This window comes from Nelumbo lutea, chromosome 4, assembly GCF_056320005.1.
Source record: "Nelumbo lutea isolate HS-2025 chromosome 4, American lotus-T2T, whole genome shotgun sequence".
Taxonomy (NCBI): Eukaryota; Viridiplantae; Streptophyta; class Magnoliopsida; order Proteales; family Nelumbonaceae; genus Nelumbo; species Nelumbo lutea.
In genome coordinates, this window is record NC_142687.1 from 82,736,408 (window position 1) to 82,800,084 (window position 63,677).

General features: G+C 41.0%; 1 protein-coding gene, 3 long non-coding RNA genes and 2 pseudogenes across 5 annotated transcripts; 3 read left to right on the plus strand and 3 right to left on the minus strand.

Annotated features, from left to right (window-relative positions):
• Positions 1-1,423: 1,423 nt before the first annotated feature.
• On the minus strand, positions 1,424-1,774 carry LOC148861365 (uncharacterized). The gene has a single exon (XM_088985035.1). It carries the CDS (start codon positions 1,772-1,774, stop codon positions 1,424-1,426), a length of 351 nt encoding a protein of 116 aa, XP_088841161.1.
• A 14,462-nt stretch (positions 1,775-16,236) lies between these two features.
• Positions 16,237-17,715, minus strand: LOC148861366 (uncharacterized). The gene is made up of 3 exons (XR_016113341.1): positions 16,945-17,715; positions 16,580-16,694; positions 16,237-16,451 (listed from the first exon to the last, which is right to left on the minus strand). It is a non-coding gene; the product is annotated as an uncharacterized LOC148861366 (long non-coding RNA).
• Positions 17,716-28,081: 10,366 nt separating this feature from the next.
• Positions 28,082-32,535, plus strand: LOC148861367 (uncharacterized). The gene is made up of 2 exons (XR_016094950.1): positions 28,082-28,317; positions 31,962-32,535. It is a non-coding gene; the product is annotated as an uncharacterized LOC148861367 (long non-coding RNA).
• Positions 32,536-33,938: 1,403 nt separating this feature from the next.
• Positions 33,939-36,812, plus strand: LOC148861368 (uncharacterized). The gene is made up of 2 exons (XR_016094951.1): positions 33,939-34,033; positions 36,403-36,812. It is a non-coding gene; the product is annotated as an uncharacterized LOC148861368 (long non-coding RNA).
• Positions 36,813-38,096: 1,284 nt separating this feature from the next.
• LOC148861369 (protein FAR1-RELATED SEQUENCE 11-like) lies at positions 38,097-59,754 on the plus strand (annotated as a pseudogene). Its single transcript, XR_016094907.1, has 5 exons — positions 38,097-38,235; positions 51,920-52,012; positions 53,668-54,674; positions 58,052-58,495; positions 58,575-59,754. The product of XR_016094907.1 is annotated as a protein FAR1-RELATED SEQUENCE 11-like (transcript).
• On the minus strand, positions 55,324-57,208 carry LOC148861370 (NADH dehydrogenase [ubiquinone] flavoprotein 1, mitochondrial pseudogene; annotated as a pseudogene).
• Positions 59,755-63,677: the final 3,923 nt, after the last annotated feature.

Below are 63,677 nucleotides of genomic sequence, written 5' to 3' on the forward strand. Positions count from 1 at the left end.
TAATCTATAATGAGATTAAGATTCAACATAATGCCCATCCCTATACCCATCCCAAAGTTAAGCCTGAACTGTCCAACTTGGGTTTAGCCTGCACTGAAATTTGGTTCATTTGAATTGGGCTAAGCTTATGTTGGGTTTAGGTTGGTCAATCAGCTCACTTTGAAATTTGACATATATGTGCATATACATATATGCAAATTTGTATATACATAGGCACATATGTATCTATATATGTATGCATATATGAATGTGTATAAGAGGGCCAGGCTTGGATTGGGCTTAGGTACATATAAAATTTGCATTTGCATTTGTATTAAGGTTTTGCACTCTACACATTTGCATTTGTATCCTTCCAAACTGGGCTTAGGTACATATTTACATTTGCACACTTCCCAAATGGAGCCAAGCCTTCAACCAAAAGGCTCAACTTGAGGACCAAAAGTCCAAGCATAGACTGTAAAATTGTGAATTGATGAATACACATCTGCGTCCCACATATGGCCCCCCACAGCACATCCCATCCATGTATTGAGAGTATCTCCTAATCGCAAGTACAGTACTATGGTAGACGTATACAGGTTGGGAATTGGGATGTACTATAGGGCATTAGCGGGAGAGACGACATCTGCTCTTGCAGGCACATCTCACCATGCATTGGGAACATCTCCTGTACTTATACATTATTATTCATGGGAGATATTCTCAATGCAGGGTGAGATGTGCCTGTGAGGTTGGTGCGTTGTGTGAGGAGCAGATCACAATTCCTAGTGGTAGTGGGGCGTATGTGTGAACTCCAGATTGAGCTGCCCAAGTTGCACATCTAGATACGAATTTTGCCAGGTGGCAAGATCTTCCAGACGTCCCTAGTCCCTATCTTTACGGTTAAGGCTCAGTTGGGAAAAGCACAAATTGCACGTATTTCTAAACTGAGCGAACCTGAAATGCGGAATTCCGCATTTGCCTTGTATAATCTCGAAAATGGATTATAAAAGAACAACAGAGGAGATAAAATTGGGGGAAAAAACTGTTTATCGATATAAATTAAAGAAGAGCCACACGCAAATTTCTCAAAGGTAATCGCCTTCTTCCTAGCATTGTTCATACATGGACTAATCTGAGTCCAAAAAATTTCAATTTACTAACAGATGTTCTCCTGTTAACAAATAAATAATGACGAACGCATTCTCAAGACTCAACCCAGAACGAACGACACATTCTCAGACGAAGAATTTTAGAAACAAAAAGAAGAAAACAAAAAAATAAATACAAAAGGTCAAGGAAAAAAAGGGTTTTCAATTGACAAGAAAACGAAAAAAAAAGGAACACCAAAGAGTGTCCCGTCACGCAAAAGAAAGCCTTCTACGGTTCTACCTTTTCGTTTTTTGTTATTTCTCTCGTCTTCTGCCACTTTTCCTGTATCTATCTAGCCATGGACGATATCAGAGCACATGTTCTTGATCCAACGAAGCCCCCTCCTCAAAGACTCCTTGACCTTCCCTTCGACAGCGTAGCCCTTGTACTTGGCGACCCGCTTTCGTCTCTTCAGCTCAGCATCATAAAAGCTCAACGATTTCGTTGCAGGTGTGCTTCTATTCACATTATAATTATTATTATCATTAGTGGTGGTGGCGGATGGTGGTGGTGGGGGTGGTGATGGATCGGACGACTGAGGCTGAGACACGTATACCTGGTTCTGACTGTAGACATTGCCCTTCACGATCTCGATCTTCCGGTCGCTCCCGTGTGGCCGGTAAGTCGACCGGAAGCCTTCCATCCCCACCGGCGAACGGAAGAATGTAATGACGAAGAGAAGTCGGCCAAGTTTCAGGTTAAAAGACTAGGGTTTTTATTATTACGAAGGAGAGGAGGGAGACTAGTACAGTAGTCCTGCGATCTGATATTGTTTTGGGGTTGGGGGGTTTGATTTGAAGAGGATACATCGGAAGCTAAAGAAGGCGAAGGGAGAAATTTCAGATGTAACAATAATTAGACTTTCCATTTTGCGTGCATGGAATTGGACGTCGGACGAGGGACGACCCTCGAAAGTCGAAATTCCCCTCTCTCTCCGAATTTCTAGGTTTTTCAAACTTGTACCGAAATTCAGGCAAGTTTACGGTGTATTGGCTTTGACTTTCTGTCGGGAGCGTATTGACCGTTCAGTTGTCTCCGATATTACATCTCAATCTGATTTGATGAGATCAACCGTCTGATCATATTGGAATCACCTGATGGAAAGAGTCTCCGAATAAAGTAAAGTTCACCAGATTGGTATCCACGTGGATCTGATCCTATGAAATCATACGGTCATGATGAAGCCAGCATGTGGAATGGATATTGATGTAAGGTGATTTGGCCCGACTTAATAATAGAGGGACATGTGGACACGACCTAAACAACAGAAAGATAGTTCATCCCGATATATCCAAGTCTGAAACGGATCCAGCTCGAATAACCGAACCACCTCGGGACAAGTCCACTTCTAAGGCGAATCCACCTCGGGACAAGTTCACTTCGGGGCACGATTACGTCAAGATCACTTCAGTTATCAGGCACCTAGGCGTTCGGGTACTATTGATCGACCTCCACTTGGTGACCCCGAAGATTTCATCACTAGATTCCCCGTTTCACAGGATCATGCCTCGTAATAGCTGGCCTTATCTCCTCCGATCGATTTTGACGGCAGTGATATGCCTTATCGGCTGGTGTCGTTATCTCCTATCAATTCGGTAACGGGCCTCACCACGGCAAGAATCCCGGAACCACTCCGAAATACCCGCGAGGACTCCAGTATATAAAGACCCCAACCCTTCAGGGGCAGAGGTACGCGCAACTATTGCTTATTAGCTCTCTTGCATTTTAATTGCTCTCAGCTTGCACATTACTGACTTAAGCATCGGAGCAACCTCGTCGGGTAAGCACCCTTGGGTTCTCTGATTCTCTCTGTGCAGGTCTCCACATCCATCATCTATTGGAAGCCAAGTCACATCCAGCTAGGAGCAGTCAGATTGCGCACCATCATTTGGCACCATCTGTGGGAACACACTTCGAAAAGCCGTTTTCCACCAAGCATCCTAAATTCATCTTCAATGGCATCTTCTAGCAATGCCGGAAAAAACGTCGACACGAACACCTCCAGGGGACAACTTCAGGTCCCAACTGTCTGTATCGGACAATTCACTATACCTCTCTCTATGGACGGGATCCCCACTCTCAATGTGTCTCAAGTTTTTGCACCGGTGAATGCCCCATTCCCCCGGCAGTCGGACCTTCTGTCATCCCCCCAGCAGTCGAACAGAATCAATTGGACGACCTGGTGCACTGCATGCGGGCCATGTAAGCCCAAATGCAACAGGTCCAGTAGTTTCAACTGTATCAGCAGCAAGTACTGCACCACGTCTATCAGCAGCAGTACCACCAGCAGTTTCCCCCACTACTGTAGAATCAGCAGACTCAGCAGCCGGTTCCACCTCGGCATCTGGCCACACAGCAAGTTAAGCATCGCCGCCAGAGCGAGCGCCCTCCTCGCTGGGGAGAGACCTCCCAAGTCCAGAACCCTCACGGGAGCCAGGTCTCATCCCACGGCAGGAGGGAGAGACAGGTTACTCCTCCTGCCTCCCAACAGGTGAACACGTCGGGAGATACCTAGCCTACCAAGGTCGTATCACCTTGGCCCTCCCAGTTTGAAGTTCCTTTGGCAGAAAACCGATTCGGGGTTCTGGCTGCAGATTCCAGACTAGGCCCCTCAGTTCACAGTAGCCGCCGCCAACAGTCTGAGTAGCTCCCTACAAGAACAGTGCTTGATAACACTGAAGCCAGTAGCACTAACGCTGAGCCAGTGAAGAAGCAACAGAAGCGGCGTCACAACGGTCGCCGAGCTGCAGCCCAAAGCCAGCCCAACCAGCCCAAAGGAAAGGAAGAAGCGAGCTCAAGAACAGTGAAGACTGCTCCACTCCTCTCTGTTCCATCTCCCCTATCTCCCGAGCTCCTGGCAGTTCCAATGCCCAAGGACTTCAAAGTACCTCCCCTAGACAAGTATGACAGGTCATTCAATCCAAATGATCACGTAGATTCATTTCAGTCGTAGATGCACCTAGCCGGGGCGGATGAACCCTGCATGTGTGTGGCTTTCTCCACCACCTTTAAAGGAGTAGCTCGCACGTGGTATAGAAACCTTACACCCGGGACAATTAAGAGTTGGGCGCAGTTCGTGCAGATTTTTAACTCGCACTTCATCACAAGCAAGAGGTGCCCAAGGTCCCAGGAAAGCCTGATCAGCATAGTCCAGAGGGAGGGATAATCTATCCGATGTTATTGAGTTCCTCAAGCTCGTCGACCAATTCATAGGAACAGAGGAAGAGATGAACCAGAAGAGCAAGAATCTGCCAGATAAGAGGAAAAGATAAGGTGAGACCTCAACTAACGGGGACAACAAGAGGAAGAAGGATGAGCCAGCTCGAGGAGGAGGAAAACCGGATCAGCCTTTCCGAGCTCCTCCATTTGAAAGAACAAACTACACGCCCTTGAACACGAAGCGAGTAGAAATCCTCTTGGCAATCAAGGATGCTTCTTACGTGAAGTGGCCACCTTGGATGAGAGGAGATCCGAACACTAGGAGTAGAAATGTATATTGCCAATTCCACAGAGATCACGGTCATAGCACCGAAAATTGTAAGAACCTCCGCGATGAGATAGAAGAACTCATCCGTTGCAGATATTTGAAAAACTTTGTATTAAATGATAATAAGAATAAAACAGGTCGGCAGGGAGAGAAAAGTAGAGATGCTCCCGAGTCCAGCAATAGACAGAACGAGCAGTCGTAGAGACAGCTGCCCGAAGAGAGGTCAGTTCGAAGAGTAATACAAATGATCACCGGCGGATCGATTGTTGTGGGCTGCACTTCAGCCATGATGAAGACCTCAGCTCGTGAAATAAAAGAGAAGAACAGAATCCTTCGAAGCGGCCAAGGTTAGAAGAACTCATTTTCTTCACCGAAGATGACGCGCACGGAGTTCAATACCCCTATGATGACGTGCTCGTCATAAGGATAAGAATTAAAGATTTCGAGGTGAAGTGCGTCCTGGTCAACTTAGGCAGCTTGGCGGACATACTCTTCAAAGATGCATTCGACAAGTTGCAGCTCCAGGATAGCGACATCAAGCCCGTGAACACTCCCTTGGTAGGATTCAGCGGAGAGGAAGTTAGGCCCCTGGGAAGAGTTACAGTACCTGTGGAGGTCAGTACCTGGCCTAGCATAGCGAGATTCGACCACACTTTCCTAGTGGTCGCTACTCCCTCCCCGTACAATGCCATAATAGGTCAGCCTATCACCCACGCTCTTCGTGCAGTGGTGTCCACTTACTATATGGCCATGAAATTCCCCATGGACTTCAGAGTAGGGGTAGCGTGAGGCGACCAGCTCGAGTCTCACAAATGCTATGTCGCCGCCCTCAAAGGGAAAGCCAAGGCAACAGACGATCTCGAGTTAAAGTGACCTACAGAGTACCATGAGGAGCGAGCTTCACCAATAGAGGAGACAGTCTCTATACCCATTTTAGCAGAAGACCTAGCCAAGACACTCCAAATCGGCGCATCGATTGAGGAGCCTCTACGTTCTCAACTGGTAAGCTTCTTACTTCAAAACTTAAATGTTTTTGCATGGTCCGCGGTAGAGATGCCAGGCATAGACCCTAGAATAATCACTCACAAACTGAACATTGATCCTGTAGTTAGGCCCGTTAGACAGAAGAAACGCAACCTAGCCCTGGAGCGTTGGAGAGCAGTCGACGAGGAAGTCGGGAAGCTTCTCGCAGTCAATTTCATCAGGGAGGTCCATTACCCAAGTTGGGTGGCTAGCCCCGTTCTGGTGAAAAAGGCCAACGGTAAGTGGCACATGTGCGTTGACTATAGTGACATAAATCGAGTTTGCTCGAAGGACTGTTTCTCACTTCCCAAAATCGACCGTTTGTTGGATGCAACCTCAGGGCACGAGTTGCTGAGCTTCCTGGATGCTTATTCGGGCTACAACCAGATCAGGATGGACCCTACTGATGAGGAAAAAATGGCCTTCATAACCAAGCTAGGCATGTACTGCTACAAGGTCATGCCCTTTGGACTGAAAATGTCGGGGCAACATTTCAGAGACTTGTAAACCGACTGTTTGAGCCGCTAATCGATGAAAAAGTAGTGTGTTATGTAGACGCCATGGTCCTCAAAACTCAATTTTCAAATAATTTAATAAAAGACTTACATTCTGTTTTCGAAATTCTACGCAAATTTAATATGAAATTAAACCCTAACAAGTACATCTTCGGTGTCACCTCCGGTAAATTCCTGGGTTACATCGTTAACCGACGTGGTATCAAGGCCAATCCCGACAAAATCAAGGCCATCTTAAATATGAGTCCGCCCTATAATTTGAAGGAGGTCCAGAGGTTGAACGGTCGTATAGCCGCTCTGAGCCACTTCATGTCTAAATTGGCAAATCGTTGCCTACCTTTTTTCAAGGCGATTAAAAGAAGCAAAGACTTTGAGTAGACCGAAGAGTGCCAGCTCGCCTTCGACGAGCTCAAAAGGTATCTGACTAGTATCCTGGTTCTAACCCGACCCAAAGAAGGAGATATTTTGAAGTTGTACCTCTTTGCGAGTGATGAGGTGGTCAGCTCGGTATTGATAAAAGAAGTAGATCGGGTTCAACCACCCATCTACTACGTTACTAAAGTTTTGCAGGACGTAGAGACGAGATATCTTGAAATCAAAAAGTTGGCATACACGCTAGTCACCGCAGCTCGGAAGCTTCGACCGTACTTCCAAGTTCATACCATCGTCGTCCTCACCAACAGGCCCCTGAGGAAAGTTTTACTCAAGCCTGAGGTCTCTGGAAGATTGACAAAGTGGACCATTGAACTCAGCAAGTACGACATCTGGTATGACCCCCGGACAACAATCAAGGCCCAAAACCTTATCTGACTTCGTTGCGGAATGTACCTTCAGCACTGCGGTTTCTGAACTAATTGAGCTAGAGCACAGAGGAGAAGCTTCCACCAGTGCGGCACCTCTCCCGATCAGAGCGACACCAACCTGGGAGGAGGAGCCCTAGATCCTCCATGTTGGCAGCTTGTCAAATCAGCAAGGTAGCGGAGTTGGTATCACTCTGTATGGGCCAAGCGGGGTGAAGCTAGAGTATGTGCTTCGCTTCGAGTTCATCATGTCCAACAATGAGGCGAAGTACGAGGCATTGATAGCCGGGCTTGCCCTAGAAAATGAAGTAAGAGCCAGGCATATCGTCATCTGTAGTGGCTCCCAGCTCGTGGTCAACCAGGTCACTGGCTAGTACGAAGCTCGCAAGCCAACCATGGTCGCCTATCTTGCCAAAGTCAGAGAGGCTCTGCGCGATTTCCAGTCGTACTTCATTAGACAAATCCTGAGATCCAAGAACGTTGAGGCCGATGCCTTGTCCCGGTTAGCCAGTACAAGCGACAACACCATGAGGATAGTGTAATAGAGAATCTGCCTCGGCCAAGCATTCTCGAGGGGGCAAAAGAGGTCGCTCCTATTGCACAAGCAGAGCCGAGCTGGATTGATCCGCTCGCGAGCTACCTGCTTCACAGGACCCTCCTTGCAGATCGTAATGTAGCGAGAAGAGTAGAGCAACAAGCGGCCAAATACATCATAATAGCCGGACAGTTGTACCAAAGATCCTACACGCTCACCTATCTGTGCTACCTACGACCCTCAGAAGCTGAGCTTGTTCTCCGCGACACTCATGAAGGTCTATGCGGCGAACACTTGGGGGGTAGGGCTCTCACCAAGAAAGTGCTACGATAAGGTTACTACTGGCCAACGATGAAGGCGGATGCGCTCAAGCTCGTTAAAAGATGTGACAAGAGTCAAAGGTATGTCAATGTCCACCACCAGCCTACTACTGACCTGAAGTATCTCACTAGCCCATGGCCCTTCACATAGTGGGGAATCAACATCCTTGGACCATTCCTGCCAGTGACAGGATAGAGGAGATTCTTAGTAGTAGCAGTAGACTACTTCACAAAGTGGCTGGAGGTCGAACCTCTTGCAACGATCACAGCACGAAGCATCCAAAACTTTTTCTGGAGAAGCATAGTGTGTCACTTCGGACTCCCCCGAGTACTTATCTCTGACAATGGCAAACAATTTGAAGATATTAAGTTTCAAAGTTGGTGCAGTCAAATGGGGATACATCAGAATTTCACCTCGATGGCACACCCCCAAGCCAATGGTCAAACTGAAGTCATGAACAGGGCCATCCTCCATGGACTAAAAGCATGCCTATCCCGAGCTAAAGGTCTATGGGTAGACGAGCTGTCTAGCGTATTGTGGGCTTATCGAACCACTGTGAAGACCACCATGGGTGAAACGCCCTTCAACCTCACTTACGGCACGGAGGCAGTGATCCCAGCTGAGATAGAGGTGCCTACGTTACGCCTGGAAGCATACGACGAAGAGGCAAATGATGACAAGCTACACACCAACCTCGACCTAGTTGAAGGGGTACGGGACCTCGCATACATCTAGATTGCGGCCTACCAACAGAGAGTGGCTCGGTACTATAATGCTAGAGTCAATAAGCAGAACTTCCACATTGGAGACCTGGTACTTCGTAAAGTCATGGTTTCTGAGCCCGTTGTTGGTAAGCTTGGACCGAATTGGGAAGGCCCCTACCTTGTAAAGCGGGTCCTCGGGAAGGTACGTACAAGCTCAAAACCCTAGAAGGGAAACAGGTGCTCCGGGCGTGGAACACCAGCAACCTAAAGTGATACTATCTATAATCGCCTAACTGGAGAGCAGACCATAACTCACTCCCAGAAGTATAAGGACTAAAAGTGTCAAGCTGCTAAAAGACCTCGGCATTGTATAAGCCTCGGTCGCCTCTTCGGCATGGGTAGAATCAAGAAGGGTGGACAACAAGTCACCCCCAAGGCCTAAGAGCTAAGGTACCCAATAGACGAACTCGTCATTATATAAGTCCAAGTCACCTCCTCAGCATGGGTGCCCAAAACCCAGTCGCCTCTTTGGCATGGGCATTTAAGTCCTAGTTGCCTCTTCGGCATAGGCAAAATACCTCTAAATGCCTAAGGCATAGACAGCTCGGGTGTAAGCCCTACGATGTCTAGCCCACTTCGACATATAAAAATAGATTGGACCCATTATGGACAACCGACATTCAAATGAGTAGCACGCACGCGAGTTACTCCTACTAGTAGCCTAGGCAAACAGTTCAGGGTAATCTACCCATAGAAAATTTGTATGGTTGGTTATCCTTACTTATTGTCCAGCTCGGTAGCTTGGCAATTTGGGTAAGTGATTGTAAGTTACTCACACTTAGAATATTTTTACGCAGAGATTAGTCAAAAAGATTTATTTCATTGACAAAGTGATTGTAAGTACAGAAGACATCATTTGTGACCCAAGCTCAATAGCTTCGGGGTGTACATTCATGATTAAAAAAAACACATAAAAGAAGAGAAGATTCTTAAGCAAGAGGACTGCCAGCCACGTCTGGGGGGTCCAGTACTTCGACCTCGTCATCACTTTCCTCCTCTGATGAGTCGGGATCCTCGTTTGCCGCATTTGCCACCTCTGGAGCCAAGCCCGCCATTGTGATGGTACCAAGGTTGAGATCAGGGAACTTCTGTCGGACCAAATATCTGCATAGTTTGAACCCGGAGTAGTAGAAGCTCGAATCGTACTCAACCTAAAGAGCATGGAATTCCAAGGACTCCTTGAAGCTTTCAATGGCCTTAGCTCTCTCCTCTGACCGTGCCTCCTCTATGGCGGTCTCGAGGATCTGAGTTCGCTCTTGGATCAGGGCTTCAAGGTTCTCAATTTCTTGTTGAAACCGTGCTTTCTCCTCAGTTGTCTTCGCGATCAGCTCCTCTTCCTTCGTGGCCAACACAGAAATCTACTCCTTGAGCTTGGCATTCTCCTCGGTCAGCGAGGAGATCCGCCCCTCTAGGTCCAGAATTAACTGTTTCTGGCACTCAACTCCCTTCTTTTCCCGAAGTACCTCACCTCAGGCTAAGTCCAACTTGTGATGGAGCTTTCATGTCTCCACCTTGGCATCCCGAGCCTGCTTCGACTGGATTGCGGATTGAAAAGCCAACGCATGGAGAGCAGAATTGACCTATCAAAAGAAAATTGGGGTAAGTAAAAAAAAAAAAAGAGAAAAGAGCGAAGCCAAAGGTAGAACACTTACCACCATGCAGTGACTCGAGGTTAGTCCCAGAAGCCGCCTCTAGAGCATCTCAGCCTAGCATCCAACCTCATTCGGAAAGATAGCTTCTCGGCTCTTCTGCACGGCGTACACATTGTTCATAATGCTCTCCTCCTCAATAGCAGGAGTGAGCTCTGGCTCGTTAGCGGGCCCTTCTGGCGCAGGTGTATCCTCCGGCTCCTGAGGATGGGCCTCCTCCTCACAGCCCTCCATCACAGCCACATCGAGGTCCGTGGGTTGACCCTCTTCCCTTGAGGGCTCGATGGAGATCGGCTCCACAACCCAGGCCTCGGCTGCTTCAAATGTCGAAGTCTCCTCCTGATGGATCCTCTTTGCAGCCTTTCATTTCTTCCCCTTCTGAGAACTCATCAGAAGGCTTCCTGCATCAACCTCTAGAATCATAGCTGCAAAAAACAGACAATTAGTCCGAAAAATTAAAGGGTGCTTTGAAGCAAGTATATAAAAAGAAACATACTAGGAGGGCTCAAACCAACTCGCACCAGCGCCTCCTCGGCCAAGAAGCTCTTCATCTCGAGGCCGAGGTCCCTCCAAGAGTTAATCACCGCCCTGGTCTCCGCGTCCATGATAACCCCAAGGTCTTGGGTAGCCACCCTCCTGTGGGTTGGGAAAGACCACCCCTCCGGATTACAGATGATGAGGTACCATCTTTTCCAGGCCGGAACCTTGCTCGGGCAGCCGAACAGGACTTTGAATCTAGGCTTGGGGGAGATGTAATAACTCTGTCATACGTCCCCACCCAGACAGGCCAAGTTTCGCTTGATTGCGTAGATCGAGCTAAAGATATCAAGGGATAAGGGTCGGTTATAGGCATGAAACAAGGAAATGGTACCAACTATGTTCTGGATAGAGTTCGGATGAAGTTGGTCGATGGTGATGTTATAGAACCTAACAACTTCTATCAGAAAGGGAAGAAGAGGGAAGTGTAGCCCTGTCACAAGTTGCTCCTCAAAAACAGCGACCTCGGTGCGATCGTGATCCCAAGGGTACTAACCTAGTGGGAGACTAAAGACTAAGTTATCAGGAAAGCGATACCGAGATGTCAGGTACAACAACTTGTCCGAAGATAGTTTGGAAGGCTCGAACTCATCAGGCTTCTAACCTTGAGAGGAGGTCGGGGCCTCTGACCTGGAGAACAGACCCTCTTCCTGGGCTTCGATCTCCCCGAGCTGAGGCAGCCGAACTTCGGGGTCAGAGGTTCCCTCTACAGACCGGAGAGGGGAGGCACCCTGCCGTGAGCTGACTTCCCCGGCAAGAACAACGATGCCCTCCTCACTAACACTATCTACAAGTCCGTCTACGCTAGAACTCGACATAATTGGAAAACAGGAAAAATCCAAAGAAGGGAGACTCATCGAAAATAAGGAACGAAGTGGGAAACAAAAAGAAAACCAAGCTGGAAGACTCTGACACGTCCTCGAGAGAGCTCAATCGCAGAATTTGTGGCGAGGAATGAGTTGTGGGCCCTCCTATTTATAGCCGCTATGTCCAAAAACTAACAGTCGAGATTAAAGCAATCCTACGGCTCCTAGGAAAACCGGCTACTCGACCCCCGAGGGTAAATTTGGTTTAGCGCATTTTTTGACGTCCGTGGAATGGGGGGCAATTGATGTAGGGTGATTTGGCCCGACCTAATAATAGAGGGACACGTGGACATGACCTAACTGACAGAATGACAGCTCATCCCGACATACCCAGGTTTGAGATGGATCCATCTCGGATAACCGAACCACCTCAGGACAAGCCCACCTCAGAGGCGAATCCACTTCGGGACAAGTTCACTTCGGGCGCGATTACGTCAAGATCACTTCAGTTATCAGGCACCTCGGTGTTCGTAATAGACTGAACCCAAGGGGCATTAGTTCGGGTACTATTGACCAACCTCCAATTGAAGACCCTGAAGATTTCGTCACCGGATTCCCCGTTTCATGGGATCATGCCTCATAATAGCTGGCCTTATCTCCTTCGACCGATTCTGATGGCAGTGATATGCCTTATCGGCTGGCACCGTTATCTCCTATCAATTCGATAACGGGCCTCACCACAACAAGAATCCCAGAACCACTTCAAAAAACCCGCGAGGACTCCAGTATATAAAGACCCCAACCCTTCGGGGACAGAGGTACACGCAACTATTGCTTACTAGCTCTCGTGCATTCTAATTGCTCTTAGCTCGCACATTACTGACTTAAGGATCGGAGCGACCTCACCGGGTAAGCACCCCCGGGTTCTCTAATTCTCTCTATGCAGATCTCCATGTCTGTCGTCTACTGGAAGCCAAATCACCTCCAGCTAGGAGTAGTCAGATTGCGCACCATCAGATATGCTGGTTTGATCGAATGGATGCCGAATGACCTTCCGATCAACTAGTTCATCGCCCATTGTATTTAGGATTCGTTTGGAAGGGCTGTTTTAATGAAGTTTTACTTTTACAAATATAAAGCCACATTTTTACAATCAACCCACTCTTTGACTGGACTAGCCGTGGTAATTGGTTAGCTTTGCTCAAACTACGAGTCGAGAGGGTGTATGAAGTTTGATGGCCGTTCTCCTATCATTGTAATGGGGATGTCATTCCAATAGTGCCCGTCAAGGGGCTTGTTTTGGCCTCAACTATCTGTGGTCGGTCGGGTATTTTGTGAGGTTGTTGCATTGCAACGGTTGGTCAACATGGAGTTTGGTCGGGCTATGTACGAGCGTTTGGTCGTTTATTCTTGAAAGATTCTTTATTTATTAAATTTGTACAGCCCAGTTGTCGTTAGTGTTCAGTGCCGATCGTCATCAGTACAAAATAGTCCCAGCACTCCAACTCTTTGGAGTATATCTTTTATGCCTAGTTTCCCCTTTTAAGGGTCATCCCGCCTGTGATGACAGTAATGACCCTGACTGGTGGTCAGGCTGGGGGCTCATTAGCGTGGTGCAATTCTCTAGGTTTATGCTCTTTGATATCGTTGAATCCACGAAGGTATTCACGTCAGACGAGGTCTTCTAGGTGGTGGTGAAGGTCGTGGCAACTTTTAGTGTCGTTATCCTAGTTTCAATGGAAATCGCAATATTTATCTCGATTTCTCTTGTTGCCTTGGGTTTTCATCTTCTTGGGCCACTTTCGGCATTCATATACTTCTATGTGTGCTTCATGAGCATGGTCAGGTTGGGTGGAGGGTTCTTTTGCAAAGATAAACTGAACATTGAGGAGCGCAGCCCACTCATGATGGCGGTCATGGCCACAGACTGGTCTAGAGTCCAGACTTGAAAGGCCTTAGAATTGAAACTCGCCAAGTATTCCCTTAAGGTCTCTCATTTCCTTTGTTGTACTTGCATGAGCCTGGCCGACGTCTTCCAATTCCTTTGGATGGTGGTGAGTTGCATGAGGAACCGTGTCTCTAGCTACTCCCAAGTGGATATGAACTACATAGGAAGGGAGGCGTACTAGGTCCTGGCAACTCTGTGGAGGGTGGTGACAAAAGCCTTGCACATGAGACCTTTTGAGGAGCCTTGTAGCATTATTATTGCCTTGAACCCCTCAATGTGGTTGTTGGGGTCTGAGGCTTCATCGTATTTCTCAAACTGAGAGGGTCTCCAACCAGCTGGGAGAAGCTCATCAACGATCTCCTAGATGAAGACGGTCTCCTTCGCGGGTTGGCTGTAGTGTTGTTCTGAGGGTTGGGTTGTTGGAGGAGCCATGCTCAATGCTTTTATCCACTTGGCTGCATTCCAATTCGACCACCCGCTTTCTTAGTTCTTTGATCTTAGTGTCTCTGACGGCTAAGACCACGTTCATGGACTTCTTCGCTTTTGGGATCATAGGCTGGTCTCAGACCAAGCTGGATTTTTCTATCAAGGTCAGCGATTGTTGTAGACATTGGCCGAGCCATTCTTTCTCTAGTACTCTAATGGAGCGATGGGATCTACTACAGGCATCATGAGCGATAGGCCGGGTTGGGGAGTCAGGTATTTTGGGCGGCTACGAGTACTCGCGGCTGGATTGGGGCCATGCGGACCTGCATGAGGCCTTTTGAGGTCCTCGGTGTGGGGATCGGCTATAGTAGGTGCTTGAGTGGCAGGGCAAGTAACTTGGGGGCATAAGCTGGTTGCCCCAGCATCTCCATCATGGTAGGATACAATCGACCTTTTGCTACATGGCAAGGAATTGTGCGGGGTCGACTATAGTTTGATGCTGGGGCTTCCAAGGCGGATAGCTGCAAAGTGAATGGGATCCCCGAGATGGGGAACGAGCACTAGAGAGGTTGGATGTGTTCTTGGGCATTGTTGCTTTTAGTGTGCGGAAAGGGGTTTGGGAAATTGACTGTTTGTACGTTTCCCACAGACAACACCAATCTGATGTTGTCTGATCCGAGGTGTTCCTAACCGAAGACATAATCAAATAGCCCTACCAATTGTATGAGGCCAAGGTAGAAGGACAAGCCGCGCATCGAGATCTACAACCAAGGGAAAGGTTAGAGGCCCGAGGAGTTGGATAGGTACTCTGATGCTCCAATCAGTTGGGTAATAATGCTCAAACACCTACTTGCTCATGTCTGTGAGTGCAAAGTGGAACAATCAAAGCATTCCTCACTAGTCTGCAATCATCTACTTTGGTCAGTTTACCTATTAAAAGCTCGTGATGACTGATGACACTTCTGTACCCCGTGCCCATGTTAGTTATGATACATCATAGATGTGGTGCCACTTCTCGTACTTGACCCTAACCCTGTGAAGAGAACCAGGCCACTTCAACTGATTCAATTTGCATTTCTCATTTCAGGGTATATGTACATGTCGATGAAATACAGAAACCCACAATTTTTATTGGCGAGTACCAGCACCACAACCTAATTAAACTTCATCTCTATGATGAATGCCTCTCTGGTGTCACTTTGAGTAAAGGGGAGTGGGAATTAGTTAGATTGAATTCCTGTCTCCTGATCAGCAAGTATTAATGCACAGAGACAAATTGGAACCAACCTGTCTACTAAATGCGTAGTACCAATATAAACTTAATTTGGACAGAGAGCTAGAGACCTTAATTACTGATCAATTGCATGCTTGGATATACCGGATTCATTGGATACCCCTTTGACAGCCTATCGTTCAAGTTTGCAATTAATTAAAAGCTTATGATCGGTAGGGTTCTCGACAGGAAGGCCACTTGGAGTTGAGGACTGAGGAGGTTTGCTTTTGCTTAGTACACGATGTAATTGTAAACATGCATCTGCATCAGCAAGTCGTACTGTTTAGTTACTTCAGACAATCCCTCAGTAAGTTGTTTAAGTTACTTGATCAGACTTCATCAGTACTGGCACTGCCAACCCAGCAGGAGGCTACCAGCAGATTGCATTGTTGCAATGTTATAACCATGCATTATTATATAGGATATGATTAATTTCAGATTTGTTTCATCTGTTTCTTGCAATGTTTTAACATGAAAACTTTCAGGGAGAAATTCAGGTTTTGGGTTGGCTTGTATATATATTGGGATCAATTGGTTTCAGCCTTTCAGGTCTTGAATCTTTTGATCAGCTTCAGAGTTCAAACTATATATGCATCTTCTGATCAGTCTGAGCTATATATATTTTCTCAGGCCGATCGACCACCGGAAACAAGTAAAACAGAGGGCCTGTAGTGCATCCTTTACTGATGATTTGGAAGATAATCTTCACATAACACAGTTGGGAATTGGGATTCATAGATGAATTGGATCATGGGTAGTTGATATATATATATATATATATATATATATATATATATATATATATATATATATATATATAATATATTGAAGCATTTAAGAGGGTCTGTGCTAGTGACATACAAATGGGCCACTAGACTGACGAGGTGCCAGGTTGCTTGGATTTTAATTTTTGATCGAAGTACAACGTACACGTGAGATTTCTAAAGTGACTTTATGTAGAGATCACAGGTGGATGATATTTATAGATACGTGATGATCCAGTCTCCAGACATGCCTTGTGCTTCTGATCACTTCTCACTTCTCATTTTCTCATCTGGGTTGAAAACTACAGTACTAGTTACTCAGCTAGTACCAGTAGTAGTTAGTAGTGGAGCTTCACTAATTCTATTGTAATCTATGTTGGCCAAATAAAAAAAAAAAAAACTTTCACGTACATTCTGGTCTGGTCTTCAACCGATCGATTTGTTCATGAATTCGGGCGCGTGTAATATCTTTCTGTCCGAAAGGAAAAACGATACAGATCATTTACAAGAGTTTGAAGTTGTTGCGCAGGGAGAAATATATACAACACAAGAATAATCTAAGAATTTAAGCAAATCATTCTCATCCTGTTTACGGCTCACCGGGACTGATGACTGATCAATTAACCTCAGCAATTCCGAGAAACTTAACATCTGATAACCGATTGAAATGACAACGTATCTCCAACATTCTCCGCTCCAAGTCTTCCCCCTTCATCTTTCTCAGGAAAAGAAGGCAAGAGAATAAAGAGAAATTAAAATTGAAAAATAAATCAGATATGCATAGATTAATACTAGCTGGGTAATACAGAAGCAAACGAAAATAAAGTCTCTCATGTGAACAAGGAGATACTATCATGGTTGAAAAACCAGGTTTTGACTCAGTCGAGTCATGGAGACTGGGAGAGGTTTGAATTTTGATGACGCTCGGACCAAGTCAGAACTCAGAACATGAAACAATGACTTACGGGGATTCGATGCTCATCGGTCTTATCATCGATCTTAATGTAGTACAACTAGCTCATTACGAAGTAGAGGAGGGTGCAAGGCTCAGATGTAGATCAACTCCAACTTCCACCTCCGGCATTTTCTCGGAAAACTGAGTTATCGATAGAGCAGGGCGTGGACGAACGTCGGGATCCACAGGAAATTGGGGTGGGCGAGAGACGTAAAGCCAAGCAGGAAGCCGAGGAGAAGATAACGATGACAGCATCGGTGGTGGTGATGCATAGTACTCGGTCGGAGAGTGGTGTTGAGCAGCTGCACCGATGCCCAACGGCAAACCTGAGTATAAGAAGGGCCCTGACCGCACAGCGTGGGGATTAAGAAGCGGGGAGACTGCGGCTGAAAACCGCCGACTGCTTTGGAATTGGGCTCGCTTTGCTCGTTGCCTCTCCTTCTTATGAGCGTTTTGATGGCCTCCGAGTGCCTGAGAATTCCCGAATTCCCGTCCACAGTACTGACACTCGAATTTCCTACTGTTTTCTATAGTAGCGGGGACTTCATCGCTCTCCGTCACCTCAAAACCAAATAGCTTCAGTACTGAAGTGGATCTCCGATCCGATATGCCGTCGGAATTACCATCTTCTGACGACGGCTTCATCGGAACTGGGATTTCGGGATCTGCCATAAGACAGACTTAGAGAGAATGAGAGGGGAGAGGGAAGGGTTTGTACTTGCAGTAGGCCAGAGTTGTTGAAGACAAGCAAACAGATCTTCCTTGTGATATGTGGGAAGTGGGAACCAGTAATTGTTCGTGGTGTTTATTTATAGGGAATATATATTAAATTGAATTTCTTTCCTCGGTTGAATTACCAAAATATCCTCAAAGTGCGCCAAGCCAAAGTGGACAAAATTAAAAGCCGTTCGTTTCATCTACTTGGGTATTAATTAGTTCTTGCAAAGGGTGTTTATTTGTAGGGAATATGAATTTCTTTCCTTGGTTGAATTACCAAAATATCCTCAAAGTGCGCCAAGCCAAAGTGGACAAAATTAAAAGCTGTTCGTTTCATCTACTTGGGTATTAATTAGTTCTTGCAAAGGGTGATTTTGATGGTGATAGATTTGTTTACGTGGCAGTCAGTCGCCGGTGCCAGCCAGTGGGAGGGACTGTAGTGTTAGTCAGTTGTTGTAGAGCTTTAACAGGAGAGAGAGAGAGTGAGAGAGAGAGAGTCTACGCTGGATAATTCTAAAGGAAACTCCAATAAAGCCAAGCGTGATGATATTTTATTTGGGATCCATTTGGTTTGCTATTAAAATTAAAAATCAGAATCAAAATCTCTTAGAATGGAAATCAAATGATGTATTTTCATTTTGGAGGAAATGGCAATGGAATTCTGTTTCTGCACAACCAAACAATTGGAATCAGAATGAGTCATTTTGATTCCAATTCCAAATTCTTATTTTACAAACCAAACGGGCCCTTAATATACCCATTCCCATTCCACCCAACCAAATAGTTGGAATGGGAATGATTCATTCTAATTCGGATCTCAGACCTTATTCCCACAAACCAAACAGGCCCTTAATGCAGACACTTTGGTCAATAAAAATGCATGATGTTTTGTCCTGTTTGCCTTGTTATATTTAAGAAGTGAATGAGAAGTTAATAAACTTGGAATAATTATTAGCACAAATCCAAGGTCAGGTCATTAACGTAATTAAGAGGTGATTCACTGATTCTAGACCTATATTTGGTGGTATACACGACTAGGAGCGAGAAAATGGATCCCCGATAATCCGAGAAAGGTAGAGCATTTGTGAGTACGTGTGGTGTGGATGCCGATTCCATGCATGTTACCGCACCACCTGTGAAAATCTCCCTTTTTTCTACTTTTGGAAAAAGAAATCCATCATTCCATCTTAGTTCACATACAATATTATAGCTGCAAAGCAATAAACAAAACAAATAATAAAATAATAGTTGGTTTATGGGTCGTTTTGATAATAGCTGAAGTGACTGAATTGTGCATATGGTTTATTAATTTGTCTTAGAGTACTGAGGTTGTGAATTCCTTATTAATGATTTGATTTGAATTCAATTACTTTATTGATGAAAAGATAAAGCATAAAATCATTCAATTCAGTCACTACATCATTACCAAACGGCACCTATGAACATTTATTTACATTAGATTGGAATATCTTGGGTTGAGGATTTGAATAAGATATGTGGCTTGAGCATTTACATTAACTTTTTCTTTTTTGTCAGCAACTCAATTATAGGGTCACCCAACCTAATTCAACCCTAGATCCTATTTATTTTTATTTTAAAAACCCAAAATCTCTTACACATGGCATCTAACCATACATTAAGAATATCCTAGTTTGTATATGTTGAAATTATAGGGAGATGTTCCTACTATGCGACCGAATGAGCAGGGGATGCAGATAAGGGGACCAAGGGAACCATGGTCCGTCCTATGCCTTAGAATCTCAATGAATAATTCCCATTCATATGTTTATTTGCTTCTCCTCTCCCTCTGGTTGGCCCCCTCCCATGTCCCCATCCATGTTAACCCCCCCCCCCTCTCCCTTCCCCTCTTGTATTATTAAAAAATGTGAGGTGTAATTCATATTAAGAATGTAAACGGATCAAATCAGATTTGAATCAGGGTATATTCGAATTCGACCCAACATTGTTTATGTTTAATATGAGAATTTGATTGGATCTGATAGGACTTAATTTGAATTCGAATCTTATTGGCAAGTCAAATCTTCATATCTGATCTGATTTGACTTGTTTTCTTTAAAAAATAATAAATTATTAAAAAATAAAATATACTAATTTAAATAAAGTAAAAAAATATAAATATTTTTAATTATTTTCATCATATATATACATGTTTTTTATAAAAAATAAATAATATAACAAATATAAATAAATAAATAATATATTTATAAATAAATAAATAATATATGTATTATATATTATAAATATATAATATATATCGGATCTAATCTTCTCAGATCGGATAAGGATAATCCGAATGCAACCAAATAGAATCAGATCTCCGATTGGATAAAATCATGAACGGATCCATTTGCACCCCTACATTCAAGTATTAGCATGCATCATGCATGTTAAAATCACGCTTGAAAAAGATTGAAAATTGAGAACAAGTACTACACCACCACCCAGTCACCAATATTTGGCTTGAAGGCCAAGTAAATAACCTCCAATCGGAACATGCCAAAGGCTTATATTGAGCTATCAATGGGTCAAGTCTGGTTTGGGACAATATGTACACCAGTCTTGAACTGATTGTTACTCGGTTCTATAAGAAATCAAGACCCAGAATTCAAACCAATTATTAATTGAGATAATCAGGTCTCACCCGTTTAGACATCTCTAATTATCTATGATAATAAAAATTTAAGAGTTCATTTCTATAAATTTAACCTTATTAAAAAAAACAACATAATTGTAAACTATTTATATATTGATAGAACAAGTGTTCTTAATCGAAATTTATCTTTTTAGACATAAAATATAACAAAAATCAGGAAACCTTTGTATATGATTGACTATATAAATGATTCTGATCTTAATCGAATATTCATATAATAACAAGAAGTGGCCCACCCAATAGAGTTGGTTAATTGGCTCAGCAGTCTGGGTTTGGACCGGTCTAGTGAATCTATAGAATTGCAAGTAATATATACAACCCTACAGGATATAAATAAATATAAAGTAAAAGTGAATATAAGCTTTAATTTCTTTTGTTGTGTGTGTAGATGTGATGATTCCTAAAGCAAATGAAAAGACTGGTGTGGTTATTTAATAAGTAGTATTAGTAGCCTAAATATTTATTAGATAGCATGGGATTGGGCAAATTTTGGCATTAGTGATTTGGCTCACGTTTTGGCTGTATTTGATTTCTATCAATTATAATTGTGATTTTTATTTGAATATTGTGTGTTGGATGATTTGTACTTTACTAGGAGATTTGGTTGTAGAGAGAACACATGTCATGAGCCATGTCGGCCACTGAGCTGCGCCTGGACATGCAATTTTGAATCCCTGATCACCTTCGATGATGACTGTGTCTCCCACAATCCAAGCGTGATTGACGTTCCCCTTCCCTTCACAAGTTCAGATCCTTCTAACTTCAATGACAAACCATCCAAAGTGTTGGACCAAGATATCTTGAGCGCAATCAATCCTATACCCACATCTCGATAAAGCTACTATTATTGGTAGTTTGGTACCGGTCTTTGCCCTAAGGCTCACATGGACTTTTAGTTTAAGGATACCATGACTCATGAGCGGACCCTGACCTCCTGGTCCCTACCACTCAGTCATGACTCGTCACCTCATCACTTGATTTGTTTCCTCGAGGCTCGACCCAGTCGGCCATTGGTTTCAATCTTAGTCTATCGATCGGGGTGTCTTTTGCTTTAAGCAACTGGTTTAGGCGGCCCTACCGGAGACAATTATCGGTCCATGAAGGTGTGTGTAACATGTTAATTTGTGAATGTGGTTAGCAGTTGGCAGTTAGCACCCGACAGACTCTACGGTCGGGGCACAAAGCTCTAGCTAGCCTCCATCATGTGTGTCAAAGATTGGAACAACTGCGGTTAAGGACACAGTGGTGATGGATATTGAGCTTAGATGATGGCGGGCTTATCTGCTTAGGTTGCAAGGCTTGTTTGTGATTGGTGGTAATCTTGGCAAAATACTGCAGTAGTTTCTGGGTGTCTTGAGCAGTGTTTTCAATCCACCGTTGACTTTGATGGTTGAATCATTCAAATCGTTACCTGGTCATATTCGGAATCCATTTTCTTAAAACCAGAAAGTTTTTCGAAAACTGTTGATTTGGTCATCAAAACTCATTAAAATAAACTTTTGGAGGCTATAACTTTACACTTAGTTATCTGATTGGATTGTTATTTATGTTGGTTTTGGATAATTTTTTGATATTCATGTGTTTTAAGTGCCTTGCCCTGCTATTTTTCCAAGAAAAAAAATATCTTTTTTGGCTTAAAAATCCAATTTTTATTATTTTTTATAAATAAAAAATTAAGAATATAAGTTAACATAAAATATAATTATACATTATTTTATTTATATAATAAATGTTTACATATATAATATGTTGATCTGCCATGGTTTAACCTGTTTGATTAAGATATTCGAACTGATAAGTCATGATGACCCAAAGACAAAAATGATTCAACCTCTAAATTGGTTTTTAAAAGCATAGTTTTGAGGAGAGGAAGCTTATACAGTTAGGTCATTACAATACGTGTATGCAAGCTGGCCCACTCAACTTAAAACTGTTGGAATTTACGTATAACTAGTTGAAGAGAATCACACATCGGAAAGGAATAAGAGGTGCAGGGGGACTTATATACAGTAGTGGCTCATAATCCAACAGCTTAAACTTTTGAGTTATCTGTGGTATCCCTCTCTTGTATGCAAATCCTACTCACACATGTACATGTACCAGCCCCCGATCTTGACGACTCTACTCAATTCACAACAGTTTCCTCTGGCAGAACCTGTAAATGGGCTCCTAAACGACGTTCTTGATCAGGTCTTACTTTGAGAAGGAAGGCAAAAGCATTCTTTGATGAGCTCTTGAGGGGTCCCTTTTATTTTTTCTCCCTTCCAAGGCCTCAACTTAAAAAGTATGATGATTGATGAAGGATGTGGAGGGCCTAGCACTAAGGTCACACCACCACACAAGATGTTTCTTGCTTTAATATGACGAAACACTAAAAAGACTGGTGGGTGAGAGTGAACTCGTAGTAGGGCGGCTGGAGTGCATTTATAGGACCGGGGCAACGGCCCCACCATTGGTTGCATTTGGTAGCAGACTGATTTAACCCAATTCCATACTTCAAATTTGGATGGAGATAATCTTGTGGGGTCACACCAAAGATATCGATCAAACATCAAAAGTAAAGAATCCTGCTCCTTTTAAAGTCATGAGGTTACTATTGTGAGGCTTATAAATTAAATTACTCAGTCATATATGAGGCCCTGTTTGGTTCGTAGGAATAGGGGTCTGGAATCGGAATTGGAATGGACTATTCCAATTCTAATTGTTTGGTTAAACAGAACTGGATTCTCATTTTTATTTCTATTGGAATGGCATTTCTCCATTTAAGGGAATAGTCATTTTCTGCCTCTTTTTTGGGAATGAAATCCCATTTCTGTTGATTTCCCATTCTCATTCTTGTCTGAATCAAACAGATTATGGGAATAGGCTATTCCAATTCTGACTGCAAACCAAACAGACCCTGAATTCTTTATATTAGAACATTAGATTAGTTTTCTTTGCAGCTGGAATCAAAATCGAAATTCTTTAAAATCGAAATCATAATGGTCTATTCCCATAATCTGTTTGGTTCAGACAAGAATGGGAATAGGAATAAACAGAAATGAGATTTCATTTCCAAAGGAGGGGCAGGGAATGGCTATTCCCTCAAATGGGTGAATGCTAGCCATTCAAGCAGGAATGAGAATGGGATTTCAATTCTACTTAACCAAACAGTCCAATTCCAAACCCCTATTCATGCAAACCAAACGGGGCCCAATTCTTTTGGATTAAGATTTAATTATAGACAATATTGATTAATGATTAGTTAATATTTCCAAATAGGTTTGACAAGAGCCTATAAAATATGTTTGGTGACAAATCTAAAGAGCCTAGATCAACCGTAGACAGTCATTTGAAGGGCTATCTATTTCCTCCTTTTAGAATAATTTATCTGGAATGCTTCAAAGCATGGTTTTGAAAATCGGACTGGGTGGGATGGTCAGACTGGAAAAATCGGGAACCAATCAGATGACTGGTTTCATTTTACCCTAGAACCGTTATTTCACCATAAACCATTGATTTGGTCAACAAACCGCTGATCTAAGCAGTTGAATCGTTCGAACCATCCAATAGTTTGGCATTTTTTTTTTACATTTTTTTTATCAGAATAAGGCGTTTGTTCGATTCAAACAATCAAACCGTTCGACCCAAAAAATGAACCTCTAACCAATTCATTGTCCGATTCAATTTTAAAAACCTTACTTGAAAGCAATTGAATTAATTTAACTAAATCTTGAACTCAACCCTCCCACGCAGTCAGATAGAAACATCCCAGCCGCACGAGATCACAAAATCCTTGGAATGGCCCACCTAACCCCTCGTTCTTAATCATAGGGGGACTAAATCAAGTTAAAGCCCATGCCATGTTTGAATGGGATGAAGCAATGAGGGCTAAGTGCAGGGCCATGCATGGCTTTGTTTATTATATATGGTAATATATATAATATAAACTATATATTAGCTGTTGGCTTTTTGTGCAGATCCTATATGCTTTCCACGCATTAAGCAACATTTATATAATCAAGAAAAAGCTAAACTGCAAAAACAATATGTACGGCACTATCTCCTTTGGTTTATGACGTTGCTAATTTTTATTTATGGGAGGGGAGATAAGTAGGAATGGCAATGGGGCGGGGATTATATTCCTCATCTCCGACCTCGATTATAAAGGTAATTCCCATTTTTATTCTTGATTCTTGTTGGTAATAAAATTTGTCTTCTACTCTCAATCTTTGTCAGAGATGGGTTCTCAGCGGGAACGTGAATCTCCAAATTTTTTTAGATAACAGTATTTACTTGAAAAATAAATTTATATAAAATAAATAAAAAATTTAAATTATAAATAATTTTTTAAATATATTTGGATATATATATATATATATGTATGTATATAATACAAATAATACATATATATATATATATACATAATTAGGGTCGGGGCAGAGTGGGGACCTCAATCTCTATCCCCAATTCCGACCCCGATTAGAAATTCCTATTAATTCTTGTCCCCGTCCTCGCCTCACCAAAATGCTTTATATGGAGAGAGGATCTATGCTATGATCAGGCACAATGGTAGCAGATATATTACAATTTAGATAGAAAAATAAAAAATCTACCAAAACACTGTCCTGATGAGAAGGCTGATATCATATCACTCTACTTCCATTGCAACATTATTAGTACATATAACTCACTCTTGGGTGGTAGGGGCCAAGGGGACCACTTATGTCCATGCCTTTGAATAATTGTTTCTAATTCAATATGTCTCTGATAGACAGATAGAGAGAGATTTTGTGAAACCTGTTCCAGTCTCAGACAGAGAGATTTTTTTTCAAATCTGGTTCAGGGGGCCGACGTAACAATTTTTTGAACCTTGCTTGAAACATCTCCTGTAACAAACACCACTGCCTAAAAGATAAATAAATGAAACAACGTGGTAATATGGAGTCGTTCTGAGGAGGTGGGACAGGGTGGTGCTCTTTATGTTTGAATTATTGGATTGGAACCTTTTGTAGGGATTGATGGGGTAGACCGGCAGTGTAGAGACGTGTGAGTGGTCCCTAATGAAACCAGGTGAAAAACTTTCCTAATTCATGTAGGAGTAATGGAGTATTAAGAGTTAAGACAGCTCCACAGGTTTCTCCTGATCTAGCACGGAATGTGGCATATTGAGTTTTCACCGGCGACAAGAGGTATTTTTGATGTGTGCCTTTTACCGGCATACACATACCGGCAGTCATCCAGTTTTGTACCGGTGTATTTCCTAATTTGCGATAAAACAAATGTCATATCTTATTATCCCTCAGATTATCAAAAAAATGTCTTACCATCTCGAGAGACAAAATTCTTGCACACGGAAAGCCAGGCAACCCATTAATATACCCATAGAGCCCATGTGAAGCCCACACCTTGGTCATATAAAATACTGACGTGTTCAGTTTTGATAGGTTGTCCGGTCGAATTTACATGATTTTGTTTTCCGTCAATCCAGATTCATCGTATCAAATCCTAAGAGATCTTAACCTTCAGATTGTTTTTTGGTCCTTTCTTCAAACAGTTTTCTTTTTTTGACATGGGAGCATGATTTTAAAAAAAGTCTCGGAAACTAATCATTATGGGATATGTTCTTCACACCCATATAATCTCATCTTATATTGGGAACATTTCTCAATTCCCATGAATAATAACATACAAGTATAGGAGATGTTTCTGATGTAGGGTTGGAATATTATGTTATTAAGTTGGTGTGAGGAACGATCTGTAAGAAACAGATTCACACTCCCAGAATACCCTCTTCCTACTTAGAATTTGCATGTCTTATTTGTTAGAGGTACAAATTGGGTGGACAAGGCTGGGGTTTAGCTCAAATGGACCAAGTCCAGTCCTAAGAATTGGGCTAATGTGTCCAAACTTGATGTTTCACGTTGTGTTTGAGTCCAGGCCGGACTCAAATTAATCAATCAATTCACACTAAGTCGATATACATAATACATGTATGTGCATGTATGCATATATGTATAGTCTATTAAAAAACTATACATATATGCATGTATACATACAAATATGTATATATAGTCGGACTAATTTTGGGCTATCTAAGGGATGGACGTGAGCCCAGCTTGAAAAATTAAAAAGCCAAATAACACAAACTGGATATTAAATTTCAATGGATCCGATCCCTAACACAAGTCCAACGTAGTTAAAATTGACAATTGATCAAATTTGTTTAAATGAGTATAGGTCAAAAGTATCATTTTCCACTTTCATCCAATAGAAGGTCAATTAGGTAAGTCAGTTGTAAACTATAGGGAGTGTTAGTAACATGCAAATTATAGGGTATGATCTTGTGAATCTGATTGGGGTATATATATACTTAAATGCAGTAGTTAAGAAATTTTCTTCTTTTTTTGAATTATTTTTAATCTATCTTATTTTGATTCCAACAAATCAATCTCCAAAATCCCCTTTGCTAATTTTACAATTTTTTGTTTTTTTATTTTTAATTCTACGTAATTCCATCTAAGTAAGCATGTATCTCATGTTTCAAGAGATTTTCCTAGCCTAACGAACTCCACTCGACTTTGAATGAAGCATGATATTCTAGATCATGCTACATTCAGATTCCATCCGGGTTATATTTTTTGAACTATTTCTTTCTTTCTGACCCTTATTCTTCACCTTCAGAGAAACTTGAAGTTTGAGAACCCCACGTAAACAAAGGCGACACAGCAACTTGAGAAGGAGCTTTAGAATTCCACCCCAATGGTTTTGCTCTATTTTCTTCTATTCCAGTAGAAGTTTTTTAAACAGTTAGAGAGCTAGATAAAGCAGGTATTATCGGTTCTTTGACATCACTTTCCTTCTGTTAATGTTCCATCCTTTATTTTGCTAACCATAGATCCATACTTGACCACACCAAAACAGGGGTGAGACTATGGTGGTTGTTTTTTTGTTGTTCATTCTATTCCAGTGGTAATTTTGCTTTGTTTATGGCACCATGAACAATGGACTGCGCAAACTTTTTAAAGGTATACTATTACTTCTTGACATTCGTTTACTTCTATTAGTGCACCCTATTTTGCTAACCGTACTCATACTTGAACATGCCAAAACAAGGAAAATGCTGCAATCGTTTTTTGTTTTTTTTTTTTTTTCTGTTGTTTTAGAGAGGAAAATGAAATTAATTTGAAAGTTGTTGGAACATCAAGAGTTTAGTCGTCAGTCATTTTTGGGAAATCAAACTCTTGGTATTCGTGGGGAGGCATAAGAATGATCAAACTCTCAGTCACTGGTCCTTTTTTCAATCTCAAACACAGGTGTGTATTTTACACCATTTCCAATATCTACGGGCTGTTTAAGTGTTCATTATCGCCGACGACTTCGTTAAACACCATTTAGGAGTGAAAGAGATTGAAACAAGGGTGAATATCTCACTCCCAGTTTCTGTATTTCACCACTGTATCGAATGGCATTGTTGGCTTCATTTGGGTTATGAAGACAATTATTTTGCGTCAAATTCTAGATAGTCCCACTCAAATCCAACCCACAACCATATAAATAAACCATTTTAATAACAAACCTGTCCAATTTCATCCTTTTGAACCGGTCTGATTTTGTCTTTTAACAAATAACTATTAATAACCAGTCGAGTTTCACTCCGACGGACTTGACATCTTCATCCGGCAAGAACATCCCCATGGAGATTCACCAGTGATGAAAAGACCAAAGACATTAGATCGCTGCCATATTTCACAGTATTTGGAAGGAAAAAGTTGCTGCCCAAAATAGATTAGGGAAACACTGGAATAGATAGAGGCCAAATTTTGTCCGAGTTTTCTTCTACTTTTCCCTTGGTTCCTACATGTATTTGGGAAAAAGAATCTACTGATAATAATGTTTTTGTATTTTTTTTTTTTTTGTGTTTTGCAGGCAACAGGGCTCGACAGAGGCTACATCTCACTTGTTCTCACTCGTTCTTCTATCTAGTAAATAGTCGATTCTTGATACTTGAAGGTACCTTGCATGTTGTTGGTTTCTTCTATTCTTCTATTATGTGATTTAAAAGAAATGTAGTCTTTGATTGTCACATGAGGATTCTTTTGGGTGGATGATAATATTATGAAAAATTCTTGTTTTTTATCCCATTGCACTTCCTTCGGTTGTCATATGGTTTGTTGTATTTTTCCGTTTGAATCTTTACGTGTGATATGTTTGATTCTTTTTTAGTTCCATACTTACTCCATGTTTTTTATTTTCTGTTGTTTTCAATCATTTTTTACTGTAATGGGTTGTAATTTTTTTGAATGTTGGGTTTGGGGCAAGGTTGGATATAAGGATTACAAATTTGCAATCAGGACAACAACCAACTCCCATGGCAATAACTATTCCATCTCAACATCCACATCTTTACTACAGTCATTTTCTAAATAACCAACATCCCATGGCAATAACTAGTTGGTGGAAGAACCAACATGCCAAATCTGTTTTTTTTTTTTTAATTTCTATGAAGGTATGGACCATAGATAGTTATTAAAATGATTATTTGACTCAGTTTTCTTAATTAGATTGAGAGTCTGGTCATGTTTGGTTTTCTGCTCAAAGCCTCATTTTTGTAATTCTTGCTCATTCTTACCCAGTATGAGCAAGAATGAATAACATTAGAATGTTTGATTACAAAATTCTTGCCATCAGCCTCGTTCTTTTCAGAATGAAAATTCAATCCATAGCACAAAAGTTGGGGTAGCCTGCAGCATGAAAAATAACCATGCTCCATCTTGCCCAGTTTCATTCTTTAAAGAAACTCTATGCCAATGGCTAGAAATTACTAGCATAAAAACACTTTTATGAAAACATTTTCTTGAAAGCACTTCTATAAAAGTAATTTTATGAAAATTACTTTTATGAAAGCAAAGTACTTTTATGAGAACACTTTTATAAAAGTACTTTTACGAAAATACTTTTATAAAGTAACTTTATGGAAAGTACTTTTATAAAAGCACCTATACAAAAGTACTTTTATGAAAACACTTTCACAAAAGTACTTTTACGAAAATACTTGTACAAAAGTATTTTTACAAAAATACTTTTACAAAAGCACTTTTATGAAATTATTTTATCAAAGTACTTTTATGAAAGTACTTTTACAAAAGTATTTTTATGAAAGTACTTTTTATGAAAGCACTTTTACAAAACTACCTTTACAAAAGCACTTTTATCGAATTACTTTTACAAAAGTGTTTTTATTCATTCACTTTGGATTGAATTGGACCCAATCTGGTCCATTTGCATTTTAAACTGGATTGGATTGTAGGCCGATATTGGATTGGATCGGATTGGACCAAATCTAATCCAATTGATAGCTCTACTGGTGAACATCTATTTATGCTGATGATTTTGGAGACTTAGGCTGGTGATTTATGACTGCTAACACAATTTTTTTAGGAATGAAAATGAGCAACGTAAGGCACTTATTAGTTTGAAAAGAATTTATTTTTTAGGAAAAAAACGTTTGGTTCATAGCGATATTTTCCCATTTTACCCATTCTTTTCTATTTTAGAATTTTATCTTTAGCAGGAATGAAAAAAAAAATGAAAGTTGGACCAAACATGGCTAGCCTTTGTTTTCCTAGTTATTTTTAGAGTTAGTTTCTTAATTAGATTAGGAGTTATTTAGAAAATCAAGAATTATATTAATAGGTCAGCACTAAAGTGACTAATTGGTGCCTTAGGGCCCACTTGACAACAGCTAAAGTGTCTAAAAGCATTCATGAATATGAAGCTAGATAAGAAGAAAGTTTAGTTTTAAGCCTTCAAAATATCAGCTATAAATGAGGGTATATAGAAGACAGATCAAGGAGCACATGAAAAACAGGAAATCCAAACTGGGGAATAATAACCATATGATGGGCCCACTTAAGGAGCCTAAGAACTTGATGGTTTTTCACTGGATAATTCCCTTTAATACATAATGCTGACTGAATAGCTTGGAAATCCAACACATCCATGATTAAATATCTTCGAGATTTCAAACATATTTAGTTGGTCTCTAACATATTCCTCTTGACTGTTTTCTACATTGATTCTGAATATCCCTTCATCTCAACTGGATGGACTAAAAGACGAAGCTATGCACAATTCAGTTCATCCACTTCAGCTGCTACCAAATGGCCCCTTGACAAGAATGAGAACATGGATTCAAGTAAGGAAACAACTACTTTATGCAAATAAAAGTAACCTTATCATTCAAGAAGAGAATGGAATCAAGACTTTTAACAAAATAAAAGAAAAATATGTATAAACACAAGAAAACTTAGTAACCCTATCATTGATTGGGTTCCATTCATTTATGTTTTTGAATTAGAAGAGTAACTTATTAAATTCCTTTTTTGATTTGTTTTGTTGGTTAAACAAATTGAATTCAAACACTGTAATTTTGCTTCTGATTCCTTGCTACATTATTCCCATTCCCCACTTACTTATTGGATTGGAAATTATTTGTTCTACCCTCGTTATCTTCTTATTATAATTAGGGCATCACCTAATATTTTTCTAGTGACTTTGCCTCATTCAGCCCATATATTTGTGTTATTTTCCATTAGACATGAGGCCACCAAATACCACTCAAAGGGGTATGCAGGTTGTCGGAGCCATTGCCACCATGTGTTCTTACACCATTGCAGTTATCTACATGACATACCTTACACTAGTTGAGAAGCCCATAATCTGAGAGGTTAGAAGTGTAGGGACAAGGCAGTTTATGAGAAGCATATTCCATAGTGACGAGTCATGTCTTACACAAATTAGGATGAGAAGTAGGTGTTCATGGATACATCCGCCGCACCTCCCAAATAAATGTGATGGAACAAGTTGCCATGTTGTTGCACACAATTGGTCATAATGTACAAAATAACACCATCCATGTACGATTTGGCCATTCTCAGGAGATTGTTAATCGTTACTTCTACAAAGTATTGCGTGTTGTACTAGGATTATACTCATTGCTGGTAGTACAACCCCCCAGATTTCAAGTGACCCTCGCTTCATGCCATACTTTAAGGTATGTAGGTTGCTAAATAAGGAATATACTAGTTTAGTTTCAGTAATCCACCATTAAAAAAGTATTTGATCTAGTGTATACTATAGGATTCTATAGGTGCAATTGATGAAACACACATTCCATGTAAAACTCTAGTAGAAAGATGGGGAAAATTCAGGGGGAGAAAAGGGAAAACCATGCACCCAAAATGTGATGGCTGCAATGGCATTCGATCTACGTTTCACATATGTGTTGGCTGGCTGGTAGGGGTCAGGTACAGATGCCACTGTCCTGTATGACTCCCTATAGAGGGAGTGCAAATGGAGATTTGGTTTTGAATTACTAGAAAGTTGAGTAGTTTATACATGAAATTGGTGTTGACCACTTGTAGTTTATGCTGAATGCTCTGATTATTAGAACAAATTTGAGATTACACATATTTTTTGTGATTTTCTATTCTCGTAGGGTTGACATTACATGCTTATTATATGATAAACACAATGATGCCAACATGTTTCATGTGATTGTAGGATCTTATGAGTGCACTAATCAGATATTTAATATGATCATGACGCAATCAAATGAAATCAAATTATATTGTTTGATGGTTAAATGTTTTTAGGAATGGTTTACGGAAGGGATTCAGTAGGCTCATCCGTCGGAAGCCAAAGAGAAAGTACCAAGGACAAGGCCACCTTGTCAACAGGAAAATCGGATAAATCAAAGCAAGTGAGGCGGAATGATGCCATGGATAAGGCACTCATCGATTTCTTGAACCTCTTGCGGGATGGGGTAATGTCAGTAGATGGATTTGACCATCGAGTTCTAGAAAAGATTTTCCTAGCAAGAGAGAAACTTTATAGAGCCCAGATGGTCATTAACATTCTCTCTAAATTACCTGGGTTTGGCATGCCCTAGTATGATGCTTAGATGGGTTGAAGTATAACTGAACATAGTGGTGGAAAAGGATCAGCAACTCTGTTTTTTGGATATCTCCTTACATATCACTAACACTCTTAGCTAAAAAGGAACTGCTTCCTAATTACTACATTATTTTTTTGATATATGGCTAATACATCCACACTATCTATACTTATCTTGTTTTGTTGACTATTAATCTCCTTATACTGTTGATGAAGTGGATGGGATGATGCCATTTGGATATACACATGTGGATGCATGCCACTTGATTATAATTTTGTTGCACATATTTAAAGGTTTTTTTTTTTTTTTTTTTTTATCAATGACACATTTTGAGAATTGTTTAAATATAATTTCATATAGGATGAAAAAACTTTATGTGGTCTTCAAAGGACGAAAGCCGGGGGTGTATGAATCATGGCCTTGTAGATATCTGGCTATAAGGGCAATTTTTATTGCTTATACTCTATCCAGTTAGAAGTAGAGCAAATGTATCGCTGGTACTGCAATCATGCATTAATTAATAATAGTAATGGACATGAGGTGGTGATTAGACCATCACATTCATCACTTGGGCCATATATCATTGGAGGTCTGATCAGAATTGTAGATGGGATATTCATAAGGGGAAAAGATATGGCCACTCATGAGTGACGTTTCATAACCTTAGCACAAGTGAACAATGATTAGGTTCATGGTAAATAGGTATTTAGTAGATTTATAGAAAGTGCTTACTAACTATGTTTTTTTTTTTTTTGTTATTTTAATTTTTTTGCTACACTTAACTAAACTGTTTTAATTTTGCTCTCCAAATACAAGTATGAGATGATATATGAACATGAACACGAGGATATAATTCTTTTTCCAGTTTAACAAGGATACGATTATTACCAATGTGAGGTTGAATTCACAGGTAGGTCACTTATGAACTGGGATACCAATAATTTAGATCCATTGAGGTATTCAGATCCATTGGCTTAGACATAGTAGAATGATTGATTTGATGTAGGGTTGATCATAGCAGTGAATATATAGAAATGATAGAAATATGATTGTTCAACTGGTGAAACAGATAAGTGCCCACTAGTAGGATATATAAATGTGTGGCTTTTAGTAGGTGTTTAAAAGGGTATAGAGAACTGTATATGTACGTGCATGTTAAAGAGGTAAGAGAACAACTTCAGTGGCGGGCTAATAGCATGTTACTAGCATGCTAGCATGTTGCAACTACACAATAGCCAAGGTATTATCATTCATCAATTTTTCTCGTGGGAACATTTTGCCTAATTAAATTGGAATTCTGGTGCAAAGTTTAATACTAACCACTTATTACAGTTCAAAGTCCAAGTTAGGGGATGTTTGGAAGCATGACCGTTTTTCTGAAAATTGATGTCACATCGAATCTATATGGGCGTTATACATGAATATTTGGTTCAAGCATTCTCTTGAACCACGAACATACCTCGTAAATCAGGATCTCACCAATGCAAGAAACGTCATTGAACCGTTGCCCCCAACGGTTCACTGAGTTGGCAAATACGTGTGTCCTACATGGCGCTTACCAGTAAGATGGATTGGCACTAGTGGGAATGTTCTGGTGCTTCTCGGCCCACTGGAACATTAACCCAATGAGTGGTACGGTTAGAATCACTTGAGCACTAACTCTTTCTTCTTGCCGCTAAAAGTTCTCTCCTCTCATAGACAGCCCTCGTAACCTCTACTCGTTTCTTCGTTACTGCCGTCGCCGAAAGAGGTTGGCCGTCGTTGGAAGAGGTTTTTCTTTAGAATTTTTTTTTTCCTCTGTGTAAACTCGTCACCGAAAGTTTTTCCTCTATGTAAACTCATTTCTAGGCTTTGTTTTATGCAAAAAACAAACACATGTATTAAGAAATCATTAACGGATCGAATTGAGGTATTTGCTCAGAATTCTTGGGTTGGAAAGGGTAGATCTTTTACAGGGTAAACCATAATTCTTGGGTTGTCTGTATCATTATGTTGCTCGCAAATTGCAACTTGTGAAAGTCCCTATTTGATTTGAAGGCTCTGCTTTAATGTGATGGTTGATTGATAAATTAAAACATAATATATCTTATCCAAACTTCCTCAACGCCAGACTCTGTCCCTTAGTACTCCATGTTAAGAATTCATTAACAGATCGAATTGAGATATCTGCTCAGAATTCTTGGGTTGGAAAGGGTGGATCTTTTACAAGGTAAATCAGAATTCTTGGGTTGTCTGTATTATTATGTTGCTTGCAACTTATGAAAGTCCCTATTTGATTTGAAGACTATGCTTTAATGTGATGGTTGATTGATAAATTAAACCATAATATATCTTATCCAAACATCCTCAACACTAGACTCTTTCCCTTGGTGCTCCATGTTCTCTTCATTAGAATGACATCCCATTCATGTGCTCCACTAGACCAAGAGCATCTTCTCCTCCTTCAAGAACCATGAATGACCGCTTAGGATTTACACCAAATTTCCAGGCAAGGGAAGGATAAGCAGGTAGAGACTTTCCATCGACACTGTTGTTGCCCACTCTTCAATTTCCTAGCACCTGCCTGTGAAACCCTCAAATCTACCCACCATACACCTTCGAAGAAACCTTTTTCTTTCTCAAATCCCTTCATCATCCAGGTCAAGAAAAAGCACATCATCCATCTTACAAATCACCACTCCCCCTTTCGTTGGCCAAAATGTTCCCTTCCACCACCTCTCTTTGAATGGCAATTTAAATTAGGTGTTTTCTGGAAGAAACTTTGCTATAAAAGAAAGTTAAAACCCTACTTAGATGGTTTGGATAAAGATTGACAAAAGAGACTGCATAATTTGGTATGTAGAGGATATTTAATGGGATAAACTTACTCCACTTTTTTTTTTTTCTTTCTTTCTTTAGAAGTAACCTTACTGGCATATATGAAAGTCAAATAGCAACATATTTGTTCAAGCTGTAACAAGCAATTCACAATCTAAAGTATGCATTCATTTCCATCAATTTGTATAGTTGCCTCCACTTCTTAATCTGAAGAGATATCAATCTCTTTGGGTTGGATTGGTGCAATGTCTAGCTTTTGATGTCATAATACTTTTAGAAAGATTTATGATAGGTTTTCTAGATTTATTTCTTTGATAACCAAATTGTATCAGGTTCTTTATTCCCAACTCTTTTTTTTCTTTTCTTTTTTTTAGATGGATTCTTTATCCCCTTCTCTTTTTTTTTGTAATAAAGTCCAAATTATCAATAATAATTACTACCTACATCTAAATTATGTTTTACTCCCTAGATATCTGCTTTAATTGATATATCACAAATTGAAGCAGTCATAAAAATGGCGCAATATTGCCAACGGTTTCCCAAACCACCATCAGGTGCAGTAGACATTCCTTATAATTGCCCTTTATCAGTTCTCTTCATCATTTGTGTGTCCTCGCATCTAGAATTCATTGCAGGAAAGTACTACCTTGTTGATTATGGATATGTTAATGCTCTCGATTTCTTTGCCCCATACTCTGGTGAATGGTACCACCTTAATGAGTTTAAGAGACATTCCGATAAATTTAGATCCAAGGAAGACCTTTTCAACTACACTCATTCTTCACTACGTAATGTCATCAAACGTTTCTTTGGGATCTTAAAGGGTAAATTCCCCATCTTGAAAAACATGTCATGCTACCAATTAGAGTTCCAACGTTTTCTTGTAATGTCATGTTTTATAATATACAACTTCAAAAACAAGAGGCGCATGGGGATAAACACATAGATGAGTGTGCAGATGGTTATGAAAATGACTCAGATGATGATGGTTCAAGTGGCGATGATAATGGCGAAGAGCACACTGCATCTGCACTAGGTTCAAGCAGAGAGATGGACATGGTTAGAGACCAAATTGCTTCTGAGCTATGGGAGAAGTACCAAAGGTCTACCCAATGGGTTACATAGATTTGTGACTTATGCCGAAACATGTGAAACATGATGTTATGATCCAGACCAAGAAAATGTTGGAATTCAAACTATGATGAATTTTATGTTTGTTATGGATTGAACTTCTTTACTGTTTCATATATTTTAAGTTTATGTATTTTTATGCTCACTTGTTGATCATCATTGGATGTTTACTATACAAGTTATTCATGCAGAAAATGACTGATGGGATATTCTTACCAAACTGCTCTTGTGGTAAAGTGGAGATGGCACTACAAATCGCAAGGACGGAAACTAATTATGGGAGATGGTTTTTATGTTGCCCAGTAAGGAGTAACCACAGGAGTTCATTTGTATGGGTAGATGGATTTGGTGGAATCCGTCATAGAGCACCTAGGGCTGAAGTTATCCAATAATTTTCATCTACTACACAATCACAACAAAACAAAGGATATTTTGCACTCATCGCTTGTGGTTGTAACTTGGTTTGTCTTCTAATTTGGGTTTGGCTAATAGTTATCTTATTAGTCTTGAAGCTCATTAAATAGGACGAATATATTATTATCAAAGTTGATGGACAAATGAAGATACTATTAGACATTTTAACTTATACTTATTGATTATCTGAATTTTCTTTTTGAAGCATTTAACTATTGTTTGTACTAATAGGTGATTGGATCACTCACAGCCATTGGATATGATGCCATTATTCATGTTGATGTTGTTGATCTATTCCAACAACATTTTCAACCATTAGATTTATTTTAAATTTTAGGCCAGATAATATAAAACAATCATCCAATTAATCTAGACCATTTGATAAGCATCGTTATATAATTTGTTATGATATTAGCGCGCATCATCTTATGGAGTAATGTGTGCACATACATGAAAAATGGTGATGAAAATTACCTTATCAAACAGCAGTGTTGCTCTACACTCCCAAACAAAATCCATACATTTTTTTGTGAAAAATAGGTCTAACAAGCATGGGCATTTTTTTTTTTTTGAAAATTGGTCCCAAAAAACGCCCACGCTTCCAAACACATCTTAAATTGGAAAACCAAAAAATATGGTGAAGTCTAGTTTAAACGGTTGACCACATATCCTAGTTAAGAAGATTCGTTTATGGGAATCTAAATATACATATGTTGGGACTTCAATGGTTAAAAAAAAGCCATGGCATGGTGGCAGGACCCATTCTCTGAATTTGCAATGTAAAAAACTCCCACTAGCAAATATGCATTCTCATATTGCCTTCTTCCAACCAAACAACCATGAGTGCAAATGACCATAAAACCGGCCTAACTTTTGCATTTACCTCAACCATGATTATTTGCATTTACCCTTTGCAAGCTTGCATTTGCCCTCTTCCCAAACGGAGCCTAATACTCAAATATGCTCTCGAATAATACCGTGTATCCATATGGAGCACGATAGCTCACCCTCCTTATAAATGGTTATCGTTCTCCGTAGATGCGCTTTACTCCTCCCTCCCGATTCTCCCCGCCTGTTTGTTATTTGCTCATTTGTTTGTTTGTTTTTTTTTTTCTTTTTCTTTTCATCTTTAATTTTCTGTTCGTTATTGGTAATTAGGGCTTTCGGCTCCTGGAATCTCATAGCAGTTGCTGTGTTGCCCGAATTGGTATGCAGAAATTGTTTTATTTTGATCTTCATGTTTCTTTGACGTTCTTTCATCAATTTCAATGGAGTTCAGATTGTTACCTTCATAATTATGGACTTTTATGCTCATTGGTGCAGATTTCGTTATTGGTTGGGATTAGACTTTAAGTTTTACTCTGTTTAATCTGCTGGAACGTCGGAATTTTGACATATGATTGAATAGAGCTTGGATCGCCTTTAAAATTTCATTCTATGAAGATGGGAAGCTCGTCTCGGCTTGCTCGTCAGAGAGATCCATATGAAATATTGGGAGATGATAGGACTTCAACTGATTTGGATATCGGAAATGCAAACAGGAAAGGAAATCAGCTCTCAAGTGAGTTTCCTTCTGATTGATATTCGCTTCGTCGCAAATATGCTCTCAAGTAAGCTAATTACATGTTACAGAGCATCTTTCTGATAAAAAAAATTCCCCCACATATAAATTTGTTGATACAGTTATATGTTGCACCTGTTTACACGATTGAATTAATTGTGTAGATGATAGAGAAACACTGGGCAGGTGTGTGTGTGTGTATACATATGGTTCAATTACATACAGGTAATTTTTGTGTATGTTTTACTGTTTTCAGTTGGGACTAACTCAAAGTGGAATTTACAAGTATTTTGGTCGTCTTATACCTAACTGAGTATTATACAATAATACTGCAAGGGTCGTCTACTTCACAAAATCTTTTGTAGAAAGCAACAATTTGCTTCGAGGGAATATAATTTCATCAAAACGATATATGCTTTTATCTACTAAAACTATTCCCCCTTTAACAAGCTCCTAAAATGACATCAAAATCTTTTAGATTGCTCCAACTAGGAACCTATGATCTGTTGGAAGAGTGGCCATAGGCCCTCATTTTCTGATCCTCGACATGTTGGAAAATCCAGTGGCCATGTGATAAACCACATGCTGGTGGAAGATAGGTCATCTCTATGCTACACCCTCACATACAAACATGTTATTATTATTATATAAAAGAAAATTTATTTGTCTATTTGGTTCTTTTATTTATTTAATTATTTTTTGCATGGAGAGACCATTGTTGGAACACTCACTAGATCCATTTCCAGCTTTTATTGGGTCAATGGTAGGCCATTTGGCCTAGCGTAGACTTGATGATCAAGTGATAAGATCCTTGATCAGTGGGACACTTGTGATGAGTTACCGCTCACCTCGGAAGCCCCTTCAAGGGTGGCTTAACCTCCTGAAACAGAAGATGGGGAGGGAAAGGGGAAAAGGTAGGAAGAAGATGACACAGAGAGAGAGATGAAAGGGATATTCATTCACGCCACTTTTTACATGATCAGGGCCTTATATAGCTGGCCTACATGTATGCAATCATGAAGAGAATATCTTCTGGTGGCAGTATAACTAACTCTGGGAGGCTCTGTTGCGTGTCACGCTAGCCTCTCTGTCTTCTAGTGAAATGCTGCTCGGTGGTGGCCTGCTCCACACCTATAGTTGGGTTCGGAGGGAATGTTTGGGTCCCAACAATTCCTCCCCCCTTAGCATTGACCTTGCCCTCAAGGTCTAGGTTTGGAAACCTCTCATTCAGCCTAAGATAAGGTTCCCAAGTGGCATAATCTGGAGGAAGCCCAACCCATTATACCTTGGCTTCTAGCACAACCTAACCACCTCGTCAAACCCAATGGAAATCCACAATTCTGATAGGCTCCGTGTCAATGTCCCCTTCTTCAGTGAATTGGGGTAAGTTGGGTGAGACAGGTGTATGATTTCCCACCGCCTTCTTAAGAAGTGAGATGTGAAACACTAGATGAAGCTTTGAGGTTGCAAGGAGGTCGAACCGATAAGCAACAAGGCCCACTCTCTCCAAAACCTTATAAGGCCCATAATACCTAGGTGCTAGATTGTGCCAAGCCCATCTTACCACTGAGATCTGGCAGTAAGGTTGGAGCTTAAGGTAAACGAAGTCACCCACCTGAAATTCTAACGGGCGGTGGTGAGTGTCATAGCGGGCCTTCATTTGCTATTGGGCTTTTGTCGAGTTGGACTTAAGCAATCTAAGAATCTTGTCTCTCACAAGTAGACGGGTCTCTATTTCTGCCACCTTGGATGGCCCATATTCATAAGGTAATATGGGAGGAGGTTCTCTGCCATAAAGAGCCTTGAAGGGTGTCATTCCAGCAGTCGACTGATAAGTCGAATTGTACCATTATTCTGCCCATGGAAGCCAGTGATCCCATTGTCGGGGGTTTTCCCCTATGAAATATCTAAGGTAGGCTTCAACCGGGTGATAACTCGTGGAGGGGTGTAGTTGGGTTCCTTGCAACTGAAAATATTCCTTATAGAATGAATTCAGGAAAGCAGGGTCCCGATCTGAGGCAATGGATCTCGGGGTTCCATGCAGCTTGGTAATGTCCTAGATGAAGATGTCAACCACCATTGCTGCGTTGTAAGGGTGAGGTAATGCAGAGAAATGGTTGTACTTGGTGAGATGGTCAACCACTACCATGATAACCTCCTTTCCTGCAGAACGAGGAAGACCCATGATGAAATCCACGGAAAGGTCTTCCCACACTTGATCTGGAATCTTGAGAGGTTGTAGAAGGCCAACAGGAGGCTGTGATGAGTATTTCTGTTGTTGGCAGGTTTGTCATTCGGAGACATATTGTAGAAGGCCATCAGTTTACTAAGCCATTTTTGTTGCTCCGAGGTGTGCACCCTTTGCTCTGCTATGTACTTCAAACTTCGTTGGTCTGTCCTAATAACAAATTGACGTCCCAATAGGTATGCACGCCACTTTTGCACTACCATTACCACAACCATCATTTCTTTGACATAAGTGGTCTGACTTTGGTGAGCTGCTGAGAGAGCCTTGCTAAAATAAGCAATGGACTGCCCTTTCTACATCAAGACGACCCCTACTCCTACACCTGACGCATCACATTCTATTTCAAAAGGCTGAGAGAAGTCTGGAAGAGTGAGGACTGGAGGGCTGGAAACTGTTGTCTTCAAGTCTTCAAAAGCCTGTTGGGCTTTATCAGTCCAACTGAAGGAATCCTTCTTTAATAGACGCGTTAGAGGGGCAGCCATAAGCCCATACCCCTTAATGAAGCGCCTATAATATCCGGTAAGCCCAAGAAAGCCCCACAGAGCCTTTACAGTAGTGGGCTTGAGCCACTTCTGAATGGTGTTTACCTTTTCTGGGTCTACCATGACCCGACCTGCTACAACCACATGGCCTAAGTACTGAATTTGTCCTTGTCCAAAGGAACACTTTGTGATTTTGGCATGTAACTAGTGCCCCTTTAGAGTTGTGAGGGTGAGTTTCAGATGTTCCATATGTGTGTCCCAGTCCCTTCCGTACACCAGAATATCATAGAAAAACACGAGAATAAATCGCCTTAGAAATGGCCTGAAGATGTCATTCATAAGGGCCTAAAAGGTGGAGGGGGCGTTTGTGAGTCCAAAAGGCATAACCAAGAACTCATAATGGCCATCGTGGGTCCTAAAGGCCGTCTTGTGGATCTCAGCCTGGTGGACTCGAATCTGATGATACCCGGACCACAGGTCTAATTTGGAGAACACTCGTGCCTCCCCTAACTCATCCAGTAGTTCGTCAATGAGGGGTATAGGAAACTTGTCCTTCAGAGTAATCTGATTTAAGGCCCGGTAATCTATGCAAAAGCGCCAACTACCGTCCTTCTTCTTTACAAAGAGTATAGGAGATGAAAAAGGGCTGGTGTTGGTCAATATATGCCATTTTTCCATTAATTCTCTCACTGCCTTCTCAATTTCCAGCTTCTGAAAGTAAGGGTATCTATATGGCCTCACATTGGCCGAGTTAGAACCGGGTAAGAGAGTTATCTGATGATTATGAGCCCGAAGTGGAGGTAATTGGTTCGGCTCCTCGGATACATCGCCAAACTGATCGACTATCGACCGTAGGGCCCTGTGTTGTGCTTCTGTGGGGTGAACACAACCCTAGTTGTCCAGAATTGGGACTGTGGACTGAACGCCTAAGTGCATAAATATGGGTTGGCCAGCATCCTTGGAGGCCCGTATCATGGAGGCTAAAGTGTCACTTTGTGGACCAGGGGGCCGCACCCCTTGTAAATGACAAGACTGGCCATCCTGGTGAAAATCCATTGACATTTTGGCCTAATCACATAGAGCAAGGCCCAGGCCACGCAACCAATGAACCCCCAAAATAATATCAGCCCCCGAGAAATCCAATGGGTGGAGATCCACCACAAAATTATGGCCCTGTATGAGGATTTTCTCCTTCTTACATACACCATTACACGACATCTGACTCCCATTAGCCACATGGATTGAAAAGAGAGGAGTGGGTTGTATGGTCATACCTAGCTGCTTAGCCAAATGGCAAGTGATGAAATTCAGGGTAGAGCTACTGTCAATCAAAATCATCACGGTCCAGCCCATCAATCTTCCTTCTACATGCATGGACTGAAAAGAGTTGAGGCCCATGAGGGCGTGTAAGGAGATCTTGGCCCCGTCAGGTTCTGGCCCGTCTGGAATCAGTTCACAGTCAGTTAAGTGCTCTAGGTCTGTCTCTTCCGGCTCTTCCTCTGTCTGTAGGAGAAACACCCGCTAGACTCAGCATTTATGGCCCAGTCCAAACTTATCATCACAGTTATAACAAAGGCCTTTCTCACATTGGGCTTGCATCTCAGCCTATGAGAGACGTTTGAAAGGCATAGCGGGTTGGGGCAATATGGGCTTTTGATGATCACTAGCCGATTTCATGGGCTACTGATCAACCCGTGGAGTCCTCAAATTCAGGTAGGTCGGTTTGCTGGCTCTACGAAGGTTGTCGATTCTTTCTTCTTGTAGGCGAGCCAATCCCTCTGCAGCCATGACAGTCACCGGACGGAGAGCCCTCACCTCCAGGCGGATATCCTCTCTGAGACCTCCTACAAAATATCCTACTAAGGCTTTCTCTGGCCAGCCGTGTACCCTGGTCGTCATCCGCTCGAACTCGAGTTGGTACTCTGCTAGCGTTCCAGTCTGCTTCAACCGGGTGATCAGCTCGTCGTAGTCCACAAACGCCGTTGGCCCAAAGCGGATGCACAAAGCTTCGGTGAACTCTGCCCAAGTTACCTGGGGATGATTCCGGTGATACCACTGGAGCCATAGAATCGCGTCTCCTTCTAGATGAATGGAGGCGATGGAGACACGCTGGTGTGTGGGAGTTTCGTGGTATTCGAAATATCTTTTTTCTCAAAAGATCCAAGGAATGGGATCTCCACCGGAATAGTTGGGAAAGTTGATCTTAGTGACTTTTCCGGTGCGGTAATCGCTCATTCTCTGGCTACTGGAAGCAGAGGCTTCCACTCCTGCTAGGTGACTGGTCTTGCCGGACTGTTGCTAAGAGACGAAGCTAGAGACGACCACTTTGAGTTCCTTGAGTTCGTTCAACACCTGGTGAAACCCAACCTCAAGCTGGTCGACCCTTTCATCCACGGTAGTGGAACGTGTTTGTGGCATCGTGAAGCCTGGGATTTGGATAGCCTAGCTCTGATACCAATTTGATGAGTTGTCGCTCACCTCGAAAGCCCCTTCAAGGGTGGCTTAACCTTCTGAAACTGAAGATGGGAGGGAAAGGGGAAAAGGTAGGAAGAAGATGACACAGAGAGAGAGAGATGAAAGGGACATTCATTCACGACACTTATTACATGATCAAGGCCTTATATAGCTGGCCTACATGTATGCAATCATGAAGAGAATATCTTCTGGTAGCAGTGTAACTAACTCTGGGAGGCTCTGCCGCGTGTCACGCTAGCCTCTCTATCTTCTAGTGAAATGCTGCTCAATGGTGGCCTGCTCCACACCTATAGTTGGGTTTAGAGGGAGTGTTTGGGTCCCAACAATTTGTCTCAATCTGGAGGGGCTTGACTCAGTCAACCAAACTGTTCTCTTGCAATGGTCATGTTAGAATTAATTGCACAAGAGAACTTTAAAGGATGAATGTGTTATAAAAAGCCGTTTAACTTATTTTCTACACACAAGAAATGTGTTGCCTTAAGGAAGTGCTAACTGCCTCCATCTTGAAGCCCAATTTGGATTAAGCAACTTCAAGGTTGCACCTTGCTCCCATGGGCCAGTGTCTCGGATCCCTTTTTTTTTGTTTTGTTTTGCAGGCCAAAGGTTTGGCGTGATAACCAATCCGCAGCAGAATTCAACACAACTAGGTTCAACACGATCCCCATCTTTTTGGAACAACCAAACCTAGGTTTAGCCCTGTTAGTAAACTCTACCAGATTCTAGGTTGAAGTAGAGAAGAAGAAAGAAAAGAGAAAGAAGAAGAAGAAGAAGAAGAAGAAGAAGAAGAAGAAAGAAAGGTTCGGCCAGACTAGAAGAGAGTCAAAATCTTTCTCCCCTAGCTGACCCACTTGTATTTATTCAAAAAACATAGAGTTACAGGAAAGACCATTTTGTCCCTCATAGAAGATGGGACACATAACTTAAACTCAGATACAATAGACCTTTCACTCTCAAGCAGATAATCCAGAATGACCAAAATACCCTTGACTCGAGCATTCTAACACTCCCCCTCAAGCTGGAGAGTATATATCATATAGTCCCAGCTTGTTACAAATGTAATCTATTCTTCCCCGAGACAATCCCTTTGTGAGGAGATCTGCCCACTGATTTCCTGAGCTCACATGAGATGTGGTTATCACCCCACTTATTACTTTCTCTCTTACAAAGTGACAATCAACCTCGATATGCTTAGTTCTCTCATGAAAGACGGGATTGGAAGAGATGTGAACAGCAGCTTGGTTATCACAGTATAATTTCATGGGTTTGTCAATTGAGAATCCCATCTCTTGAAGCAAGTTCTTTAGCCATACTAACTCACATGTGGTATGGGCCATAGCCCTGTACTCTGCTTCTGCACTACTTCTTGCCACCACTGTTTGTTTCTTGCTCTTCCAAATTACAAGATTGCCACCAAGGAAGGTACAATACCCTGTAGTTGATCTCCTGTCTGATATAGAACCAGCCCAGTCAGCATCTGTGTACCCTACTATCTCAAGAGTTCCTCCACTTTGGTATAACAAACCACGACCTGGAGCACCTTTTAGGTACCTAACAATTCTCAGAACAGCTTCCCAGTGAGGAACCTGAGGATGTTGCATAAACTGGCTCACCACACTCACAGCAAATGATATATCTGGTCGGGTAATGGTCAGGTAGTTCAATTTGCCCACCAACCTTCTGTATCTTCCAGGATCATCAAACTCTTCACCTGCATCAACACTCAGCTTAGCATTGAGTTCCATAGGAGTTTCTGCTGGTTTAGCACCTAACAACCCTGTTTCTTCAAGTAGATCAAGAACATATTTTCTCTGACATAGGTTGATCCCATGTTTTGACTTCGCAACCTCTATTCCCAGGAAATATTTCAGCTTCCCCAGATCTTTCGTATTGAAGTGATCCTGTAAGAATTTCTTCAACCTGTTGATTCCATTGCTATCACTCCCAGTTATGACAATATCATCCACGTACACGACTAGCAAGATTTTCCCATCCTTTGAGTTATAGCTGAACACAGAATGATCAACCTGACATTGTTTCATCCCAAAGGCTTTCATCACTTCACTGAACCTGCCAAACCAAGCACGTGGAGATTGTTTCAGTCCATAAATTGCCTTTTTGAGCCTACACACTTTGCCAGACTCCCCCTGAGCAACAAACCCTGGTGGTTGCTCCATATACACCTCCTCAACTAGATCACCATGCAGGAAGGCATTTTTGATGTCAAGTTGTACAAGAGGCCAATCATACATAGCAGCTAATGAAATCAACACCCGAACTGAACCAATCTTAGCCACAGGAGAAAATGTCTCCATATAGTCCACACCATACATCTGAGAATAACCCTTGGCCACCAACCTCGCTTTCAATCGCTCCATACTGCCATCAGGAAGATACTTCACTGTGTAGACCCATTTACATCCAACTGTGTGCTTATCGGAAGGAAGAGCGGTGAGTTCCCATGTGTGATTATGTTGTAGAGCAGAGAGTTCTTCTTCCATGGCTTGCCGCCACCCTGGAGAGGCAAGAGCTTCCTGGACAGTCTTGGGAATGGGAACAGATGAGAGTAATGATATAAATTTGCAATGAGAAGCAGAAAGGTGAGCAGTAGAAACATAGTGTGAAATGGGGTGAGAAGTACAAGTACGTTTACCTTTTCGCAGAGCAATAGGAAGATCAGGATCTGAAGGAGGAGCAGTAGCAGGATCTGTCAACAGGGGCTGAAGTGGAGGAGGGCCCGATGCACTTCTGCGGGTATACACTTGAGTGATCGGCGGCTTCCCAGTAGTAACAGGCATAGGATGTGCATCTGCAGTAGAAACAGGAGCCACTGGAAGGATGTCCCACAACAGGTATAGGAAGGGGAACCACAGAGGGAGAGGAAGAGACCCCAGCATCTGAGAAGAACGGAACTGACTCAAAGAAGGTGACATCAGAGCACACAAACGATTTATGGAATTTTGGGTTATAACACTTATACCCTTTCTGAGTCCTTGAGTAGCCAAGAAAGATACACTTAGTAGCTCGAGCATCTAGCTTGTCTAACCCAGGCCCCAAGTGTTGAACAAAACAAACACAGCCAAAGATTCTTGGGGTAAGAGGAAATGGAGATAAAGTGGGAAACAACACGGAGAAAGGGGATTGACTTCCAAGGATTGACATGGGCATCCGATTGATAAGAAAACAGGATGTAAGAACAGCATCACTCCAAAAATGTTTTGGGACATTCATATTAATCATCAAGGATCGAGCAGTTTGAAGAAGATGTCGATTTTTTCGTTCAGCTACACCGTTCTGTTGTGGGGTGTAGGCACAAGAAGTTTGATGAATGATCCCATGATGTTCTAGGTATTGCTGAAATGGTGAGGAGTTGTATTCTTTGGCATTATCGGAGCGAAGGATTTTAATATGAACACCAAATTGAGTGCGTATTTCAGCATAAAATTTTTGAAAAATAGGGAACAACTCACTACGATCTTTCATAAGATAAATCCATGTCATCCTTGAAAAGTCATCAACAAAGATTACAAAATACTTATACCCATTGTATGACACCACTTTAATTGGACCCCATACATCGGAATGAACTAAAGAGAAAGGACTTGAGACACGACTATCAACTCTTGGACTAAATGAGACTCTATGATGTTTACCCAATTGACATGACTCACAATCTAATGATGAAAGATGACTCAAGGAAGGAACCAGTAACTTCAAGGCCTTGAGAGAAGGATGACCAAGTCTGCAGTGCCACTGAAAAGGAGTAAGAGATGACTGAAAAGCTACTGGAGGACCACCACCATCAAGGTAATATAATCCACCTGCTTCATGCCCTCCACCAATCTTCCTCCCCGTCTTGAGATCCTGAAACACACAAGAAGAAGGGTAGAAGGTTACAGAACAATTAAGAGACTTGGTTAATCTACTGACAGACATAAGGTTAAAAGGAAACTTAGGAACATATAAAACAGATGATAAAGGCAATGAGGGGTGATTAACATCACCAACACCACAGATAGGAGATGTAGAACCATTAGCAAGTGTAACTGTTTGAGGTGTGGAGGAGTGGGAAAGGGAAGAAAATACATCATGAGTCCCAGACATATGGTCCGAGGCCCCGGAGTCAATGATCCAGTGTGAGTCTTTGGAAGCTAAGCAAGCCATACCTGAATGGGCAAGTGTAGCGGTGTTCTGCTGAGATGTTTGAATGAACTGCTCATATACTGCATGTGGTACACTCACCATTTCCTTCTCAGAAGCACAAGTAGATGTGGAGGGGATTGGGTCAATTTGCTGACTTTCAGTAATTGTGTCACTACCCTTAGTCCTAGCATGGTTAGCCCAAGTGTTGGGTGTACCACGCAAATCATAGCAGAAATTAACTGTGTGCCCCTCTAAACTACAATGTGTACACTTTCTCTGAGTATAACTCCTTCCTCTTCCCCGACCTCCCCCTGAGTCTCGACCTCCAGTCCGACCACTAGCCCTGCTAAACATGTGACCACCACGGTTGCTTGGGAGTCCACTCCTGACACCACCACTTCTATTTCCACGACCACCCCCTTTAGTCACTACCAAACCTTAAGACGAGCGAAAACTTCTTCAAGTGAGGGAAGAGCAGATCCTCCCAATATTTGTGCTCTGACTGGCTCATACTCAGCCTTCAACCCCACAAGAAACCTTGTCACATCAAGCTGCTCACGTTGCTGTTGTTGGATCTGAACATCTGATGTTAGAGGATGATACACATTAAGCTCATTACGAATGTTCCTCAAACTTGCATAGTACTCTTCTAAGCTTTGACTCCCTTGCTTCAAATTGAAATACTCTTGGTACAACTGATACACCCTAGTTGTATTGTCTTGTCCAGAGTACAACTTCTTAGCATGATCCCAGATTTCCCTAGCTGTATCTAGGAACATGAAGTTCACACTAATCTTTGGTTCCATGCTGTTCCAGAGCCATGTCATTATCTGTGCATCTACTTGTTCCCAGTCACTGATCCCAGGGGAATCAGAGGGAGGCTTCTCCTCTCTTACATGTTTTACCTTTCTCTTGGCCTTCAAGAACACCTCCACAGATTTTGCCCATGGTACATAATTCTCACCATTCAACTTGATGGATGTCATTTGAACACTTAGATAGTCTGGAGAAAGCATTACACCTGTTTTGTTATCATTCCCATTTTCAATTGAAGCCATCTTAATTATTTTACCTTCAAATATACAACACAACCTCCCACTCTTTCACAAGACTTATCTCACTTATAACACCACCAATTCCAGCTTCTTTAAATACACATTACACATCACACACTAAGGCTGAAATCACTCAGTCTTCACATCAAACACCTGGGCTGCACACTGCAAACCATTCACCATCAACACACTAAGACTGAAATCACTCAGTCTTCACATCAAACACCTGGGCTGCACACTGCAGAACCATTCACCATCAACACACTAAGACTGAAATCACTCAGTCCTCACATCAAACACTTGGGCTGCACACTGCAGAACTGATTACACACAAGGTATAGGAGATCACTTTTAAATATTTTTGAAACATAGATATCACCACGACACAACCACCACCAATCTACTGCTGTTGTGAACTTCAGCAGTCGACAACTCTTCTTTCAACATACATACGAAGGGAAATGCAGAGGAACACGACTGAGATGCATATCAGTCACACTGAGCACCACCACCACAACCAACTTTTGAAACAAAAAAAAAAAAGAAACATTCACAGTCCCTTGGACAAACAACAGTAGTGTTCATACCTGTCCACATTCAGCCCTCTTCGATACTGAATAGAGGGTTTAGTATACCACTCCAACGACCACCACAGCAACGACAGGAGGCATCCTCACCTCCAGGCCCACAAAACGACAGCTCCTTTTCAGCCCCTTATCGAACCTCCACTCAGGTCAGTCGAAAAAGGAAGAAGATGACTGTGAAAGTTGGCGGCGAACCCAGAAGGAGAACAGCAGCAAGAAAGAAATGAGGATACGACCTTACAGCTCTGATACCGTGTTAGTAAACTCTACCAGATTCTAGGTTGAAGTAGAGAAGAAGAAAGAAAAGAGAAAGAAGAAGAAGAAGAAGAAGAAGAAGAAGAAGAAGAAGAAGAAAGAAAGGTTCGGCCAGACTAGAAGAGAGTCAAAATCTTTCTCCCCTAGCTGACCCACTTGTATTTATTCAAAAAACATAGAGTTACAGGAAAGACCATTTTGTCCCTCATAGAAGATGGGACACATAACTTAAACTCAGATACAATAGACCTTTCACTCTCAAGCAGATAATCCAGAATGACCAAAATACCCTTGACTCGAGCATTCTAACAAGCCCTAAGACACATGTCCAAATAAAAGTACAAAACTCCAATGTCTGAATAGCAACCCTACATGAAATTAATAGATGATGTGAATCTTCCTCAGATTGTCCACACATTATTCAAATTCAAGAAGGATGAGATTGCTGTTTTGTAATATCATCTTATGGTAATATATATTTAGATTCTAAAAGAGCTTCCGTTCTATAGCCAACAAAAATTCAAGAAGGCTTAGAACTGTTGCTGCAAAAAATAAATAAAAATAAAAATAAAAATAAAAAATAAAAAACAACTCCCCTTCAACAAGGCCATCAGCAATTGAGTTCATTTCTCCTATGTTCCATCTAATTTAGACAAAAGGCCATCAGCAATTGAGTTCATTTCTCCTATGTTCCATCTAATTTAGACAAAAGGCCATCAGCAATTGAGTTCATTTCTCCTATGTTCCATCTAATTTAGACAAAAATGGAAATAAAGTTCTCATTAATCTCATTAAAATAATGTGCCAGTTAAGAGACACCAACCAATTCCTCTGAACCAGTTAATTGTGTTTTCTGAGTCCCTCTTAATGATTAGAGAGGGAAACCTCCATCTTTTGTCAATGCAGGTACCTCTAAGCCTAGGACACCTACCAATCCTTTTAAAATAAAGTGCCAGTTGACAGACACCTAGAGATCCCTCTGGACCAGTCAATTGTGTTTGCTGAGTCCTCCTCAATTTTGTCAATGCAGGTACCTCTAAGGCTAGGACCTCATGTTTAGTTGAATCAGCCTTTTATACAGACAAAGGAGGCCCAAATTGAGCTATCTTGGGTAAGAATGACTTACAGTCTTACCAACTCCAGCTTTCCTGGGGTTTGCCAAAGAGCTTTCATCAAGATTTAGTTTTGCCTCCACATCAGTTATAAGGATAGGTCTTTGGGGAGGGGGGAGGGTTCCTGGGAGATGGAAGAGCATTTGTTTTAGTTCTTCTCATCTTTTCAAAATCCTTCTTATTTTTGCTTTATTTTAAACTTTTTTATGCATGAATATTTAATTCTTGATTTTACATAAGAGCAATTGTCGTCTCTCTCATGAATAGCATGATGGATTATATTCTATTGATGTAACTAATCTAAACCAAATGGAGGTTGGGCTACACTGAACTGGAATTTATTGTATTGTCTGCCCTTGGTGGTATTTGTTTTCTTTGTTTATGGACAGCAAGGCATTAGTTAGAACGTTAGGTAACTGCTAAGTGATAAGCTTATAGGGAGAGGCAAAAAATATAGATGCAAGAAAACAAGTGAGAAAATAAAAAGAAGGAAAGAAGAAAAAGACAAGGAATTTTGCAATTTACTCCAGCTTTCCTGTGGAAGATTTCTTCTATGAACATTTTTACCAATTTATTGGTTCATTGTTCTAGGCATAGTCAGTTTAAATAGTCATAGTAAGATAAATGTCATTACTAGGGTTAAATTGCATATATTTATTGGAGTGAAAACTGCCCTCGCTAGATGGTGAGCTTCTCCATGATGCTTGTTTTTTCATTTTTATCTTTCTCTTTCCAGTGGTAGGTTGTATGGAAAGAGAGAAATAGAAAGGAGTTTTTTCTCCTTTCTATTTGGAATGAACTTATTTCAGCCTTTGACTACAGCAGAGTTATTCTCCTCTTCGCCAAGACTTAATGGGAGCAAGAAAGCAAAGATCATGTGGAGCTGCATCCCTTTTGCAGTATACTGGATTTTATGGAATGAGAGAAATAGAAGATTATTTGAGAGCAAACAGAAGAACATTGGAAGACTATTAGCCATGGTTGTGGACTTGGTGTCCAATTGGATTCTGGTGCATCCAGATTTTCTTCAGACTAGCAGAGCAGAGTTGGGGGGGAATTTTTGGAATTTTCTTGAGTTACAGACTTGTAATCCTGACCAGTTCTCTATCTCTTGATTTAACTATTGTAGTGTAATCTGTATTTGTGTAAGGTTGCGGCTAGGTGTTATCTTAACACCCCCCGGGTTGTATGAATCTTTTTTCTTTCAATGAAAATTTATTCTGATTCTTCAAAAAAAAATTGCTTACCATTACATTTGCTAATCTTGTGTAGAGAAAAAGTGGTAGCCTCTTGGTAGTGGTAACATAATCAAGCATCTTTTCATGTGCTATTTTGTATATAAGATAGAAATGTGATTTCTGATTGGTAAACCACTTGTGTAGGTCTACAGCCATGCATGGCCTCGGAACTCTTATGGATCAGCACAGTTAATGGCAGTTTGATGATTGCCAATGATGCTCTGTTTCTACTAACTGGTGTGCATTGAATATCTTCTTTAGTATTCCCAAATTTGAATTGCATGTTATATTCTACCTATCTAATTATAACATGACTGTGACCTCCTTAACAATGATTAGATGGAAAGAATACCAGGTTTACCAAGTATCCAAATGGAAGCTTGTCTAGCTTTTTTTTTCTTTTTTTTTTTTTTGAATTTGAATAAGAAGAGGATTAAGTATAACTTTGTGTTAAACAAAAAAAAAAAGAAGTAATTGCATGAGTTCCATGTACACCAAGGAACTGTACACTGGGGATATAAAAGCATCACATCCCTTCTTTTTGCAAAAAAAACAACTCTTCTTTCAAAATAAGAGTCATATGCCTTCCCCCTGAATAGACTGTGATACCAACCCATGGAAGCAGCTTTGTATTGAGTTTACTTATCAGCATGTCCCCCAACTCTCTTTTGTCCAAAAATCCCAGAGTTTCTTTGAGGTGATACAATTCAAAACACAGTAGGAGGAACTAATTTCCAAAACATATCCCTTTACTCAATCCCTGCATCTGCTTGCTATTGAAAAAGAACTTCCATTGTTTCCGGGACACATCTTTCCACCCAAAAATGCTTCTCATCCACGCCCAATGTTTCTCTGATACTCTACAATGTAGAAATAGATGGTTAACCGTTTCTGTGCATTCAATACACAATATACATGTATCACCAATCAGCCCCGCTCCCCTCCCTTGTAGGTTATCCTTAGTCAAGGTTGTCAAGCATCTGTTATTTAGCCATCCACACAAGAAAAGACACCGTAGAAGGTATAGCTGAGATCCAAATTTTTTATTCTGGGAAGGGAACTAAATTGGAGAGTGTAAAATGTTTGTAAAGAAACCTTTCTGAAAATACACCAAACTTCTCCCAAATCCAGAGTAATCCACACCTATCTACCTGTGATAGGTAAATCACCACTTAGATTAGTTTCTGCAACAGCTCAATCATTGTTTCAATTATCCAACTTCAAATCATTTAGATGTCTTCTAAACAGTGGCAGCCACTCTTCTCTACTATTACAAAAAATAAAAATCTGATAATTATCTGCCATTAGCCCATTTCTATCCTGTGATATGTTAAACAGCCGAGGGAAAATCTCTCTCTCTTCACACCAAACATCTTTCCAGAATTTAACCCTATAACCATCGTTAATGCAGTATTTTACACTTCTGATAAATTCAGGTTATACCTTTTCAATCCCTTTCCACAATGCACACCCATAATATGAAGAGACTACCCCTGGATCCCAGCCCAACATACTTTTGTCTGTCAATCCCATGAACTTTTGGATCTATCCTGGCTTGGTCATCATTTATAGGTATATGATGTTAAGTATTAGCTTGGATTGGGTTTTATTCTTAACAAAAAGTTCAATATTTCCATTTTGGATTTGATTTTCCAAGTTCTATTGAAGAAAAGAACATAGAAGGGAAAAAAAATAGAAAATATGTGGGCAAAGATGAAAGCATACTTCTAATAAGTGTGAGTTTACCACTTGTTGACAAGTATCTTCAATCTCTATTATGCTAATATCACTTAGGAATCTTTATGTATGTATATGAACATTTTTTGTGTTTCTTGTATTTTGTGTAAATATCGCTTATGGAAACTCTGTTTTTAATTTGATATTCTGTACAGGTACTTCATCTGCTGTCTCCTCAATTTATTATGAAAATAATGTCTGAAGGAACAAACCTAGTTATAGAAACTTCAGAAAATGGTACCGATTTGTCTCCTGGTGACATAGGCACAATTGAAGAAATGCCTGAAGACACAATTTTATCACGACAAACTTCTGTGAATCTTTTTCCTTTTATTGGACAAAGATTTGTTTCTCAAGATGCTGCTTATGAATTTTATTGCAGTTTTGCAAAGCAGTGTGGATTTTCAATCAGACGTCATCGTATCGAGGGAAAGATGGAGTTGGTAGGGGAATTACAAGAAGGGATTTCACCTGTCATCGAGGTGGATATCCACAGATAAAACCAACAGATGATGGAAAACTGCAAAGGAATCGAAAATCTTCACGTTGTGGGTCTCAAGCATATATGCCTATTGTTAAAAAGGCAGATTTTGATGTCCCTGAATGGCGTATTACAGGCTTTAGTAATGTCCACAACCATGAACTCCTGAAATCAAATGAAGTGAATCTCCTTCCTGCCTATTGCACGATATCTGCAGATGACAAGAATCGTATCTGCATGTTTGCAAAGGCTGGCATGTCAGTGAGACAAATGTTACGATTGATGGAACTGGAGAAAGGAGTTAAGCTAGGTTGTTTACCATTTACAGAGATAGACATAAGAAACCTATTACAATCATTCAGGAATGTGGATCATGATAATGATGCTATTGACCTTATTGCAATGTGCAAGAAAATCAAGGATGAAGATCCTGACTTCAGATATGACTTCAAGATAGATGCACATAACAGGTTGGAGCATATTGCATGGTCCGATGCTTCCTCCATTCATTTATATGAGACATTTGGAGATGCAGTCATTTTTGACACAACCCATCGATTGGATGCATATGATATGCTTCTAGGAATTTGGATTGGAATTGACAACCATGGTGTATACTGGTTTTTTGGTTGTGTGCTTCTACGGGATGAAAATGTGCAGTCTTTTTCCTGGGCCTTGAAGGTAAGAAGCTTTTAGGCACAGAAGATCCTGATAACACCATCATCCTATTCCCATAATTACTGTCCAAGTCATCATTCTGTTATGTCCCAGAAACTTCACACACAGTTCTCAGGCTCACAGCAGAATTCACACAACTTGGACATCAACAAAAGAGACTGGAATTCATTCAGAAGAAAAGAAGAACATTAACAGTTGGTCGGTTCTTCGAGAGACCGCCGGCTCTCTCAATCACTCACAGTATTCTTCACTCAACAAAAGCCCATCTCCCCCATCCCCCAAAGCCCCTTCTTATACTCTTCTCACAGCATAGCTGACTCCCTCAATAAATGCCCAGCTGGCCAAGTTATAAATGCCCATACTCTTCTTATTCCTAACTGACATAGCTATAAATGCCTCAAGACTCTCCTTATTCCCTCCAGCTATAATTGCCCCCATGTTCAATTATTTCCCCCCTTAGCCAAAAGCTGACCTTTCCCCTTCCTGGCATACGTAATGTTAACTGGGGGCATATCATTACCCGCCGCCCAAAGTCTAACCTTGTCCTCAAGGTTAAAATGAGGAAATTGGTCTCGAAGCAAGTCAAAAGGCTCCCAAGAATCTTCAAAATCAGGTAGGCTGCCAATGAATAAGCACTTCCAAACCTGTAACTCTAGACATAGTGGATGGACGCACACCGCGCACTGATATGTCCCTGCACAGTCCAAGCAGCAGAATCGCCCAATGCACAGATGGTGTGTCTACTTTGTCACCTCTTGAAGCATGTCTATTTCCTCCAGCTTCGCGTTTCCAACCTTCAGCCTCTCCATGATCATCCTCAGCCATCCTGTCCCCTCCCTGCATGGTGTGCACTGCCCACAACTTTCATGCTTATAGAAGTAAGAGAGCCTAGCAATTGCATCCACAGTATCAGTTGACTTGTCCCTCACAATTACAGCAGCTGTCTCTAAACCCATTTGGACAGCCTTGAGTGCATCATAATCCATCAACACATCATCACATATGTGCTTTGGAATCAGTGGAACAGAAGATCCCCCTGGTATCACTGTAAGCAAATTATCCCATCCACCTCTAACTCCTCTACAGTGCCTCTTTATCAGCTCCTTCAATGGAATACTCATCTCCCCTTCAACTGTACAAGGCTTATTCACATGGCCTGAGACACAGAATAGCTTTATCCCAGAATTGTTCTTCCTACCAAAACTAGTAAACCATTCAGGACCACGCGTTAAAATGGTGGGGGAAACAGCCACAGTTTCAACATTTGTAACAGTTGTTGGACATCCATATAGCTCTGCATTAGCTGGAAAAGGAGGCTTCAACCTTGGTTTTCCTTGTTTTCCTTCAAGGCTTTCCAACAATGCAGTCTCTTCTCCACAAATGTAAGCATCAGCTCCGTAGTGGATATGAACATCAAAATCATATCTAGATCCACATGCATTTTTTCCCAAAAGTCCAGCTTGATAAGCTTCCCTCCTTGTCTTCTCAAGGTTTTTCCGCTCATTTACATACTCTCCCCTTACGTAGATATAAGCAGCAGTGGCCTGCATACCAACCCCTGCAATCAGGCAACCCTCTAGTAGTTTATGTGGGTCATGGCACATAATTTCTCTGTCCTTACATGTTTCTGGCTCACTCTCATCAGCATTGACAACAAGATAAGAAGGACGGCCATCTGATACTTTTGGCATGAAAGACCACTTCAGGCCAGATGGAAAACCAGCTCCACCACGACCTCGAAGACCAGATTTCTTCATTTCATTGACAATCCAATCAGAGCCCATAAGTACCAAGTCTTTAGTTCTATACCAGTCACCCCGCTTCATGTCACCGTTTAGGAAAGGGTCGTGCAACCCATTAACAAATTCTGCTTCAAGGACTGATTCCGACAGGTAACGTAAGGGAATGGAGAGCACCTCGAATCGGTGATATCCCTTAACAGTAGAAGACTGATGTAACAAGAAGAGTTGCTCTTGTAAGTTTCCCTCCTGAGTTGATCGAAAACGTTCAAGGAGGAGTTCCTTGAATTCTGCCCAACTATGAAAAGGTCGCTGACCATCCTCCCAATAATACCACGCCAATGCATCACCCTCTAAACAGACCACTTCCGCCCGCAGACGTTCCGTCGGAAGCAAGCGATTAATCTCAAAATAGCGCTCCACGCAAAAAAGCCAGCCGTTTGGATTTTCCCCATCAAAAATAGACAACTCCAACTTTTGAGGAAGTGAATCAGAAGTATGTTTCGGGACTGACATTGAAGGAGACGTCAGGAAAGCTGCACTCTTCCCTTTGTCAGCCACACTTGATGCAGATACAAGAGGAGCATTGTCAGTTGTAGACAAAGGAGCTGACAAGGTCTGTTGCTGAAGCAACAGATCAAAACGTCTTACCAAGTCTTGAACGCCTCCTTCGAGGGATGTGATCTTCGAAAGTCCAGTTGTTATCTCATCACGCAAGCCATCCACTTCAGAATGCAGAGAAGTCAAGCGTTCTTCGAAACCCTTCACTTGCGATGCCACTTCCTTAGTTGTCACCATGGCCGAGGAAAGACGCGCTCTGATACCACTGTTATGTCCCAGAACTTCACACAGTTCTCAGGCTCACAGCAGAATTCACACAACTTGGACATCAACAAAAGAGACTGGAATTCATTCAGAAGAAAAGAAGAACATTTGCAATTGGTCGGTTCTTCGAGAGACTGCCGGCTCTCCCAATCACTCACAGTATTCTTCACTCAACAAAAGCCCATCTCCCCCATCCCCCAAAGCCCCTTCTTATACTCTTCTCACAACATAACTGACTCCCTCAATAAATGCCCAGCTGGCCAAGTTATAAATGCCCATACTCTTCTTATTTCTAATTGACATAGCCATAAATTCCTCAAGATTCTCCTTATTCCCTCCAGCTATAATTGCCCCCATGTTCAATTATTTCCCCCCTTAGCTGAAAGCTGACCTTTCCCCTTCCTGGCATACATAAAGTTAATTGGGGGCCTATCACATTCTGGATCATGAAAGTACCACTCCTCTTCATTGGAAGCATAGCCCAAAAGTTGATCAAATCAGGTAATCTTATCATTCCTGCTTGGATCTAAGACTTGGATCCTTGATAAAATAAGATTGACATCAAGGGGAGAAAAGCTCATGAATCAGCTGGTTAAAAGTGTCTAGTTACTTAGCTTTTGGGCCATGCTCCATTAAAGAGGTGGTGGACCCAAAGAACAGTAGGGTTCAATGAGTTGGTAAGTATCATGCAATTTTTCAGGGTCATTTTCATTGAGGATGGTCACTCCCATCCTATTCTTATCCAAATTTGTTGGGTTACATCTCTATGTTTTGTCTCTTGGTTAATGTGTTTTCCTTTTCTATGCATCTTGACAGACGTTTCTAGGCTTCGTGAAAGGAAAAGCTCCACAAACAATCTTGACTGACCAAAACATGTGGCTGAAAGAAGCAATTACTAATGAAATGTCAAGTTCAAAACATGCCTTTTGCATATGGCATATTATTGCAAAGTTCTCAGATTGGTTTTCTGTACTGCTTGGATCACAGTATGATAATTGGAAAGCTGAGTTTCATCGGCTGTATAATTTGGTCATGGTGAAAGATTTTGAAGTAGGGTGGAAGGAGATGGTTAATACATATGGACTCCATGGAAATAAGCACATTGCTAGCTTATATGCATTAAGGACATCTTGGGCATTGCCATTCTTGAGACGTTACTTCTATACAGGGATGACAAATACATTCCAATCAGAATCAATAAATGCATTTATCCAACGGTTTTTGAGTGCACAATCTCAACTTGATCATTTTGTAGAGCAGGTATTACACCTTTATTATCTCTTACTTTGATTATCTTTTGGTTTTATAAGCTTATTGTGTTTCAAACTCATTTCTGTAGGTGGCGACTATTGTTGATTATCGAAATCAAGCAGGAGCAAAACAAAAGATGCAACAAAAGTTCCATAAAGTCTGTCTCAAAACTGGATCACCAATTGAATCACATGCTGCTACTGTTCTTACACCTTATGCCTTCTGTAAACTCCAAGAAGAGCTTTTGTTGACTCCACAATATGCATCACTTCAAACAGAAGAAGGTTGTTTCCATGTGAGACACCACACCCAGATGGATGGAGGTTGCAAAGTCATTTGGGTTCCACGTGAAGAGCTTATTAGTTGTAGCTGCAATCAGTTCGAGTTTTCGGGCAACCTTTGTAGGCATGTTCTTCGCGTCTTGCCAACAAATAACTGCTTTCATATTCCAGAGCCATACTTACCTAACCGCCGGCGTGTTGTCAGCTCATTTTCCATGAAGTCTTTCCAGACTACTCCAAGGGAACATGCAGATAGAGTTCATTTGTTGCAGTCCATGGTTTCAACACTTGTTACAGAATCAATTGAAACTGATGTACGCTTTCATGCTGCTTCCGAACAAATTGCCATTGTGTTGTCTCACATTAAGGAATTTCCTAGGCCAAAACATAGTGTAAATGAGACTGCCTACGATAGTCCATCTGATTCACTAATTCTACCAGAGGTGGAAGACTAAGATGGCATCGTACAGAGTTTTACTGCTGGGAATTCTCATGCGTCTTTTAGCACTTTGGGAAAGCTAAAAGAAAGAAGACCAAGAGATGGGGCTGATTTCTCACGGAAACAAAGGTGTTTCTCAGTCCCTTGCTGTGGTCAGTTTGGGCATGATGCAACTGATTATCCTATGATGGGAGGTGATGGTTTAAATGGAGATGGGCTAGGGTTGTTATAGAGTGAGAAGCTGGCAGTGGTGGATGGTCAACATTGTCCCAAGAGTAATGCATTTTCCACCTATCCCAGTGCAACCAAACAAAATTTTATGTTGTCACTTTTCCCTCTTTGACAGATCTTACATGTTCTATTAGCATTTAAAAGATTTAGAAGTTGGTTTGCTATTCATTAAAGGGAAACATTTACACAGATTTTGTTTTATGAGAAAAGTAGCTTTAACAAATAAATAATTTGTACTTCTTATTGCAAAACCATTACTCTGTTAAATGGATCCTTTTTACAACAGGAAATAAGATGAACTCCTCCATAGTTTCTTCCCTTGGCTCATATAACAAAACTGGAGATATCCTTATTTCTGCAGCTGCAGGAAAAGGATTACTTCTTTATATCTGAATTAGTTCTGTCCCTTGATTTGTGCAATATTTCTCCTGTTGTTGCTAAAAAGAGAAGATGAACCTACAACTTTATTTTAGAGTGCTTTTTTTTTTCGAAGTTGGAGTGGGAGTTCCAGTAAGCTCTAAATTGTTTTATGAGACAACCACTACGGTTGCGCTTGATCTTCATCAGGGGGGTGTTGTATCTTGGCTCATTGTTATTTCTTTCTACTGATTTTCATCTGTTATTATAATAACTTACTTTATGCATTAATGTTAACGAGTTCAACCATATAATCTTGGTTGGTTTAATACCCTGGTGCTGATATTTTTACTGTCCAGCTCCTTCATAGAGACATATATCATTGGCACCATTGCATGTGAAAGGGGGATTACGGAATTCACCTTATGGAGGTAAATCGTTTTCTTTTCTCTTCTTAAGGTGCTTAATTTCTATTATGTGTCATATTGAGATTAGTTTCAGTAATATTTAATTACTACCAGTAAAATTAATTAATGATTTGGTGATTACTTTAGCAGGCTGTCAATTAGGGGCAATATTTTATCACTACAGGGCAGATTCAGTAAGTTATCACATGGGCAGTAGTGGCCTGCAATGTTGATTGCATGTCCAAGTACAAGAATGAAAGAACAAAAGCAAGAAAGACAAGAATTGCAACTTTGGTATGTTATAGCCTTGGTCTCTTTTGGCCTTTGTCATTCATCATATTCTTTATAGATATCCTTATTCGAGCCAGAGACTATTGGGATTATCTGTTTCTATGCAAGCATCTTTCTGCGTGAATTGTGATTATCTTCTCTGCTTTGGCATTTCTTGTTTTCCTATATATATGTTTTAGGTTTTATTATATGAAAGGTATAAGCAAAGGTTTCTGTTGCATGGTCTAACCCATTCCTTTTTCATTCTCGAGATAAAAACTAGGAGGAACAAACATTTTTGTTCATGAGTAGTCACATTTTTGTTCACTAGTTAAATGAAATCAGACAGGTAGAACGTTTTGAAAGTGTTTGTATCTGGACGTGATGAACTTCTCATTTCACCTCAATTTGGAAGAAGAAAGAGATGTCAGAGAAATGGAAAAAGAGTTTTAAGGATTTTCATATTTGTTCTTAATCCAATTGTGGGGGTTTAAGCTTTAACCTTCTTTTCTGGTTATGAGCTTACCACTAATTGATGGAAATAGATTCTTCTAGCACCACCATCTAAATAAAAGAAGAGCATCATTTTTTTTCTTTTTTTGTGTCATCTATATTGATTGTGAAATCATTTTTGCTTGCTTGAAACTCTACCATATCTACTCCTTTTTATGCTTCTGAAGATATAATTGATATATGGATCCTAAGTATCTGTAATCTAAGAATAATTCTTCCTTTCCTAATCTGACTAAGAGCAATAAAAAGGTTGTTGCTCTTAGCTCTTGAAAATAAACAAAATGGTTTTGAATTCATGAGTTCTTTTTTTTTTCTGTTTTTTATTGGTTGGAGAGGGGGTTCTGTTTTTTATTGGTCTACAGGTTAATTTCTCACGCTGGACCAAACTTCCATTGGCTTATAGTGACCAGCTTGGTAGCTCATGGACATAGTGTTTTTTTTTTTTTTGGTAGAAATGGGCAAAGTGATTTGGTTGCCTGCAATTTTTTTTTTTTTTTTTTGGTATTTTTAAGCAGGATCTGTGTGCCTATACCCAGTAGACATACAAACCTTTCTTCTGTCAAAGAAACATGGCCTAGCTTCAACGAGGTCCCAAAAATCACCTTCCCTTGCTTTCCTATACAAACCTGTGTGCCTATACCCAGTAGACATACAAACCTTGTGGAAAATCTGCAGGCATTTTCTATAGTCAGGATCTGCACCCTTTCCTGGTATTAAATTAACAATTTTAGGTTAATAGCCTTATTTGCACTCATTATACCAAAATTTACCACTTTCTTCCCACCTCATTCCTTCATTCAATCGAATATAATGTGGGGAACTAAGGATCGCATCATTTTGTCTCCTATTCCACCCACAATCTCCCGAAAAGCAAAAGAAAGCAAAGCAAGATCTGAAGCACTCCCATGCATTTGCAGTAATTTAATGCAAATCAAGGGAACTTGAAAGAGTTTGTTCTTCCAGGTTTTAATGGTCCTTCAAAGTTCAAATGGAAAGTCAGTATTAAACACAATGTGCCAATGTTCCCTCTCTTTTGTTAAAACATGCTTAGGATACCAAAGATACCTCTAAAGTTTAAACGCTACCATACCACTACATCAAATGACATTGTGGCAAATAATGGAAACCTTTGCCTAGTTCGTTGTGCCATCTGCCAAAGAAACCTTGCTTAGCCTACTTGGCAATGATCTGGTCTCATTGTTCCCAGACTTCCTGCCTCCAATGCGACGGTGGCTATGCCCAAATAGCGCTCGCTGTGCAACTGCTCTCGCCAAGTGGGAGTCACGGTCACCTTCACTCGTGCCTTTGGCATTTAATTGCCTTTCAGCGACTGTCTCTTGTTCGCTGCTGGTGTTGGTCTCTGTGATCTTGTCGGAAGACATTTCTTTAAGCTTCAATGCAGATGGCTGTAGTGAGAAGGAAATGGAAGATGTTTGTTTACTTTGACACTGCAGGTTGTGAAGATCTTATAAAGTTGTAAAAGAAGGTTGTGTGGGCATAAAGCCATGGGTGTGGCTACGTAAGACCAAGGTGTTGGAATCAAAATGGCAAGGGAGGAGGGGTTAAGTTGAGTAAGCCGAAAGGACTTTAGCTTCATCTTTATCACGTAAGGAGTCTGAACTGAATGTCTTTAAGGGTAAGAAAACTAATATATATATATCGAAGCAGGCGCCAGGGCCATACGTCTTGTATTGATTCAGAATCTGTGTATCATGTCTTGAAATCATAAACAAGCAATGTGGAAATGATGGAACACAGAACGTAGTATGTATGTCCCAACTCCGAATTCATTTTAACAAAAACCAGGATGCTTGCTTTTGTAAAGAGTAAAGACTAAAGAGATGTGGCCTACATCTACGTGCCAAATTACCAATGCGTGTGAACGCTTCTTCAAAATTCAAATGTGGACCAAAAGTTTGTCGGTTTCCCACGGTTTAACGCTTAAAGGCAAGAACTTTCTTCTCTCTCTCTCCCCCAATGGGATTGGAGGTGAGTGTGACGGAGATAATCCCAATAGTTTATAACAGAACCTGAACGATTTGAATTGAAATCCACAAGGTCCCTTGGAAGAAATGGGATTGGTCATGTCGATAACTTCCCTACTCCACCCAACTAGTGACCTTTGTCTCGTCAATAAAAGCGACCACGTGGAAGAGTTTTGAGATTGCTAGTTGTCTAGAGAACCCGAAATGACCCAAAAATCTTCTAAGCGGCAGTGTCGTATGAATCAGTGAATGGCTCAAGCATATTCCCCTCTTCATCGTCTATTCATGCAAGAAATAGAATAGAATAACTCCACATGTGGCTAACCATTTTGGAGAAGTTTATACAAGGTGGGATGCTGTAGGGTTGAACACGTGGCTAAATCAAAGATTTTTCCATATCATTAGATTGTTCAGATAATCAGATCCACCACATGGCAAAAATAGAACAACTCGTGTAAGTAACGTATATAATTTATACACAAAACCACCAGCCAAAAACTATTGGTAATAATCAACTAATTGTGTCAATATTTGCACCATATCCATATTCGATCAATGATCAATCTCCATCGTCAGATTCCTAGTTACGAGGGGCTTGTACTGGAGACGTTTCAATTGCGACCTCTATGTAAAATTCCACCCGTGAGGCCGTGAACACTTACCAGCTCAGGATTGTGCCAAATCGGTAGTTTTCCAAGTGATGGTTTG

Excerpts from the sequence above, each read along its gene's own strand:
- LOC148861365 (XM_088985035.1), bottom strand. The coding sequence starts at position 1,774 with ATGGAAGGCTTCCGGTCGACTTACCGGCCACACGGGAGCGACCGGAAG.